This window comes from Lissotriton helveticus, chromosome 6, assembly GCF_964261635.1.
Source record: "Lissotriton helveticus chromosome 6, aLisHel1.1, whole genome shotgun sequence".
Lineage (NCBI taxonomy): Eukaryota > Metazoa > Chordata > Amphibia > Caudata > Salamandridae > Lissotriton > Lissotriton helveticus.
The window spans coordinates 337862036-337934124 of record NC_136067.1 but is presented as its reverse complement, the minus strand read 5'-3'; positions in this window follow the sequence as shown (position 1 = coordinate 337934124).

Here is a 72089-nt window from a genome sequence, read left to right as displayed (position 1 = left end):
ACTCCTGACCCCCTAGGATTGATGAGGGGGATATTAAAGTGCCCCGTGGGGCAAAAAATACGCCATTGAGGCGCGTCCCGATACGCGAACCGGGCAGCTCACCGGGCAGCTCACCGGGCAGCTAACCGGGCAGCTAACCGGCAGCGTAGCTGTCAACATTGTAAACAGTCCGGAGCGGCCGCCATCTTGTCTCTCGGTAGGTTCGAGAGACAAGATGTGGTGAAAAAAGAAGGGGGAAATGAAGGAAAGGGGGCAAGGTAAACCCCTCCTGACCCCCTAGGATTGATGAGGGGGATATTAAAGTCCCCCGCGATTTTTCGCGGTAGAGGCGCTTCCCGGTACGCGAACCGGGCAGCTAACCGGCAGCGTAGCGGGAGTCCGCCATCTTGTGTTTTTGGAGCGTCCGGTTCGCGTACGCGTTTGGCAAGCTGCATGAAGGAAGTGAGAGGGCCAGGTGGGCTGCAACTGCCGTTGGTGTTTGAGCAGTAACTCCTCCAGGAGTGACATCTCTACAGGGGCATCCCTTTTCGTTTAATGTTATGCGGCCGGCCCGGTCGCGGAGATGTCCCACCGCTTGTGAGAGTGGATCCAGGTGCTCGCAAACGCGTGCACCGTGCGGAGTGGAGGGGGCCTCACCTTCGGATAATATTGGTGGCAGGTCAGCTGATGCCTCGGATGCTTCCAAATCTGTGACGGAGGCAAATATACCCACTGGGGCAATTTGGAACTTGAGTTTGGCTGGGACATGGACTGCATCAACCAGAATGCTTTGCCAGTCAACGCCCACTGGGGCGGGACCTTTGAATTAATTAAAGGAGTTCTGAGATTAATTGCTGCCTCCGTATTTCATTTGCCGGCCAGTGATCAAGAGCTTACGCTCGAAACGCGTTTGGCAAGCTGCATGAAGGAAGTGAGAGGGCCAGGTGGGCTGCAACTGCCGTTGGTGTTTGAGCAGTAACTCCTCCAGGAGTGACATCTCTACAGGGGCATCCCTTTTTGTTTAATATATATATATATATATATATATATATATATATATATATATATGCACAGAAACTCTCCTTAAGCCACCTTCGAATTCCTCAGACCGGCGAAGCTAATAACAGGAGACGGACCACAGGATCTGGCCATAGAATAATTTATTGGCACAGGTAAACAGCCATTACGCGTTTCTGGCTTCGTGAGCCCTTGATCACATGCAGAGCAGTTAAAAAAAATTTAATCGTTTTTATGCAGTGAACACAAGTGGCTGCCTCCCTGACACGAACTCCTTCCAGGTCACATGACCATAGATATGGAAGAGGTACTGTATCACATGGATTCTGCGATAACTTTGATTTAGAGCTGGTTTTTTACACAACAACAAATGTCACATTGCAATTTATAAAAACATAGATGTTTTGTCTCTACTAACCGCTCTTCAAATACATAATCCACTGAAAATGCAGCCCCCTCTTTGAAGAGATACACAGTAAACAAAAAATATATTACAGCATAAATGCTTTTTTTGTATAAGTTATCTGCGAACTCAAAGATGTTAAAAAAAAAATCCGAAAACATCAACATGGGCTCAAAATGCTGTATGGCAGGATAAATCCTTGCACTTAAAAGAGTCTCTATACTCATAAATATACCACATCAGAGAACTCATTCCAAGACCAGGGAGGATCTTGTGTGAACAAAGTGCATAATTTTTTGTATGCGTATATTATTAAAAAAACACCTCTGCTTGATGCGCAAAAAAGCTATGCAAAAAAGTGCAAACAATATTTAGAAAAAGTGCAAAGTGTATGATAAATAAATCTGTGTCAATATGTATAACTATAATTAACAATACAAATTGGTCATGGCCTAAGTCCATTGTTAAAACCACATAAATAACACATCTTCATAAAAAATAGTAATTCATCATATCATAAAAATGGTAAGCACCCCATATGTGAAAAAAAAAGAGGATGAAGATTTCATAATATTTACAAGAGACTGTACCAACAACGATGCATATGTCAGGTAAGAGGGAACCTGACTACCTGACAAACACGTATCAACCCGTAGTGGAGATGAATAACCAATGGAAAACAAAACTTATATATATCATATATAGTACACTAGGTAACAGGGATCCTGACTACCTATTATTGTAAGACACAAATGCGGTTTATATCGGAAGCTTGTGAGGACAGAGAGAGGAATGTGGATACCATAAACCTTTTGTTACTGACACAACTGGGACAAAAAACTGCTCAGAATAATCACAAGCAGTTCTCATAAGAAATTATACATGTCCTCAGTGTTATTGAGACCATTCCGCCGTTTACTGTTGAATTCTAAAATCATAGTGGTCTCAAGTTACCTTAGTTTTTGCTCTCTGTTACCTCCCCTACGTGGTTTGGCAATGGACCCCACCACATAATAGGTTAAGCAAGCAGCGTCATTATTGTGTTTCTTTTTAAAATGACGTGCTACTGGATATGCCGGGTCATTGTGCAAGATAGCTCTAAGATGTTGCAAAATCCTGACGTGCACCTATAATTTTGTACTGCCCATATAATTCAGGCCACAGTTGCATGTCAGGACAAACACTGCAAATTCAGTTTTGCAATTATAGCTACCTGCAATCGAAATATCTCTAGAGCAAAAAGGAGTTTGGTAATGGGTTTTGTTGATTCCGAATTTACATGCCCTACAAGAGGAGCATTTCCGAAATCCTGGCGCTGGTTGTAGCCACATGCTTTTTTGTCTTGTCTCTGGGCTACTTCTGTCTAAGACTGCTCCCATATATATATATATTCACACAAAAAAGGTTAAAGTGACATTATGGTTAGATGAAAATTTCAGTGACAACATAACATTTTAAACTATACACTATTGTAACTATAACTCATGCCTTAAGGTAACTGTAACTTTTGCCCCCACCAGGCACTGTCTTGTCATCAATGATGTTTTTTCAAATGTTGTAGTGATGTTATCAATGCCCTTGTTGTATTTGGGATGCCTTATGGCAGGGGCATTGGCGGAGCAGGCGATTGGTGAGCTTGGGGTCAGTAGAAGGCAGTATTGGCACTTGCAGCCTGGGTGAGGCCGGATGGCTGACCACTCAGATATCGGTTTTTAAAGTAAGCCAGGAGGCCCCAGCACTAGACTCCAAAACTGGGAAGTCACTCCAGGGGCTGTGCTGGAAGTGCTGGAAGGAATTTATGAACCAAAGCATCAGAATGTGATCTTTTTATAGATGTGATGCAGTGTTGAATCATGGTGTGTACGAATGACCATAAAAGAAATGCAATGTTTATGTTTAATGCTTTGAAATAAATTGCGGCCGTTATGCACCAGCTATGAATCAGACTCTGAATAGCTGGATGGGTAATGTAATGGTGCATGAGTTAGGCTGTGAGCGGAAGGTGGTCACACGCACATCTGGGAGGGCTAATGAGATGGAGGAGTCAAGAATCAAAGAGCATGCATTCTCATTTCGAAGAGGAGCGGGTATGTTTTGTGTTTGTATGCATGTTGTCTGTGCGCTGGGAAGTGCATGTATAGGTGTATGTGACTGTACAAGTGAGCGTGTAATTAAATAGTTGTGTGTGTTCAGTTTGAAAGCATATGAAGTTGGTGATGAACACAAGGGTTGGTAATTCCAGTGATTTATTTTGTCCCCCACCACTTTAAAAGCTGCTGGTATGTCCTATACACTAATGAATGGCAAATGCATAGCATGACCAGAGGCTGCGATGCAAAAGCCGGAACAGGTGGTCAGAGATGTACATCGGTGGGGTGCGCAGCACGATCCGAATTGGCCACCTAGTTTGAAGCTCCTCGCTGCATCGGAGCATGTAAATCTCATTTTGGTAGTTTTTCACCATTTTTCATATCAAAAAAGAGATGTACCTCTTCCAGATTATTTACTGCACTAAGGACTGTCCATTCAATTCTCCTAAGAGCTTTTGGTTCTGTGAGAGGTTGTGGGACCTTTTGCTGTTGCATTTCAGCCACCATCTTGAATCCTTCCTGATTGGAATTTCTTTCTCTACAATTCCAGTTATCACCTGAGGTATTTTATTTCTTAACATCTTTGATGAACAAGCTCATTGGAAAAACTTATTTTATTGGGAGTGGTACCCTCATAGGAGAAACTTTTGGCAGTTTGTTTTTTCATACTTGATCCTTCTTGGGCGCTTTTCTCAGTAAATGGGCAGAAGCAAACAGTTATTGTATTCAAATAGGAGGCTTGCGACTAGTTTACCTGTGTCCGACTCTTCCTCTCTTGAGCCCCCTATGAACTGCCTGAATATTCCTGTCAGTATGGCTCAATCTAACCTTTCTAAATCAATGTCCTCGTCTACTGCCGCGTACAGAATATAGTTACCCGCCTTGGCAAAGAGAAGGCTCAAGCAGGATGCTCCTTCTTCACCAACAGACATCCTACCTGTAACTATAGATACTGTTTTGGAGGAAATAAGGGCGTTGAAACCATTTATAGAGAAAAACAACACTTGTCTACAAGCACTAGGCACTAAATGGTCGTCTCTTGATCCCAGGATTTCTGTGGTGGAGCAATGTTAGCGATCTGCATGATATACCTGCAAGGGTTTCTTTGTTGGTGAGAGATATTTTACTTTTAAGAAAATCAGCTGAAGACCTTGAAAATAGAAATAGGTGAACAAATCTTCATCTGTTTGGTCTTTTGGAGGGTATTGAGGGAAATGACACAGTGGCTTTCTTCATGTCTTTCCTTCCAAAGCTTCAAGATCTTTCTGCATCAGTTTCTTTGAATATCCAAAGAGCTCATAGGCTGGGTACTCACCTATCATCTTCATCTGCGCCATCAAAATACTGTGGTGTGATCCTCCTATTTCTGAAATTTGCCTAACTCCTACAATCAAATTTGGCACTACAACACATTGCAGAATGCTGCGAATCGCAAAAGAACACTTTGACTTGAGGGCCGACCTAGACGAGGTCAAGAAGTGGGAAAACTTCACGGATACCATGGCAGTCTATGTAACCAATATCAAACCCAAAACCCAACAGAGACTCGGCGGTGCGAAGTCTATACCACAATCTGCTCTGAAATAAATTAAGCATACCAAGAAAGCTATCTATCGCTTATTGAGACAGATATGGTGTAATCCTCAAGATATAACACAACTAAACTCATTGCGGAAGAAGAAGGCTCTGCTGAAAAAACAAAAAAGGGATGCTAACAGGGATATAGAGAACGTTCTATGGGCAAAACTACACGCTGATATCAAACAAAATAACAGTGCAAGTTTTTGGAGAACCATAAATCAATTTGTTCATCCTAACCACGATGGAATTGCCTCAAACATTTCGGAGGTAGTTTGGAGGAAATATCTTTGGTCTCATTTCCATGAAGACACGGAGTCTAGCACAAAGGGGGAAAACTCCTCCGGTGCATCTGACAGTCTTAACATCAGCACGGCGTATGTAAGAAGCAACCAGATCACACCACACAAAGCTGAAGAATACATCCGAATTGATGACTCGCGAACAAATCGAATCAAGATCATCAAAAGGCAAAAAGGCAAGGGAAGGAGGGAAGGGGCACCCGGCCCAAATGGAATACCACCGGTGCTCTATAAGCAAGAGTCACCGTTCTGGGCTGAAGCACTAGAACCACTGTTCAGGGAAATAAGGATGACAAACATCCTGCCAGAGTCCTGGAGATGGTCTATCATTGCACCAATTCATAAGTCAGGAGACAGGTGAAAGCCACAGAACTTTGGATTAATGGCACTAATGAACAATGAGGAAAAGTTTTTCGCTGGTATGCTACTGGAAGAGCTACAGGCATGGGCTGAAGAAAAATCCGCCATCCCAATAAACCAGACAGGCTTTTCGAAAAATGTAAAGACAACCACAATTATAATAATGATGGCAATGCTCTTTGATAAAGCCGAAATGACAAGGAGCTCCCTGCATTTGTGCTTTATTGATTATAAAGCAGCCTTTGATCACTTAAATCGAAACAGACTGTGGTCCAGACTGCATAGCTCCGGGCTCCCAAAATCCCTGCTAAACCTGCTGATAAACCTGCATATCAACACCTGGGTCCAGATTAAGTTGGGTGATGGATCATACCTGTCAAGACGCATACCAATGGACAAAGGGCCTAAACAAGGCTGCGTTTTAGCACCTACACTTTTAAACCTGTTTATAGCTGATCTTGTACCGATATTAAACGCCTGTAAGTCACATGCTCCAAAACTGGGAGACATCTTATTGCCATGTCTCCTATACGCGGACGACATAGTCCTGATTAGCTAAACGAGAGTAGGCCTTCAACACCTTATAAATGCTACACAGGACAATTCAAAAGAAAATGGTTTAATGATAAATCTTGACAAAACAAAAACCAATACAGTCAGTAAAAAAAGGGAAAAAACTACAGCATGGTTCTGGGGGAAGACTAGAATAGAGATCATCATGGAATATAAATACCTGGGTGTAAAGATAGATAAAGGCGGTCAATTCCTTGCACAGAGAAACAGCATCAGGCACAAAGGCATTGCCCTGGCAATCTCCCTAAAAACTCTGAATTCTAAACTAACCGGTCCATCGATTCTGCCCATAGCGCAGGTAATATGTGAAAAGCTACTGCCAACAATTACTTATGGTAGTGAAGCCCAGAAAGGAAGAGATAGCAAACTACTTGACTCCACAGTAACAACTACGTATAGGATTATATTTGGGCTGCCTAAATACACTTTCCCCCGCAAATTAGACTTGAGTTTGGCATTCAGAAGCAATCTATTGCGAGACATGGGGCTTACATTATAGCGCGGGACAAAATACGGAAAGCTGCTCCAGGGTCATTAAATGCACAGCTATGGAAAGAGTGAGACCGTTACATCACCTCACCCGCAGCAAGATATCTCAAAAATAGATTACACAAATTGGGATTGAACCAACTGTAGGAAACACCCACTAGTACCGGTGTGCTTAAGAAATTAGTCTGGAAAGCAGTCAAACACCTTTCGTGGCTGGAGGATAAAGCCTCACTCGCAAAAAGGTCTCACGGATGGATGACTTTGAATCCCTACTGTGAGCCAGCAGCTCAGAAGTACTTTAACTTGGGTTATTCTAAGTATACAAAAATTAGTTTTATGAAGTTTAGACTTGGCCTGCTACCCTGTACTCAGCATTTCCCACCCTGGTTAAAGGAGAAGGTGGACCCTAGGTGCCACTTATGCGGGTCAGCGCCGGAAGATCTGCTGCACCTACTATACTCCTGTAAACAACTCTCACAAGAACGGAAACAACTGCTGAAAGTTAAATTTAACCAGCGAGGAATTCAAACTAGGAGGCAGGCTGTCCTGGCTTGTTTCGCACCAAGTGACCCTCAACTAAACTGTTCCTTGGTAAAAATTTTGACGACATGCGAAAAGAAAATGCCGGAAATCAAATTATTGGCAGATAATCAACCCAGTGATATGAAAAACAAAAAAAAGAAAAGGGCAGGAACAGGAGGAGCTCGATGTCTAGCTCCAATGAACTTTATTTCTGAGCTACAAACTCCTCATTTTTGCATGTATAAACGATTAACACACTAAGGAACTATCCTGGACAAATAAACAAGATGTGCACTGCTGGTCATAATGTGCCTAAAAACCGGACTTGTAATATTTGAACAATCATAGTACAGTCTGTTAACAGAATTTTAACGTTTTTAGAAATATGGAGTTTTTATATGTAAGCATTGTCTTGAAATGAAATATTCTTTAATTGCAATGGTTTTAACGAACTATGCAAAGAAAATAAACTTGAAACTTGAAGCCTACCTCCTACAAGTTTTAAATGCAGCCAAGCTTAAGAAACAAATTACTTGGTCTAGAGCTAGATTGTTTTTGTCCCAGGATGTTTCCACAGTAACCACCACGTGAAGAAAATAATTCCTTGAGCTTCACATAGCTCTGTGCGCTTTGGGCGCACGTTATGGCCTCTTCCACCCATGCTTGTTCAAGGTTACTTTTCAAATTCACCTGACTACTTTTGAAGAACTGGTGCACATTCGAAAATATATCCATTCACATGCTTCATCTTCCATGGAGACTGCTGGTCCCTCCTTTACTACTTGAATTTATCCAGGACAGTCGTTGATCGTTTTCTTCTAAACCTCATTTTTGCTTCCTTTACAGTTGTCATCTGATGGATGTCTCCTATTAAATTATTTATTTTTCTTTACTTCTTTTTCTATTATTATTAGAGACCATCTGAAATATTTCACATTCCCATCTTCTGTATGTTTATGGCTCCTTGAGGTGGTACGTTTTCTCTCCATTGGTGGTGCCGTCTATAGTGACTGTCACCAGTCTGTGTTATTTATTCCTTGTCACTCGGGACACTGGAGCAGGACGATAGGTCGCAGGAGCACGCTGATCGGAAATACCGGTCTTCTTCCCCTCCCTGCCAAGTGACCCATGAGGCTTTAACAGCAAGTAGCAAGTTAAAGTAGAGGGAATCCCCCTCTTACACGTACAGCACCTTAGCGAGTGCGACACTTTTTACCACACATTGTCACTTAATATAGTTTATTGTCACCCACACATACTCATTGGTCCTGAGGAAAGCCAGTTTTAATCAAAAGGCCTGGCTGAAACATGTAGACCACAAGGACGTAGGAGCTCTTAATACACTCCACATCGTCCACAGCCTTTTTATCTTGCTAACAGGGGCCCAGATATTAAAATTTACCTTTCACCCTCGGGAACTGGGACCACCTGTATAGCTTTTAACCTTTCACGTTCATTCTCACTATCACTGCACACTCAGTAAGCATACCAGCTCCTCAGTAATCTGGAGTCGCAGCACACCCGGGACACATTCGGTGTCACTGTGGTGGGCCCGATGATGAAGCATGACACCAACTAGGTTGGTGTGTGAGGGCTTCATGACCAAACCTAATGGTTTGTCCGCAGATGTACCTCCTGAGTCTCACTAACACAACCTAGCTAGTCCTATATTGATATTTCTACATTTATTCCTTGTTCCCCTTGGAAGGTATGTACAGTCATCAGTTTCTTTCTGTCATGTACTGTCTTCTCCTATTGTCTCTTTCATTCCCATTCCCTTTCTCCTTATCCCATTCCCTTCTCTAACTTGTTCCTTAAAGTTTTCACTATTGTTTTTCCTTTCTACTTCTCTCTGTGTACTATTTTTCTCATATTCCTTAACTACTGTTGATCAGGTTGGTTCATTTCCAATATTATTCTCCTACATTCAGAGTTGTTTGTAAAAGGTTTTATTAATACTATAATGAGGTAAATATTTATTTCCCACCGAGCCTTCTGTAATCCTGATTTAGTTTTGTTGCAAGAAACCCATTTGACAGAGACAGAAGTTTCAAGCTCAAAAGGAACTGGGTTGGTTCAGTTCTAGTTACTCCTACGAGTATAAAGAAGAATTGCGTTATTATATTGTGTCATAAAAATTTCAAATGGTCTTTTATTTCTCAAGACATCGATTTAGAGGGTAGGTGGTTACTCGTTAAGTTACTTATGAATGATGTATCAAAAGACACCAGAGCACATCAGGATATGGTAACTTTCATCCTCCATGCATTTTGCACTCTTCTGCAATAAATATTCTTGTGCTATGCAGTTCCCAATAAATAGAGCTTGCGTAGTATAGATCAATAACGTTTTATTCAATCAATAAAATGTTCCACAGCTAACGAGCGTTTCGCCCTGTCCAGGGCTTCCTCAAGTCTTAGTGTGAGATTCACTTATTATTCTCTGCATCCAATCGTGCACTCCTGCGGAGCGTGCGGATGGTGTTGTAGCAGGAGGAGGAGATGGCGTTGACCTGCTTAGACATGGAGAGGGAAGAGTCGAGGATGAATCCTAGGTTGCGTGCATGGTCGGTGGGTGTCGGTACTGTTCCCAGTGTGGTCGGCCACCAGGAGTTGTCCCAGGCTGAGGGGGTGGGTCCAAGGATGAGGACCTCCGTCTTGTCTGAGTTCAGTTTCAGACGGCTGCTCCTCATCCAGTCGGTGACGACCTTCATTCCCTCATGGAGGTTTGTTTTGGCGGTGTGTGGGTCCTTGGTGAGGGAGAGGATGAGCTGGGTGTCGTCGGCGTAGGAGATGATGTTGAGGTCGTGATGGCGAGCCACTTGTGCGAGGGGGGCCATGTAGATGTTGAACAGCGTCAGACTGAGGGATGAGCCCTGGGGGATGCCGCAGAGGATGTCGGTGGCTTCGGATCAGAAGGGTGGGAGGCGGACGCTCTAGGTTCTGCCAGAGAGGAAGGAAATGGTCCAGTCAAGGGCCTTCTCTTGGATTCCGGCTTCTTAGAGGCGTGTGTTTAGAGTGCGATGGCAGACCGTGTCGAAGGCGGCTGACAGGTCCAGGAGGATGAGGGCTGATGTTTCGCTGTTGTCTAGTTGGCACCTGATGTCGTCTGTGGCGGCGATGAAGGCTGTCTCAGTGCTGCGGTTTCATCTGAACCCGGACTGGGACGAGTCCAAGATGTTGTTGTCTTCGAGTTTGCGGGCCAATTGCATATTGACGATTTTCTCGATGACCTTCGCCAGGAACGGGAGCAGGGAGATGGGCTGGAAGTTCTTGAGGTCCTTGGGGTCCGCCTTGGGCTTCTTGAGGAGGGCGTTGATTTCGGCGTGCTTCCAGCTTTCCGGGAATGTCGCTGTTTCGAAGGAGATGTTGATGACCTTCCGTAGTTGGAGTGCGATGGCAGCGTCTGCTTTGCTGTATACATGATGTGGGCATGGGTCTGACGGGGATCCTTGCGTGTCTCGTCCTCGTTGATGTTGGACCAGGAGGTCAGGCGGTTGGCGCTGGTGATGTTCGCAGGGGAGGAGGAGTCTCGCGTAGTCGGGGCGGTCGTGGTGTTGAAGCTGTCGTGGATGTCAGCGATCTTCCGGTGGAAGAAGATGGCCAGTGAGTCGCACAGTTCTTGTGAGGGCGGGATGTCGTTGGCATTGGCGCTGGGGTAGGAGAGTTCTTTTACGATGCTGAAGAGCTCTTTGCTGTCATGTGCGTTGTTATCCAGGCGGTCTTTGAAGGAGGATCTCTTGGCTGATCTGATGAGGTGGTGATGTCTGCGTGTGGCGTCCTTGTAGGCTGCGTGGTTGGCCGGTGTGCGTTCGTGGAGCCATTTCTTCTCCAGTTTCGGGCATGTGCATTTGGAGGTCTGGAGCTCGTCGGTGAACCAGGTGGCTCTCTTGCTGGCGTGGCTGTTGGAGGGTTTCTTGAATGGAGCGAGGGTGTTGGCGCAGTCGTCGATCCACTGTCTGAGGTTGCGGGCTTGAGGTGTCTAGGTTGGTGGGGTCGGTGGGTGGGTTCTGGGCGAGCGTGGTGATCAGCTGGTCTTCCGTGACTTTGCTCCAGCAGCGGCGAGGCAGCTGTTGGGTGCGGTGGTGCGTGGTTGGTTTCTTGAAGGTGAAATGGATGCAGCGGTGGTCAGTCCAGGGGAGTTTGGTGGTGTGATCGAAGGCGACATGGGTGCTCGTGGAGAAGATGGGGTCCAGCGTGTGGCCGGTGGCATGGGTGGGTGCGGTGATGAGTTGTCTGAGGCCGAGGTTGGCGAGGTTGCCGATCAGTGTGGCGGAGTTGGCGTCGTCGTTGTTCTCGAGGTGGAAGTTCAGGTTCCCGAGGAGGATGTTGTCCGTGGAGGTGAGTGCGTGGGTGCTGGTGAGGTCGGCGATGGAGTTGCTGAGGGTGGTGTTGGGGTCGGTGTGGATCCGGAAGTGCAGGTGTTCGGCGGTGTTGAGGGTGTCATCTGTGTGGGTGGCGACCTTGAGGGTGGACTTGTGGACGATGGCTCTTCCTCCTCTGATTCCGTTGGCACGATTCCTGCGAGTGATCTTGTAGCTGTCTGGGATGGCTATGGCGATGTCAGGCGCCGAGGGGTCGTTCCACCAGGTCTCGGTTAGGAAGGCCACGTCTGGGGCGGAGGTGCCAAGCAGATCCCAGAGCTTGATGGCGTGGTTGTGTGCGGAGTGGGTGTTGAGGAGAATGCAGCGGAGGTGGTTGGGTCCAGTCCTTGGAGGTTTGGTGGCTCTGTCGCAGGTGAAGCTGCAGGTACGGCAGGAGAAGGGCCCGTGGGTCAGTTTCAGGGCGACCTGGATGCAGGTGTGGTTTCGGCCGGCGTTGAGTGCGTGGAGGGTGCTTGGGTTGTAGCGGAGTCTGGTGTTGTGGCGTTCGCGGCATCCAGGGGTTCTCGCGCTGGGCGCGGTCCAGGCGCGGACGGGCACAGACGGGCTTGCCTTAGGCGCGCAGCGTCCGGCATATATGGGGAGGTGGGAGGGAGGAGCAGCTGGGAGGCGGGAGCAGCGAGTGGGCAGGGGGCAGGGAAACAATGGGACAGAAAGCAGAATGGGGTGCAAAGAGGGGTAAAACAGTGGCACATAAGGCAAAAACGGGGCACACAGAGGGGGAAAAACAGTGGCACAGAGGGCAAAACGGAACACAACAGAGGGGAAAAATGAGTGGCACAGAAACAAAATACGGGGCACAGAGAAGGGGAAAACAGTGGCACAGAGGGTACAAATGGGGCACAGAAACGGGGGTAGAGCATACTTACCAGCGGGTAGTCAGCAGCAGGAGCACACAGGCGGAGCTGCGTGGAGGGGGAGCGACCTACCAGGAGGGTCAGGGGTCGCTCACCTCACCGCGCAGCGTCCGGCTTATATGGGGAGGTGGGAGGGAGGAGCAGCTGGAAGGCAGGAGGTGGGAGCAGCGAGTGCGCAGGGGGGCGGGGAAACAGTGGGACAGAGAGCAGAATGGGGCGCAATGAGGGGGGAAAATAGTGGCACAGAGGGCAAAAACAGGGCACAACAGAGGGGGAAAAACAAGTGGCACAGAAGCAAAAACGTGGCACACAGAGGGGGAAAAACAATGGCACAGAGGGCAAAAATGGGGCACAACAGAGGGGAAAAATGAGTAGTACAGAGAGCAAAAGCAGAGCACAAAGGAGGGGGAAGAAAGTGGCACAAAGGGCAAATTGGGGCACAACAGAGGGGGAAAAACGAGGGGCACAGAGAGCAAAAGCGGAGCACAAAGGAGGGGGAAGACAATGGCAGAAAGGGCAAAACGGGGCACACAGAGGGGGAAAAACAGTGGCACAGAAGGCACAAGCGGGGTACAAAAACAGGGGTAGAGCACACTTACCAGCAGGTACTCGGCAGCGACAGCAGGAACACACGGGCAGAGCTGCGTGGAGGTGGAGCGACCTACCAGGAGGGTCAGGAGTTGGGACTGGAGTTGCCAGGAGTTGGGACTGTCTGCCTGTAATGCGGCAGTCCCGAGTATCAGATTATGATGCGAACGCCACTGTGGCAGTCACATCATGTATCTCTGACATTGTGAAGAGTGCTGCTAGCTGCAGCACCTGCCGCAATGTCAGAAATGCACTACCTGCCACTTGGTGCAGAGAAATGTGGGGGGTACCATAGGTGCGTCCCAGTGCACACCCACCTCCCCCCAACACAAGAGGGGCTCGGGTTTATGGCGGTTTCCCCGCCATAAACCTGCTGATGGGGAGGCACCATCATAATATAGCGGACAGTGCCTGCAAGGCACCGCCACCATATTGTTGATGCAGGGTGGGTCTGCCAGGCAATTGTAACGATTGCCTGTGGCGAACCCGTAGCAGACAAACTTTTCTTCCGCCAGCACACCACCCATCATTGTAATTTGGCTGGGGGAGAAGTACCTTACGATGGCGGTGAAACTGCCACCGGCAGGCTGCCAGTGGTCGTGTCACCGCCATCTTACTGACCCCCTAACTTGTATACTACTACGCAAGGTCTAGAATACCTAGACATGATTAATAATCAATTCTTTAAACTAAACAAAATCTTACAACTATAAAACATATAAACATCACAATAAAATGTAATTAATAATAATAACTGTCATAAAATTTTAAATATAGCACAAAATTATATGACATAATTATATTTTGAGTCCTGTCAGCCATGACCTTCTATTGCCAGGAGGTTACTGGCCCCCTCTCCATATTCAAAATGGGCGAGCTTACTTGCCTCCCATTTTTTGGTGATCTTTGACTGAATAATAGTATCCAACTGATCCTTCAAGCTATCTAATTTTGCCAGATGTTCTTGGGAGTTTGCAGGGATCGTTTCCTTGTTTAAACTCAACTCCACTGCCTTCATCTCAGACTCTATTAGTGCCACCTCTTCCCTATTCTTCCTATTCTTGTAACAAACCCTGCTAGTGACCATACCTCTTATAGAGGCCTTCCAAGCCTCCCATACCATTGAGATCTCAGCAGAGCCCACATTTGTATTAAAGAAGAACTCTGATTTCTTTGATAGATACTTGACTTCTGGTTCATCAAGTAAAAGTGAACGATCAGATGTCCATACTCTTGAGTGTTCTTTGCCTTTGACAATAAAATCCAACCATACAGCAGCATGGTCGGACAGGTGTGGGGTCGAGTAACTAGTCTTGGCTAACTAGGATGTAATCTATTCTAGACTTATGGCAATACTTATTATAATAAGAAACACCCAGTCGAGAGCCAGATCTCTCTCTCCAGACATCACACAGTCCCATTTGTACCATCATCATTTGTAGGTATGCTCGGGACTTCGGCGTTGTAATTGTCCTACTACTTGGAGACTAGTCTAGTGAGGGATTGAAGACTATGTTAATATCACCTGCCATTATAATGGGCTATGGAAACTCAAAGAGATTTGAAAAGATGGTTTTCAACACGGAAGGGTCATCTTGATTCGGACCATAATAGCCCACCACTGTCATCTGAGACCCTAAAATAGACATTTTAACAATGAGCCAACTGAGACCTGGGTCTATCATATAGTTTAATATCCGAGCCTATGCTTGCTTTTTAACTAGTGTAGCTACACCTTTAATGTTATCTCTTTGATTGGAGCTAATAAGGTGTTCAACCCACTTTATTTTTCCTAAGATTTCCGACAGTTCCTTCTTCAACAAATGAGTTTCTTGCAGGATAATGATCTGTGCTGGAGAATCTTTAAGATACTGCAGGATCTTAGCCCTCCTGTTTTTTACTCGCAGGCCATTAACATTCCAAGATAAAATTTGAATACAGCTCATGGCGGTTTAAACACCTAAACCTTTAGCGTACTACATCTCCTAAGGTACCAGGCTAAACAAGAAAAACCTAACCAACATAACCAACATGAGTTTGTCAGACTAAGAGGGAAATGAGGAATTATTTTTCTTTTTTCCCTATGCTTCCCATCCTGTGCTCCCCTTCCTGCCCCACCGGAGCTCCCACCCCCTCCCTCCCTGGAGAACCCAACCCCCATTTTCCTGGACTGAAGGTCCAGATTCTGCTACCGGGGCACCTGACTAGTCCCTTTGTGCACAAAATACATCATAGAGAAAAGAAAAGGCAAAAAAACTGAAACCCAGCAGTTACAATCCTGTCCCAATTTTCTACTAGCTTTATTGCTAAAGTGTGGCCTCAGTAAACCTAGAGTTAGCAGCAGTCAACTTATAGCCCTCCCTGAATAACTAATATCTAGTGTCTCAGCTGTCGTCGAGTCTCAACATGTACAAGGCTGCCCTCAAGAAGCCCAGAAAAAAGAACGCCATGCAGAATCTGTATAGATTAATTAACTATTTTGTAGCCTTGCCTAAGCTCTCCAGAATTTCATCTGCTTCTTGGACTGTTTTTAGATTGTACATCTTGTTGATGTACATAATTTTCAGGAGTGCAAGGAACTTTAACTGGGCCACCGCACCCAGTTTCTTAAATTTGTCCATTTTCTTGCCCAGCTCCCACTGTCTGTCTAGTGCATCCCGTGCTAAGTTAAAATGAATTTCGTAAGAAAAGTCCTTGGGTTTCAAGGATTTTTGCTTCAGAGCACAGTTTAGAATTTTTTCTTTCAAGGAGAACGTGAGGAGGTTTATGAGAATCTTTCTTGGTTAGGACCAATTAAAATGTATTCTAAAAGGGACCCTATGGATTCTCTGAATGTCCTTTTTTGAGTCCTCCTCTGTTTCTTCTATCTGCAGAGAGTCTTTTAAAAGAGTCACGATGAAACATTTAATGTCACCTCCTTCTCTCCCCTCTGGGACATTCAAGAGGCGTAGGTTGTTTCTCCGTGAATTATTTTCAAGCACCTCAAGCCTGTCCCGAAGTGATGCTTCATCTTTCTTCAGTTGTCTAATTTCCGATCTAGCAACTCCCAGATCATCCCTTATTTCGCCTACTAAACTTTCCAATACCACTGCCCCTCTTCTTCAATGATTCTCAGAACACCCGAATCTCCCCTTGATTTGCTTCTGAGACGGTGAACCCCTTCCTAATATCCACAGACAAAGAAGAAAAGAGAACCTTCATTGAGGCTGCTGATGACCCAGCAATTTCCTGCTCCTCAAAGACTAAGGCTAGCTCTGCACTGTACTAGTCCTCCTTAGCTCGACAGACTGGATTTATCTCTTGCAAGTTGTTGCTATTTATGTCCAAGTCCCTACTTTGAGCTGAGCCACAGACTACTGATGCCATTTTAAGACAAGACTGTAGTTCGGGAGGAGGACTGTTCTTTTCTTCCATCATACTTTGGGAGGGTGCCAACTCACCCTGCCTCTTTGTGCGCTTTCTTAAAGCCTCTCCTTCTTTGCCCACGTACAACACAAATGGCTTAAATCTGAAATAGGACTGTAGGGATGGAGTTATCTTGAGCCTGGCATCTGAGGAAAAATTGGCTCTGGCTGACTTAACCGTCTTGATACTCCTGTCTTTGACCTCACAGTGCTCGAAAGTAGAGTGGGCACCAACAGCAGCTGTATCTGCCGTTACACACGCCCTTATTTCCTCTCCCTGATTTGGGCTATTACCTATGCTCGATTTACCTTCTTGATGATGTATGTTGCTTCTACTTCTACTTGTAAACTTTGCCTTTATTGACCCACCACCTCTTCTCTTACCTCTCCTGCTGCCTGTATTTATTTAGTGCCGCTTTCTCACCCCCTCAGTGCCTCCTGTTCCACCTGGTTGGGCTCTCTTTGTGGCTGTTGCTGTTGATATTTGGGCGTGAGCACAAGCTTCCCCCCTCTGTATGCAGCGTAGCTTTTATCGATGCAGAACACCCCCTGCTTGCTCCCTCAGCACCCGATTTTGCTGCAGTGCCTGACATGGTCCTGGTGGTTGAGGCTGTGGATTTGGCAGTGCTGGCAGGGGTCCTTTTGTGGTAGCAAGCCTCAGTCAGGCCTACTAGTGCAAGAGATTCGCCCTTCTCTGCTTATAGTCCTTAGACCAATAATAAGAAGTTGGCACAGAAACTGGAATAGAAAAGACAGAGTTTATTAAACCTCATGAGGTGGAACTACATTCACACAACACCCTTCGGTATAGTATGAGGTAGCACACTGACTAGAAGGAGCTTGGTCCTTTTATACCCACACAGGGGCTGAAATGAAGGCGGTATAAGACAGAGAGTGTTGGTTTCAAATACATATAAGGTCTTACAGAGAGTGTGCTAGCAACAAGTGGGCAGGTCTGATAGTTAGCTAATTCTGGTGGACACATCTTGACAGTTACAAATTGGAGACAGCTGCATGCTAAACTGAGCATGTGCAGAGCAGAAGAGGATAAATATATCTTGTCTCTAGGCAGATTTCAAGAGCAGTTAACAGGAAGGTAGGACAGAGCACATGTCAAACAAAATGGCAGACAGAAATGCAAAATGGATTCCGTAAACGGACAAGATAGTCTCTAAACACAAGATGTCTTCGGCTAATGCTTAACATAATCATTGCTAAATTACCACACTTTCTCCTCCGGCAGTACAGACGTGCTCAACCACTTCGACAATTTGCTTCCCCACAATGCCGGTGAAAGCTGACTTGTGCTGCCGGAGGAGCCCGCAAGCCGCTGCTCTGCGGCCCCTCCTTAGCTCCAGGGCGGCGGCGAACCAGCACAGTGAGTCAGGGGAGACACCGAAACACATCCCATGAAAAGGGGAAAAAATAGAGAAGAGGAAAGAGCAGTTCACAATTTATAACTCGCTGCAAAAATTGGCAGCAGGAGAGGGCTCGAAAATCGAAACTACGGGTCTCAGTCTTGCAACATCAGCAAATGGGATGTGAGTACCTCCGGTAGCAAGCGACTGCTCAGCTTGCGGCTGCCATGTTCTCCCCCATAGACAGCGAGGATCACAGCATTTCGGTATCGACCGATGAAGAGATTGGTGATGCCTTTTTTACCTTTTTCCAAGATCTTTATGAAGAAGATAATGTAGTTGATGCAACTAGTGTGAGTGAGTGGTTAACCGGAAGCAGGCTTGCCTCCCTAAACTCGTCTCAGCAAGAATAATTGGAGCTAAACATATCCCAGCAAGAGGTCAGGAAGGCGTGCAAGGAAGGTATGGTTGCAGGGCCGGCTGGGCTCCCAGCCAAACTATACAGGTCCCTGGGGGAGGCAGAAATCCCAACTATGACCGCACAGTTCAACAAGATTCTATCTGAAGGTATCAAGCTGCTCGCTTCATGGGGAGAAGCTACCAACCTCCTGATCCTGAAACCAGGGGAACATCTGGCAGAGTGTGGGTCTTATAGACTCATTTCACTTTTAGAGACTATAAAGGCTTTGCTAGAAACCTAGCAGACAGGCTGGGAGCAGTAACCGGAGGATAACTTCATACTGATCAGAAGGGCTTTGTGAAGGGGAGGCACCTGTGAAATCTCACTTATGACTTTATTGGGGCTATTGATTTGGCCACATCCTTTTCATTACCTCTTGCAGCAATGACACTCGATACTACCAAAGCCTTTGATAGGATAAATTGGGTTTATCTAGCGGCAGTAATGGGCAGGTTTGGCTTTGGACCAAAGTTCCGTCTAGTCATTCAACTTGTTTAACGCGATCCCTTGGTGAGACTCCTAGTCAATGGCAAATTAACCAATTCTTTCAAAATGACTTGGGGAACTAGACAGGGCTGACCCCTTTCCCTGCTTCATTTCGATTTATATCATGAGCCCTTCGCTCAGCGACTGAGGGACGAACCGAGCATTTCATCTTTTAGGTTTGAGCATGGAACAGGAAGGTAGCTCTCTACGCAGACGATGTCTTGATCTTTTTTTCAGATTTGGGGACATCTTTTCCTCAGGTTATTAAGCTGGCACAAGATTTCGTACAGGTCTCAGGCTATGAGGTCAATGCAGGAAAGACAGAGATTATGGCATGGAACCTACCGGACACCCAGCATCAAACAAAGAGCAAGATAAGATATCTGGGGGTAAGGATCGCTCAGAATATTGACAAGATCTCAGGGATTAATCTGACTAATGTATCCGGAGAATGCCAGAAGCTCATGAAATCTTGGGCTCATCTCCCATTGACCATCCAAGGCAGGATCAATTTGATAAAAATGGCCACATTACCGAAAATCGCCTTGCTCTTTAATACTATTCCACTACCCTTTGATAAATGGGATAGACAAGCTTGAGCAAGCAACTAATATATTTGTATGGGCTTACAAGGCCACGAGAATTGCATGGAAGAAGCTTAGGCACAGGAGATAGAAAGGGGGCCTTATTCTCCCAGACATACAGCATTACGCTTAGACTTTCCAGCTATCTCATGCAATAATGCAGTTAAAAACTCCAAATCAGTCAGGGATAGGGGCCATGTTTGCAGCTATGCTAAAAGGAGGAAATCTTCCCAACGAGGGTTTCCTGTTCAAGTATGGTGACCAGACGTTTTTCAATAAGATCAGGCTGAAAGTCTTGCTGGTGTGGTTCTGAAAAATATGGATCCGTAACAGTACCGGACTCGAAAAACTTCGTCGAAATAGGACGAATTTGGTATCAAAAGACCGGAAATGACGAGTACATCAAGCACATGTATTTTCAGTATATTCGAGTGACAATTTCACCTCGAAATCGTCATTTACCTTCTGAACCCTTAATTGCATGTTGCCCTTTTCATAGGCCTTAATCCAGTCGAATTTGATTCCACAAGGACACGTACTCCTTAATCGACTTCTTCCTGACCCCAGTACAAGTTAGAACCATTGCCCCAGGCCGAGCTCGTTAGGTCAGTTCCCTCCCAGTGACCAAGCAAGATAGTATCTAGGCCCAACCGGCCATAAAGCCATTTCAGCACGCACACCTGCCATATCTCGCTCACATCTTTCTTCTTTCCTTTTCCTCACTTATTTTATGGTGGGGAGGTGACCATTTTTATTAGGGGTCCAGCGATATCTGATGAAATGTTGGGCCTTGCCGGATGATTTGTTATGGGCATCACAACGTGAAATATGTACCTGTCATCATGACTCTGCTTTCTTTTGTAATCAGTAACCATAAATGAAATACCGCTCACCCAAGGAATGTTTCGCCAAAGGGCAAATGTTATGTATAAGAAGAGAAGCCTAACTTTGTGAAAGTGTGCAGTCTCCTGAATATACTGGCATTGTACTTCTAGGACCCTGTCACCTTGGTTGCAGCCAATAAACTAATCTTTGACTTCACCTAGAAGACTCTGAAGTTTCTGTGGGTCTGACTCAGGAGAACCCGAGGTCTTTGGTGTGTTGATCCCCTGGCACCGCTGGGTTACCGGTTCGGTACCGGTTCCTAAAAACCCAGTACCTCATTTGGCGCCCAGCGTTGGAGCGATTCCAGTGGTACCAATCAGCCTGAAGATCGTGAGGAGCTTCGTGTGAAAATTCCGGAGGAGGGCCCACCACCTCATCGACCCCTGCATGTCGACGTGGTCCGAAGGTCTTTACTGCGAGGTTCCCCGCTTCCCGACGGCTACAAGGACTGCTGCCCTGGCTATCGCACTGATGTTGGACCCTTGACATTTTCGGTAGAGCGAAACGCTGAGACGAGTCTTCTGGTGAAGCCATCGATAATTTTCAGTTAAGTATAAGTGGAGCGTCTCCTAGTCCTTAGTTGGACTTACTTTGTGATATCTTAGAGATACATAAAGGTTTTTATTGGTTCTTGCAAGTACCATAACCGAAGGATTCGTGTTTTCACGAGCAATATCGTAATCGATAACTCCTTTGAAGTTTTGGAACTAGACTAGAGAGAAAGGATGCCTAGTCTTAGACTCGGGAATTTGTTTTGTCTTGGTAATAATAATAGGGACTCCCGATTGGAGGACTCATGTCCGGTTCCTCCAGTTGGAACTCCGACTTACGAGCTATACGTTAAACATGGGGTAGGCCCCATCGTTTACAACGAGGTATGGATTAAATACACTAGGAAAGACGGTGTTTTAAAATGGCCCCAATATGGTAGCTTTGACTCTGAAATCTTAGACAACCTTGAAGTTAAACTCTTCAAAAAGAAAGCCCGGCCGGCGATGTTTGACTCTTTCCGCATATGGCGCAAAGAAGCCAAACAAAAAGAGATTAAATTAGCTAAGAAAAATAAGAGAGAAGAGGGACTTTCAGTAATACAAGCTGCCGTGCAGTTTAAAGATAATGAGGAAGAGCAGATAAATGAACAATTGCACAGGCAACGTAAAATGGCAATAGATAAATGTTATCCAGTTTTGCCGTCTCTTCAGCAAGGGACAGTAAAAGAGCGTGAAAAAGACCAATTAATGTCGCAATTGTTAACCTCGCCACCGCCCTATGCGCAGAATGCTACCGCACCCCCGCAACCTTTAGTTGCACAAGCTGCGCCTCTGGCTTTTCCACAGCACCCACCAGCTGTTCTTCAACTGGCTCCTACTTCTTCGGTGCAGCCTCCTCTAGGCCCACCGACCAATTCTGTTGCTCCTGTGTTTTCTACGATCTTGCCTACTGTACTTTCTACAAATGCCCCTTCTATGATTTTGCCTAGTACCACATCTATTATTCCTCATACCTCTTCTGTCATCTCTGCATCCGCTTTACCTCACCCCGTTCTTTCATCTGTTTGTTCTTCCGTTTCACCTTCCCTTCGGCAGAAAATGGCCAGTACTGTTACTAATCTTCTTTTACCACTTTTCGGGTTGCCTGCTACGACCCCTAACATAGGAAAAAGACAGTTGCGAAGTCAACTGCCCGATTATCAAGAGAGAGATTCCCTGAATAATTTAGCTCGGAAATGGGTCATGGACACTGCAAAATATGATTTACAGTCTGTCATGGAAGTTTTCCATCAATGGGAAACAGCGACACAGAGATATGTGTTCGAACAGATGTGTGTTTTTCTTTGCGAAGATTTAGAAGACAATGATCAGGATTGCCTCCCACAAGAGATGTGTCGTATAAGGTTTCATTTTAGTCTGGGTATGATTGTAGGTCCCGATGTGGAAGAAGCAGTTGAAATGCTATTATCACATCGAAGTAAGGGGAGTAGTTCTGGGTCACCACCAGAATCTAGTGCATCTAGTAGGAAAAAGGCACGACAATACCCTATGAGAGAAGTACCCCCACAATGGAGAGAGGGTGACGCGACAGCTGTCCCACCTGTCCTGCCCCACTTTCACCGAGTATGGGTACATGTTCCATGGAAGCGAGCTGAAGTTTTAGCACTCAAACAAACACTACCAGATCCGCGTAAAAATCCTGCCGGGTACTATAAAGAATTGTCGCAAACTGCTGGATCATGCATTATGAATTTAGCCGATATCGATATGTTATTCGGGAACGTCGTTCCACAGCCTTTATGGGGAAAAATTCGTCATGAAGATCATGACCAGGAATTAGGTGACACGTGGGCTAATATTACTGTTGCAGATGCACGACAAGTTGGTGATGCCAAGCCTGAGCCCCTGATAGCGGAATTACCTGGTAGGATAGTAGATTACATGAAGACAATAATGCCTGCGATACGTGTAAATTGGGATAAGTTATCTGCATGCAAGCAAAAGAAAGAAGAAACTGTGTCAGATTTCTTCACCAGATTTGAAGAAACATTCATTGACCACAGCGGTCAAGATATGACCACAGAAGGTGGTCAGAGATTGTTCGTCGATAAATTTGTGCACAATCTGCTTCCAGACTTGTGTAGAAAATTGAAAGATTCAGAAAGCTCTTGGGCAGTCTCATCTTCAGCCCAGATATTAGCTACCGCACAATACTATGAGAATAGAGACAAGGATGAGAAAGATAAAGTAGAGAAGAAAACTAGAGACCTCAAAACGAAGGTTTTGCTACAGCAAGCATATCCTCCACGTGGTGGTGGTAATAAAAATAATAATGGTCCGAATCACTACCGGACCACTTTTCAGCAACCGCAGAGAAACTTGCAGAGATTCGATTACAATGAAAACCGCGTAGGTCCCAACCAGTGTTTATACTGCAAACAAGAGGGTCATTACAAATATGACTGTCCTGCTCTGCCGCAACGTACAAATGAATTTTCTGGCGTAAGAGGTCGTGGTAGTCAGCAAGCGCCTAGAGGTAGAGGGCGTGGAAACACCCCTCAGGACGCACGTCCCCTTCCACCACAAAACTCTATGAACAGGTTTGACCAGCAAAATAACGTATCTGACAGGACAGCTCAATACTACGTCGATGAGTATTACACAGAAAATGAGCAGTGGGAGAATAACGATTGCTAGGACAGCCTTAGACGAAGAGAGGGAGTTGTTTCAGTTCCAGTAGATCAGAGTGGACCTTACGTTGAGGTGATTACATCGGGTGTGTCAGAACCTTTTCTGTTGGATACTGGTGCTACAAAGAGTTCTATTATGCACTCCAAACTCCCTGGCGCACCTTTGTCTGGCGACATGAACGTTTCCGTAGGTTTTTCTGGTGCCCCGGTTAGAAATCCGATTTCTGACCCTTTATCTCTTTCTGTTGGTCCTTGTGAATTCGAAGCACCCCTTATTTTGACAACAGGTTGTGGTGAAAATTTGCTAGGATTAGATTTGCTAAAAAGATTGTATGCGACTTTGTACTGTTCTCCCTCAGGAGTACAACTGACTTTAGGTAAGAAAGTGGTTTCTCCCATGTATTTGTCGAGAAATACGCTTCCAACAGAATTGACACTTCTTCCAGATATTCTTTGGGCTACTGGTCCGAATGATGTGGGTCTTTTAGAAATTCCACCATACGTTGTAACATTGAAGTCGAATGTCAAAATGCCACGAATTCCCCAATACAGAATATCCAATGAGGGCGAAAAAGCTTTGCTAGCGATTGTTTACGAGTTGATTGAGAAAGACGTAATTGAAGAAACACGAGGCAATGTTTGCAATAGTCCTGTTCTGCCTGTTTTAAAACGAACTGACCCTTCTCAGCCACCTGTGTATAGATTCGTGATTGATCTTAGGGAAGTAAATAAGATAGTGGTGCTACAATTCCCAGTTGTCCCCGACATGTAGTGCACACAAGAAAGTGATCGATGATGTTGGTCGTGGAAATGCATTTGCTGATGAAACTGCTAAAGAAACGGCAAAGAATGTGATGAGCCGAATGTATGTTGCGAGCCCAGAAAGATGGACTGGCGATGTTGGAATATGTGAAGACACAATAGAGAGTGTGAAGTCCATCCAAGCTGAGGCCACGGAGAAAGAGTTAAGCATGTGGAAAGAAAGTACAGGGAGAATGGATGTAAATGGTTGTTGGATCGAATCGACAGAGCAACAAAGATGGTTGTTACCCGATGCGTATGTGCCTGCAGTGGTTACAATGGCTCATGGGATGGCCCATATCAGCGCGAAAGGGATTTGCGAGTTATTGGCGCCCAGCGTTGGAGCGATTCCAGTGGTACCAATCAGCCTGAAGATCGTGAGGAGCTTTGTGTGAAAATTCCGGAGGAGGGCCCACCACCTCATCGACCCCTGCATGTCGACGTGGTCCGAAGGTCTTTACTGCGAGGTTCCCCGCTTCCCGACGGCTACAAGGACTGCTGCCCTGGCTATCGCACTGATGTTGGACCCTTGACATTTTCGGTAGAGCGAAACGCTGAGACGAGTCTTCTGGTGAAGCCATCGATAATTTTCAGTTAAGTATAAGTGGAGCGTCTCCTAGTCCTTAGTTGGACTTACTTTGTGATATCTTAGAGATACATAAAGGTTTTTATTGGTTCTTGCAAGTACCATAACCGAAGGATTCGTGTTTTCACGAGCAATATCGTAATCGATAACTCCTTTGAAGTTTTGGAACTAGACTAGAGAGAAAGGATGCCTAGTCTTAGACTCAGGAATTTGTTTTGTCTTGGTAATAATAATAGGGACTCCCGATTGGAGGACTCATGTCCGGTTCCTCCAGTTGGAACTCCGACTTACGAGCTATACGTTAAACATGGGGTAGGCCCCATCGTTTACAACGAGGTATGGATTAAATACACTAGGAAAGACGGTGTTTTAAAATGGCCCCAATATGGTAGCTTTGACTCTGAAATCTTAGACAACCTTGAAGTTAAACTCTTCAAAAAGAAAGCCCGGCCGGCGATGTTTGACTCTTTCCGCATATGGCGCAAAGAAGCCAAACAAAAAGAGATTAAATTAGCTAAGAAAAATAAGAGAGAAGAGGGACTTTCAGTAATACAAGCTGCCGTGCAGTTTAAAGATAATGAGGAAGAGCAGATAAATGAACAATTGCACAGGCAACGTAAAATGGCAATAGATAAATGTTATCCAGTTTTGCCGTCTCTTCAGCAAGGGACAGTAAAAGAGCGTGAAAAAGACCAATTAATGTCGCAATTGTTAACCTCGCCACCGCCCTATGCGCAGAATGCTACCGCACCCCCGCAACCTTTAGTTGCACAAGCTGCGCCTCTGGCTTTTCCACAGCACCCACCAGCTGTTCTTCAACTGGCTCCTACTTCTTCGGTGCAGCCTCCTCTAGGCCCACCGACCAATTCTGTTGCTCCTGTGTTTTCTACGATCTTGCCTCCTGTACTTTCTACAAATGCCCCTTCTATGATTTTGCCTAGTACCACATCTATTATTCCTCATACCTCTTCTGTCATCTCTGCATCCGCTTTACCTCACCCCGTTCTTTCATCTGTTTGTTCTTCCGTTTCACCTTCCCTTCGGCAGAAAATGGCCAGTACTGTTACTAATCTTCTTTTACCACTTTTCGGGTCGCCTGCTACGACCCCTAACATAGGAAAAAGACAGTTGCGAAGTCAACTGCCCGATTATCAAGAGAGAGATTCCCTGAATAATTTAGCTCGGAAATGGGTCATGGACACTGCAAAATATGATTTACAGTCTGTCATGGAAGTTTTCCATCAATGGGAAACAGCGACACAGAGATATGTGTTCGAACAGATGTGTGTTTTTCTTTGCGAAGATTTAGAAGACAATGATCAGGATTGCCTCCCACAAGAGATGTGTCGTATAAGGTTTCATTTTAGTCTGGGTATGATTGTAGGTCCCGATGTGGAAGAAGCAGTTGAAATGCTATTATCACATCGAAGTAAGGGGAGTAGTTCTGGGTCACCACCAGAATCTAGTGCATCTAGTAGGAAAAAGGCACGACAATACCCTATGAGAGAAGTACCCCCACAATGGAGAGAGGGTGACGCGACAGCTGTCCCACCTGTCCTGCCCCACTTTCACCGAGTATGGGTACATGTTCCATGGAAGCGAGCTGAAGTTTTAGCACTCAAACAAACACTACCAGATCCGCGTAAAAATCCTGCAGGGTACTATAAAGAATTGTCGCAAACTGCTGGATCATGCATTATGAATTTAGCCGATATCGATATGTTATTCGGGAACGTCGTTCCACAGCCTTTATGGGGAAAAATTTGTCATGAAGATCATGACCAGGAATTAGGTGACCCGTGGGCTAATATTACTGTTGCAGATGCACGACAAGTTGGTGGTGCCAAGCCTGAGCCCCTGATAGCGGAATTACCTGGTAGGATAGTAGATTACATGAAGACAATAATGCCTGCGATACGTGTAAATTGGGATAAGTTATCTGCATGCAAGCAAAAGAAAGAAGAAACTGTGTCAGATTTCTTCACCAGATTTGAAGAAACATTCATTGACCACAGCGGTCAAGATATGACTACAGAAGGTGGTCAGAGATTGTTCGTCGACAAATTTGTGCACAATCTGCTTCCAGACTTGTGTAGAAAATTGAAAGATTCAGAAAGCTCTTGGGCAGTCTCATCTTCAGCCCAGATATTAGCTACCGCACAATACTATGAGAATAGAGACAAGGATGAGAAAGATAAAGTAGAGAAGAAAACTAGAGAACTCAAAACGAAGGTTTTGCTACAGCAAGCATATCCTCCACGTGGTGGTGGTAATAAAAATAATAATGGTCCGAATCACTACCGGAACACTTTTCAGCAACCGCAGAGAAACTTGCAGAGATTCAATTACAATGAAAACCGCGTAGGTCCCAACCAGTGTTTATACTGCAAACAAGAGGGTCATTACAAATATGACTGTCCTGCTCTGCCGCAACGTACAAATGAATTTTCTGGCGTAAGAGGTCGTGGTAGTCAGCAAGCGCCTAGAGGTAGAGGGCGTGGAAACACCCCTCAGGACGCACGTCCCCCTCCACCACAAAACTCTATGAACAGGTTTGACCAGCAAAATAACGTATCTGACAGGACAGCTCAATACTACGTCGATGAGTATTACACAGAAAATGAGCAGTGGGAGAATAACGATTGCTAGGACAGCCTTAGACGAAGAGAGGGAGTTGTTTCAGTTCCAGTAGATCAGAGTGGACCTTACGTTGAGGTGATTACATCGGGTGTGTCAGAACCTTTTCTGTTGGATACTGGTGCTACAAAGAGTTCTATTATGCACTCCAAACTCCCTGGCGCACCTTTGTCTGGCGAAATGAACGTTTCCGTAGGTTTTTCTGGCGCCCCGGTTAGAAATCCGATTTCTGACCCTTTATCTCTTTCTGTTGGTCCTTGTGAATTCGAAGCACCCCTTATTTTGACAACAGGTTGTGGTGAAAATTTGCTAGGATTAGATTTGCTAAAAAGATTGTATGCGACTTTGTACTGTTCTCCCTCAGGAGTACAACTGACTTTAGGTAAGAAAGTGGTTTCTCCCATGTATTTGTCGAGAAATACGCTTCCAACAGAATTGACACTTCTTCCAGATATTCTTTGGGCTACTGGTCCGAATGATGTGGGTCTTTTAGAAATTCCACCATACGTTGTAACATTGAAGTCGAATGTCAAAATGCCACGAATTCCCCAATACAGAATATCCAATGAGGGCGAAAAAGCTTTGCTAGCGATTGTTTACGAGTTGATTGAGAAAGACGTAATTGAAGAAACACGAGGCAATGTTTGCAATAGTCCTGTTCTGCCTGTTTTAAAACGAACTGACCCTTCTCAGCCACCTGTGTATAGATTTGTGATTGATCTTAGGGAAGTAAATAAGATAGTGGTGCCACAATTCCCAGTCGTCCCCGACATTACAACATTATTGACTATGATTCCAGCCTCCGCATCATGGTTTTCGGTGATTGACCTGAAGAATGCTTTCTTCAGTATCCCGATTGCTGAGGAGAGCAGGGATATTTTTTCCTTTAGTTTAGGTGGTCGCAGTTTCCGCTTTAAACGCGCTCCTCAAGGCTACTGTGAGAGCCCCTCAATATACAGTCAAGCTCTGAAAAGTCAGCTTGACGCAATGGTTTTGCCCAAAGGTTCCACTCTCGTACAGTATGTGGACGATTTGCTCATAGCCGCGGATACTGAGAAAATATGTAAACTGGCCACATTGGCACTACTGCGTCATCTATGTGATCTACATCACAAGGTGTCACTTTCCAAGCTCCAATATTGCCGACAAGAAGTGACCTACTTAGGTCATCTCTTATCAAAGGAGGGAAGGAAACTGACCCCAGAAAGAATTCAGGCAATAGCTAAATTGAATGTGCCAAGAACACAGAGAGAAGTACGCGCTGTTTTGGGCATTACATCGTACTGTAGACAGTGGATTCCAAATTTTTCGTTATTAGCCAAACCCTTATTGGCACTAACGTGTACAAATACACCCAATCCCATTCCTTGGTCCGACGAGTGTCAGAAAAGTTTTCTCGAATTACGCACAGCATTATGTTCGGCCCCTGTGTTAGGTAACCCCAACTACAGTAAGCCCTTCACATTATATGTCCACGAGAAGGAGGGCTGTGCATTGTCTGTGCTGACTCAGTTACACGGAGATAGACAACGGCCATGCGCCTATTTTTCGTCAACTTTGGATCCGGTAGCACGAGCTTTGCCAAGTTGTCTAAGGGCCACAGCAGCAGCAGCTGTTTCTATTCGACAGTCTGCAGGCCTAGTAATGAATAATACACTAATCGTGATGGTCCCGCATGCAGTAGACACATTGTTAAATAGGACCAAGACACAGCACTTAACTAGTGCTCGACTGTCCAGTTACGAATTGACGCTACTAGCAAGCCATGTGCACATCAAAAGATGCAGTACCCTGAACATAGCCACATTGTTACCAATTGCTGAGGAATCAGATGCTTCAGAAAAGCACGATTGTTTCCTCAGGACGGAGGAGGAGACCAAAGGGAGAGTTGATCTATCCGATACTCCTCTCGCCGAATGTGATGGTACATTATGGGTGGATGGTTCATGCTTTAAACTCCCAAACGGTAACGTGACTACAGCGTATGCTGTCACAACTTTGCACACAATCGCTGAAACTGCGCGAATACCACATGGTTCGGCTCAAGCCGCCGAACTCGTGGCACTTACGAGAGCATGTGTGTTATCAAAAGGAATGAAAGTGACTGTCTATACCGACAGTCAGTATGCTTTTGGAGTGGCTCACAGTTTTGGACGATTGTGGAGAGAACGTGGGTTCCTGACTTCGCATGGAGCTAAGATTCAGCACGGTCAGTTGGTGAATGAGCTTCTTGAATCACTGACGTTGCTGAAACACAATCCTGGTAGGGGAACCCCAACTCCAGCTGGTCATTTCGCACCTCCTACGTATCCGTTCGAGGTTTTGCAGCTAGATTTCATACACATGGAGAGGTGCAACAACTTAAAATATGTGCTCGTGGTTGTTTGCGCCTTCTCAAGATGGGTAGAAGCCTATCCCCTAAGGGACAATACTGCCTTGTCCACAGCGAAAGCCCTTGTGAAAGAGTTCTTCCCCAGGTTCGGAATGCCTAGAATGGTCTGGTCGGACAACGGAAGTGAATTTGTGGGTTGTGTGATGAAACGAGTGTGTGAAGGGCTAGGCATTAGTCAGAAGTTCCACGCTGCAAATCACCCCCAATCAGCTGGATTAGTGGAATGTTACAATGGCACGCTTAAACTTAAATTGGCCAAAATCCAAGCGAGCACGGGTCTTAAATGGCCCGACGCTCTACCCTTAGCACTCCTATCCACCAGAATGACTGTGCATTCGCGAATGAAACTCAGCCCCTATGAAATAGTCTTTGGTCGGCCAGCCAACATATGGGGAGTGCCTAGGCCCACGAAGTTTAGCGAGCTGCAACACCCAATTTTGCTTGACTATTTGTATGAATTGACGGCTAAATTGCGTGTTTTATATCAACAGGTCCACAACACCTTGCCTCCGGTTTCCGAGACACCGGGTCACTCCATTGACCCTGGCACCTGGGTTCTGGTCAAGAATTTCCAGAGAACAAGAAACGACCAGCCCAGATGGACCGGACCTCACCTCGTCCTCCTGTCTACAAGGACAACTGTTAAGGTGGAGGGGAAGGCCAATTGGGTCCACGGGATCCATTGTAAGAAAATACCTTTCCCTCTGCCACATGACCAATGGGTCCGGACAGGAGGCACTGACTCAAAGCGCATAATTGATGAACGCGTAAAAGAAGACAGTAAGAACATTTTTCAAGAAACTACGCCGCCATCAGAACAATTGAACTCTGTGGAACCTGAGCTACTATTTCCGGACCAGACAGCACCCGGGAAAAGACGCTATAATTTCCGACCGAGAAAAACAGACTAAAGTAAAAGTGATTTATTTTTGATCCGAGAGAAAAACCTGTGGACTAATAAAATAATGAATTTTTTCCTTCCAAAATGTTATTTTGAAAATGCAGATTCTCCCATCTAGGTAAACTTGCTTATTTTTGTTTTTTTTGAACCGCCATCCGGGTTCCGCTGCTAGGGTCGCGGTTGACTAAAGACTTTTGGGTGCAGCTGACAACAATAGGTTGCTGGTTCCAGTTGGTCGAAGGGAGCCACCCTAGACTGACGGAAGCATCCTTTAGCAGAAACAACCTACCGCCGCGGGCAGCACCTTAGAGAGGATGGAGTTTCCTGATGTGGAGAGAACTGCCAGACAAATGAGCTTTAAGCAGAGACTTTTGAAAACAATGAGAAAGAAATTTTTTATAATGATGTGTATTTTTATGATATTTAGCGTAATGGTGTTTTTGATAAGCTATGTTTTATTCTCTTCTCATATGACATTCACGCCTACTACATCACCCATACCTCCCCCTACTGTTTCCTCTCATTCTTTCCACTCTTTGCCTGACCACGAATCAAATAGGAGATTAGAGTTCATTAATAACTCCTTCGTTCAGCTATTACACCAACACCAACTTGTAATGAACACAACCAACTGTTGGGTGTGTGGTCTCATGCCCCACACCACGGATAGAGGTATCCCCTATTTGGTCCTGCCATTTAGTCACAATGGGTCAGTATGGGCATATAGGACAATGTTCATATATGCACGAGAAATCCAACCCCTACGTTCTGTAAAAGACAACCTCAAGACTAGCGCCCTAGTGAAGGGTATAGTTGACATGATCAAGGAAGTGACTTCTTACGAAGATACCCCCGACGATGAGATACTTGCATATGTAGGTTGGAATGTGACCGGATATGGCACTACACTAAGTGAGAAACAGCAAGCTAAGAGATCGTCCCCTATCTGGATCGTGCCCCATCAAGGTCACCTGTGTCTGCAAGGTATTGGTAGGAATTCCAGAGCTCAGCTAGGGAAGAGTGTCTGCACAGAAACGTATGTTTTTGGATCTCAGACTTCCCCCGCCTTTTTAGCCGCAAAGGGTACTTATTTCATCTGTCACGATAGAGCCTATACATGGTTGCCCCCTGACTTCTCGGGCTCATGTTTTGTTTCATTCCTGTTACCTCCCACCTACACAGCAGCGGCGGATTACCATCGGACAAGGACAGTCCGAGGTGTTTTGAGTAAAGAAGACACTGCGGGTCAAGAATTTGGTGACTTTGCAATGGGTATTCTGCCGTTCTGGGGAGCCATGGTTAACAGCAGAAACATAAGGCAATTGACAAGGGTAGTTGAATCCACTGTGATCGAGACTGCCGGTGCCCTTAGTAACCTGACTGCTGAGCTCCAGTCGGATCGACTGATGACCCTTCAGAACCGGGTCGCTTTAGACGTAATACTTGCGGACCGGGGTGGAGTATGCAAATTGATCCAGTCCAGTTGTTGCATTTTCATTCCAGATAATGCTCCAACAGTGTACGGGGCCAACTGAAATAAACATTGTTCTGGCCTGAATTATTTTTCGAGCATGGCTCCTCTTTGGGACTCTCCATGGGCTCCAGATTGTTTGAAAGATAAATTAGCTACACCACTTATGACAGCGGAATTGAATGTATGGAGGGACCTGGCTTTTGATGGCTCTTTAAAATCATAGGTATCACTCCAAAATACAGCAGTAGGAGGCATGCCCAAGTTTAAATACCATTATCATCCCCGCATGCCGACAATGTATACCCTCCCCAAGATACACAAAAGAATGGAGGATCCTCCAGGGAGACCGATTATATTGGGATGTGGTTCTCTTCTAGAACCACTGTGTAAATACATAGATGTCTTTTTAAAACCTACTGCTACACCGACGTTTTTAAGGGATACAATTAATACAATCCAACTTATTGATGGTCGTCCACATGATCCTAAGACAGCTCTTTTAGCCACAATGGACATCACTGCTTTGTATACAAACATTCCCCAGCAAGCAGCTTTAATATGTATTGAAACAGTATTGAATAGAAGACCGGCCCCCCATAGAGTTCCTACTGAATTCATTATTCAATTACTCACCATAGCTATGAATTACTTTTTTTTTTGTCTTTCAAGAAAAATATTATAGGCAAACGAAAGGCGTGGCTCTGGGGGCAAGCTTTGCCCCCAACCTAGCAATAATATATATGAGTGAGTATGAACAGCAATTTGTCTTGAATCAGTCTAACCCATATCAGAATCACATCACACTTTGGACTCGTTATATTGACGATGTCCTCTTAATCTGGGAGGGAGAAAAAGAACTTCTCATGCAATTTCATGAGTGGCTCAACACATGTTCAGAAGATATTAAATTCACACTGGAGGCAGACAATGCTTCAATCAATTTCCTGGATATACAAATTAAGACAGAATCCGGGAGTCTATATACCAGCCTCTACAGAAAAAGTAGTGAGCGGAACACCCTTCTTAGATACACAAGCCATCATCCCCATAACCTCAGGGATAATTTGCCATTTGGCCAGTTCCTGAGGTTACTGAGGAATTGTACTAAGAAGGAGGACTACTTTGATGAGTCCTCACTTTTGATTGCCAGACTGAGTCAGCGGGGCTAGTCTTAAAAAAGGCCCGCAAACGCGCCTGTCATAACCACAGAGAACATTTACTTACCCCCAAATCTAAAGAAACTGGGGAGGACCGCTTGGTTTGTGTTACTACATTCAACACAAAAAGCAGTGCCATAAAAAAGACCATCAACCGCCATTGGCACTTAGTCAGTGGAGAACTAGAGAATATACCGCCACCCCTACATGCGTTTCGGAAAAGCAAAAACATTAGGGACCTCTTGGTAAAATCCCTCCTACAAACTACACTTTGGGGTCTTCCACTACTTCTGGGACACAAAAAATGTGGTTCCTGTAAGGCATGTGTCCTTACGATCGAACGTACTTCTTTCACACACAACGACCAGATACACATCCTCAAACAACACAGCAACTGTAATACTTCTGGGGTGATTTATGCCATTGTGTGTCCCTGTGGCTTCATGTACGCTGGCCCATATGTGTCATGTTGCCTATCACTGATGCCACCCACCCATAGGGGTCAGTGTGTCTGACAATATTGACACCCCAACACATAGGGTTGATGACGCGCCACACAACCATCAAACATCAGCCAAAGGTATGTCAGCCAAATACATTTCCCCACAACATCATGCCAACACTGTGTAGTGCCTGACAAATACCCCCAACAGTGAATTTGATTTACGAGACACAATGTAACTACCATCACATGTGTGACCAACACCAGAGTGTGGGCTACACAAGTCAAGCTTTGCAATAGCACTGGGTCAATGTGTTCAAAACCCCAATCAGTGTGTACATCCAATGTAAAATGTGTGAACACAAACTGCAGCTAAAGTTGAGCATTGTGGCAAAGGGTCTAAATCCCCCATCATCACAGTGACCTCAAGGTAAGTGTCATCATGGAAATAGCAGCACATGCCAAACAGTGTGTATGATTTCTGGGCATGTCAGCACAACACCTGTTCAGTCAACCATAATTTACAACCCAATGTAGGCACTAGTGACATACGCCTAGGTACGATATTGCCCCTTCAGTCACCTGCACATAGACAATACATATGTCTATCAAGTTGCACAGAGGACACAGTTGACTTTACACCAGTGATGCCCACACCTGCATGTACAGTGGAGATGGGACAACAGGCAGGGAAAGTGACACATTGTACAATGTGAAGCACATCATATGTGCATGGGTGCAAGCCACAGATGTGGCCATGCCAATGAAATGTTAACATCCCTGTCCAAAATTAGTTAATCATGACACACCCAGTCAGCTGCAAAGGATGCCATGGATACCAACCTGAACAGGAAACATCTCATGGTCCACATGGAGTACACCACATCAACACCTCAGTATCAGACATTTGTAAATACTGCATCAGCACAGCAAGGTCAGGGTAAACACCATCAACATAATGTGCAGCTAAATCAAATGCACAAGGATAACAAAAAATGCTTTATTCAGCAAATTGAAAGTTGAAAGGGAAAATCCAAAACAAAATTTAGTCCAATGTCCTCTCAAAAAACAAAGTACAATGAGGGTGTGAGTGACACCTGTCACCCGATGCTTGCCTGCACTGCAAGGACTGGGGAAATCCACTCTGAGGGGCATACATGGGGCAGTCCAGGCACCGCAGGGACAGGATCAGGGACCAAGCACATACAAACATTACAATGTGCATAAATCAAGTGTGTATGTTTATTTTGTGTATAATATGAATATTTATTTTTTATAAACATGACAAATGAATTAAATTAATGAATCAAGACATAGTAAAAATGAATAAAAAATGTTGAAATGATTATGTTGTAATATGTCATCGCTTTTTCGGTTTAATAGCCCAGTACGAAATATATTGTGAAATAGAAAGTAATACCATCTAGGTAGTGAGGGAGCTCTTTCTGTGGTTTATTGTAGTGGACATGGTCCCCACTGCAGTGTCCATGTCAGACTGGGTGGTTGTGGACTCCACCACAGTGCCTAACCCCTTGGGAGTGGAAAGGGGTGCAGGTGAGGTTGGCAGGACAGCTGGGGGGGCCATGGTCCCCACAGTAGTTCCAGTAACAGACAGACTGGTGGTGGTGTCAGTGGAAGAGCAAGTGGGAGTTGGGGAGTGCCTGAGAATTTTGGGGATGATGTATCTGTGGGTGGGGGAACCAGGGACAGGGAGTGGCGGGGGAACCTGTGGTGTGCTGACTTGAGGGATGGAGGAAGGAGACTGTGCAGTGGATGCGGGGGTGAGGGTGGGGTCTTGTTCTTCCGGGTATGGGGTGACTTGCGGGTAGGGGCCTCAGTCTGTATTTGAGCCTGGGGGAGGGTGTCCGGGTGTGAGGGGCACTCTTCTCTGTGTGTTGGGACTTCCTCTTCCCCCTGTAGTCTGGATCTGCTGGATCTGAGGGGATGAGGCCTAGGTCACACAGGAAGAGCTTCTTAGGAGATGGGGTGCAGGTGAGGCAAGGGAAGGGCTCTTTGGAGGGAGAGGGATCGGAGGACTGCGGAGTGGTTGTGGATGCCTGTGTGTGTGTTTGCGACCCATCCCCTGTGTGTGTGGTATCAGTCCCCTGACTTTGCTTGCGTGCACGTTTTGACTTTTGTTTGTGTGATTGTGTGCTGTCTGTGTGTTTGGGTGACTGTGCTGGTGTGTGTGTGCTGGGGACAGGTAGGGTGCTAGGAGTTGTTGATTGGGCAGAGGCAGAAGGGGTGAGGGATTGTTAGAGGAGGGATACTGCTGCCGTCAGGGAGGAGGCCATGGACTAATTGGTCCTCTCTAGGGCAGACATGCCGGATGAGATGCCCTCCATGAACGACACCAGTTGTGTCAACAGACTGGTGTGTGCATGGAGGACACTCAGCATTGATGTCTGCCCTACATGGATCTGTTTAAGCAGGTCCACAGACTCCACACTCAGGGCAGCAAGGGACACAGGGGCACGGGTTGCGGTAGCTGGCAGGAAGGAGACATGCTCCCGAACACGGGAGCTGACACAGACCTCTGGGATGGGAGCCAAGGGGAGCGTCGTGGTGGTGGCGGGAACAGCCTCACTATCTGTGGTTTGCTGGCTGCTGACATCCGCACACAACACTGTAAATAACACTGTAAATACAGCACATTACAGGGCATGCACTGGCATCCGTATCCTGATATTTGCTCACAAGTTCCCACACAGGTGTACATAGGGCAATAGTCAGTCTGAACATTAACCATGGCACCCATAGCCATCCTGGACCAGTACCCATATGTGTTGCATGCTGGCTGATAATACCACAAAGTGCACACATGCTCCACATACACAGTTGTTGTATATGCAAATGACCATTTAGAAGTACATTACTATTATCATACATCACATCACATGCCAATCACTCAGTACAGGTGTCAGGATGAATATATGCCCAGAGTCACATTTCACAATCTTGTGATGCCTAGCAGCACAACACACAATGTCCTTACGTCCTGAACGTTAATGACACAATGGGGTGCATGGACCACCTCTCACTCCAATGCAGGATCCCCTTCTCAAGTCAATTCCCTGGCATAGACATGCATGGTAAGTCAGTCTTCACTGTCACATGTCATGGGGCAATGCATCTGGATAACAGTCTGCACTGCGTCACATTCATAGGTCATGCCCATACCAAACTCTGCAGCTGACAAGTGCACCAGTCTGTCCACTGCTCTTGGAATATGATGAAACAACATCACTAAAATCTGACATATGAGTGACTGCAAACACAACTACCTGAACATGAGCACCTCACAGTCTGCTGCTAATGACACACAGCTGTGTGAAAGTCACTTTTGCATACAGCATTGTGCACAACCAACTGACCACACCCCAATATGTTGCACAGGTATCATCCCCATTGTCACAACTCAGATGTCTTGCTGACACTAAAATCCCCGACACACCAGTTGTCACATAAAGGAAGCCACAACACAATTACATTGTGTCAGACACCTGCTGGCACATTTCAGGAAGCACAATCAGTAGGGACATACACATGAGTGTGAGTACAGAGTCTCCCAATGATGTGGAGTGGGCATGACTGACCAGGTAACCCTGTAAATGTGTATTGGCCTGGACAGTAGGCAGGTGTGTAGGCTAGTGTGACATACTTACTACACATACTCCTGAGGACACTATATGGACTCACCTGCTGCATGGGTATGTTTTAAAACCCCCACAAACATGTTGTGAGCCAGACCAGCAATTGGAACACATATGAAAGGCACACACAGAACACATGTCAGAGACCAGGCATAGTGCAAGAAATAGACCCACCCACGAAGCACACATCAGAGTCTCAGTAACTTAGGCTGTGCAGGACCCTCAGCATAGCTGATTGAAGGGACACGGTGCCCAAGTAAAAACAAGTCACAGACTGTAGGGGCCACAACTGTGGATCAGATGAGGAGTGTGACTTACACAATTGAGGGACATGAGTCCAGGACTCCAAGACCAACGTTATGTGGAAGTATGACCAGGCCAAAATACTGCAAATAGCATGTCACACATGGTCACAGATCAGGCATGGATTTACCCCCTCCTTGCTGCTGTCTGGCCTTCAGTTGCCCATCCAGGTCCGGGAAGACCAGAATCCGGAGCATGTGGGGGTTCAGGGTCCGGAGTCCGCCCCTACGGCAAGAAGGCGACAGCTTCAGCTGGACCCTTGCGATCCTCTGGGTCTATCCACGTAGGTCCTGACACCTCTTCTAGCAGTTGCGGATCCGGCACTTGTAGACCACCACAGATCTTACCGCCCGGGCGATGATCAGCCAGATCTCTTGCTTCTGGTGGTCATCAACCTGTGAGGATGACAAAGTGAAGAGGACATTAGCACACATGCCACATAACGGTGCTGCATACAGTTGAAAATACATGTAATCATCACAAAGCTTCATGAGGTACACAGGTAGTGCACACATAGAAATGTGCATTTGTGCTGTCAGTCTGACATGGTAACATTGCCTAGGAATTAAAGGATAGCACTGCTGCGCTACTGCAGCAGGACATCTGTTCATCACATGTACCCACATAAATTGGTTGCTGCAAGTACTCACTACATATGCCTCCCACTGCTGTGCACACTTCTATTACTGCTATTCAGACAACTTACAGGAAATGTTAGGCAGTGGACTGAACACTCACCTGCTCCCCTGGTTTCCCATACAGCTTGCTGTACTCTGGGAGGAGACCGTCCAGCAGGGCCTGGTTCTCCTCCTCTGTGAATGCTGGGGCCCTCTCCAGAGTACGTGCCATTGCAGGATCCAGAGGAAGCATAGACAGCAGCAGTGGAATTAGAGATGTGGTCCTGTAGCATGTAGTGCAAGCAAGTGAGCTCCCTGGGGATCTGCCAGCCTTAAATCAGTGCTGCAGAGGCAGATTCTGTGACATTGCCACTTCCTGATAGGCCCGACATGGTTGCATTCTATGAATCTGTCCAATCCATGGAAATGTAAGTCTCCTACATGTCTTCCGCATCATTCAAAACTTTCACCTTCAGGACACCCTAGGATTGCAACATTGTTGTAGGCATCCAACTGAATTTCCAGTGCACGACTCGTACGATTTTTTAATTTGCGTCTGTCTCCATGACAGCCCATTCAATTTTTTTTAAATCATACGCATCCGTCACTATACGATTCTACGGGCTAAGCATGTGCACGGGTCGGTCCATGCCTGTACAACGCGTCTCCTTAGAAGTCACCCGGGTGGGTTCAGATTACAATCCATGGCTAAGCCATGCGCATGGCTCGGTCCAGATCTGTACGACACATTTCTGTAGAAGTCACCGCATCAGGTCACATTGCATACGCGTCGTGCATGCATGAACCAAGCCGTGCGCACGCATAGCCCATTGTCGTCAATGTGACCCGACGCGTTTGACTGTAATGCATACGCATCGTGCAGACAATGGACAAGGTGCGCGCACTACTCTGTCCATGCATTTAGGGCGCGTCTGCATTGTAGTCAGCTGCGTCGGTTCCCATTGGTGTGACTTGCATACGGATTCCACACACATTTCATTGCCATGGCCCCACCTTCAACACCACAGCATGTCCTCATAGCTACCAAGGTTGCATTTTGCTATGTGTGACATTTTCAGAAAATCAGTGTAATTATGATTGACATGGGCATGAGTCATGGACACAGTACCAGTTTGGAGATGTGTATGACCTGTCAGATACACCATGAGTACAGGTTTGCATATTATGTACATCACTGCAAGACCCATGGACACATTCATCATGTACACCCACAGTCTGTGTGCATGTTGTGTCTGTGGTGTTTGTGGTTCCATGTGCCCAATGGGAGCCAGTGTCCACCATGTGCTATGTGCATCAACATTTTATGCTGTGTGTGTGTGGCTCAGGGATGTCCATGTATGGCCTGTAGGGACCACAGGGGCGACTACCTGTGGGAGTCATTATTGGTTGTGGGATGTCCACGATACGCTATGTAATTCAGGTGCACAAGTAGCAATATAGGGACCATGGCTATCTCCCTGACATGGAGTTGTGATGCTTGTGAAACATCAGTCCTCACAAGTCACTGTGTTGTGTGTTTTGAACGTGAGAGCAGTACATAGGTACTGTGCAACAGCCCAATGAATTGGCATTGCACTCCATGGAAATCATGTAGACATGTCTCATTGTGTATTGCTATGATGTATCATGTGATTTTTTTCAAGGTGAGTGCCACATGGGTAGATGAATGTATAATGTCACTTTACCCATCTCTATACTGCAGGTCACCAGCTGTCCATAGACCTTTCCCGGACCTTGAGACCATGGTGGAACGCTACAGCATTCAACGGTACCGCTTCACCAGGAGACTGATCGATGAGTTGGTGGAGCAGTTGGCGCCACATCTGCTACCTGGCCCGACATACCCGACAGCACGGACACCAAAGGTAAAGGTGATGGCAGCCTTGCACTTCTTTGCCACTGGTACCTTTCAACACACTGTTGTTAGTGCTGGTGGTATGTCACAAACTATGTTCAGCCGAGTGCTACGAGATATCTTGGAGGGGATGTTGAATTTCTTTGACACATAGTGTCCTGGTGAACTCACTGTTGTAAAGGATGTTTTTTAAAGACTGGGGAAGATGCCAAACGTCATTGGTTCTATTGATGGTACACATGTGGCTCTGATACCACCACAGGCACATGAGCAGGCCTACCGCAACAGGAAACATTTCCACTCCATCAATGCTCTGGTGGTATGTCTGGCAGACATGGTGATCACACATGTGTGTGTACGTTTTCCCGGTTCTGCGCACGATGCCTTCGTCATGAGGAGGAGTCGCATTGCATTGATGATGTCACAGATGCCAAACCAGCGTGCCTGGCTTGTTGGTGTGTATTGTTTCCATTGTGTGTGTTTGGCAATGTTGTATCCCACCCTCTTACAAGACTCAACTAATGTGCTATATTTTTCAATGTAGGTGACATGCCGTGGTTGCCGAAAACCCTTCAGGAACCCTGTGACAGCAGCCCAGATGCGCTACAATGAGGCACATGGTTGAACCTGGAGAGTAATTGAGCGGACAATTGGTCTCCTGAAAAGCCGCTTCCGATGCCTGGACAAGACCGGAGGTGCCCTCCCATATGAGCCAGCTAAGGTGTGCAGATCATCATAGTATGCTGCATGCTACACAACATGACAGTGCTGAAGTAGGTGCTTCTCATACAGGATGACGATGACCAACTTCCCCCACCTGTGGAGGATCCTGGCCTGGGCCAGGAGGCCAGTGATGATGAGGGTGATGTCCGCACACAGCTCATCAACAACTTCTACAACTGATTGTGAGTTCCCAGAGTTGTTATGTCAATGTCTTGACTTTGCCTGAGATGTGTGGGTGCTGCTCAGTTGCTGTTTGGGTTTGTACGTGTGGTACTTGACTGGATGCGTGCAGTGATGTGTCCTGTCTGATGGTCTGTGGTCCACAATGTTGTCGACATGCCAATTTGTTACTGTGTCGGTTTCTTGTGACATGTTTTATGCATGTTCATTGCATTTCCATCCTGTTCTGGTGTGCTTCTGACTGTGTCTTATGTGAATCCTTTCAAAGGTACTTTGGCTGGTGCTTGGTGAACTCTGACACCCAACAACCAGAATCCAATGCCAGGGTAGAACTTCTTGTATCCCATCATGTGATGTAACACACACCCCTGAAGCTCCAATCATTAAGACTTGGTGACCGTGTGCCCACTGTCAGATGGACTTACCTTGCTACTGTTGTATAATAAACTTGTTGCTGCTGTGTGATGGACCTGTGCTTCACTTATATGTGTGTTGTCAATCTTCACACATCTGACTGACCTTTGGTTACCTCATCTGTGGGCTTGTTAGCACTGACCTTGAATAGCTGTGGTGTCTGTGCATTCCACTGAATTGCTGGTATACATCTTTGTAGACAACGTGTCACATGTCAATGGTGAGTATGTGTAGTGGGGCCTATTGGCGAGGCTCCCTCATATGTGTCACATCAACATGAGTCACATACCTGTAATGGCATTGCTGTAGTAGTGGGCATGCACTGTGTACTTTAGCATGTCATCTGCTTCATGACACATACCAAGTTTTAAACACATCATAGGTAGGTATGGTGTAAGAGTGAGTTTATTTACATACATGTGTGGAGATAGTGCTGTACATGAGGTTTAGAATCCAAAGTTCACAGATGAGTTAGAAGTCCTGGTAGATGAAATGACCAGAGTGAAGTCCACATTAATCTCCTACATTGGAACAACATGGACCCTCCATGTCATGTTGGGGAGGTGTGTCATGTGCAACAAGGTAAACACTTTGCACACAAAGGTCAATATCCCGAACAGGTTCAGGATTCCTGGGGGATGGGCTCGGACAACAGTGGCTCACTTATCCCTGTTCGGACGACCCCTCTACTTCTTTGGGGGGATCCTCAAGTGCAGGCCTCGGCGGTGCATCAGACTCTCTACCAGATTCATCCTCCCTCCCTGTGGCATTTGCAGATGTTGCAGCAACAGATGGTGTGGGCACACAGGGGGGTGTGGACATATTTGTGTTGATCTGTTGGAGGCAAATCAAGATGTCGCTATGCACCACAGTAAGTTTGTCCCATTTGGCCTCCATGCGAGCATGGTGGCCAGCCTGCTCCTGTTGTATGTCCTTGAAGATCCCCACTACCTGGCCGAATCCTCCGGTGCTATCTTGGTACGCATCTATGATGCATAGCAGTTGTGGGTCATCATGCAGGCCATGCCCCTCTGCAGGCCGTGACCTCTGCCTGACACCCCTCCCGCCACCCCTAGCTAGACGGGCAGGACTGCGGTGACACTCACAGTTGACCCTGGGAAACCTTGGATGTTGCTACTCGTGTTATTGTCCGTTGCTTCCTGGGTGCCTGGTGGCTCTGTCCGATTTTGATTTGGTGTCCCAGGTCTGTCCGTGTTGGCAGGGGGACTCAGTCTGTTGCCAGTTGTTGTTGGTGTGGGTTCAGGGGGGTGCAGATGTCAGTGCTGCTGGGGCTGCATGATGATTCACACCGGAGGTGCAAGGTTGTTGGTTGTCATCCAAAGAGGACAGAGCCAGATCCACAGCAGAGAGCTCGTCCTCCACCAAAGTCTGGGCCAGGGACTCTTCTTCACTTGCTGCTGTGTCCCCATGAGCAACTGTGTTTGGAAGGGTAAGACATTGTCAGTTATGTTACTACAGGCATTGATGGTTCACATTTGTATTTAGCAACGGGGAGGGAGGAAGAGGTACAGATCGATTCAGCTTGCAATGGGTAGTAATGACAATGAAGGGGGGAAAGGATCACTTGTCCTGTGCAACCAGGTTATTTACGTATTTTCATTACTTAATAAATGCCATGATATACGTACACAGGAATGGGGGGGTACATCTTGGTTCACCACCTTAGTGTACTGTAGCTGCATTTCCATTGGGTCACCATTTGTGCAAATATGCTGTGCCTCTACCTGGAGGTGGACTGGCTGCTTCCACAAGTGTGTCTAGAGAAGAAAAAGGCTGTAGGATCACATGGGGCTGCAACATGTTGTCCAACAGTGAACAATCCTGATGCGGTGGATCAGTAGCTGGAACCACACACGCAAAAGCTTTGTTTGTAACTTTGTACATCACAATGTTCACCATTTTACCTTTGGCTTTGGGTGATGTGAGTGTTTTTGACTCACAGCACGTGGCACTGACACGCACTCTTAATTATCATCTCTGTACACTCTTGGAAAAGCTGCCAGTTTACATCCAGTATGGGGGCACAGCATCTTTGCTAACACGGTGACCCAATGAAACAACTACTACAGTACTCTGATGTGGGAAACAAAGATATTCCGCATTACGCTTGTGTACGTATGTGAGGTTTTGAATGGAGGCAACACAATACGTTATGACCCAGGTTGCACAGGATAAGTGAACCATTCCCACCACCTCGATTTTTTGATCAGTGGTTTATGTACATGACATTTGCAACAGGATATCAGGATGCGTGCCTGTACACTGCATTATCTCCAGTCGTCACAGACAGAGAGTGATATTGTTGTTGCGCATTGTCCAGCCATCATGATGCTTTTCAATGTGCATGTTGGAGTGTGTATATGGGCAGCTCATGTATGTATTTAGATGTATATGGTCATTGGTGCTCAAGGGCCATCAGGTGGCTGACACAGGAGTGTCATCCCTGTTCACATTTGACTCAGCTTCCCTCTGAGGGGGTGTGGCAGCAATGGCAAGATGGCTGACAGTGTTATCCTGTTGTCTGTTGGTGCACAGTTCCCAGCAGGGCCTTGTGCTCCCCACAACAGAGCCCAGTCCCAGAGTTCATGCCAGACCACCTCTACTCCCTGTGAGGTGAGCATGGTTCAGTGTGAGCTTTCTGGGCCTTGTAGTGTAGGTGGCTGAAGATTGTGAGTGACTGCAACTCCCAGCATGCTCTGGGCTACACCCCCTTCCAAGCATGCCCTCACTTCCTTCCTTTGGACTCTGCTTCCCTGTGAGGGGGTGTGCCTGTGCTGACAAAATGGCTGACAGTGTTGTCCTGTTGTCTGTTGGTGCAGAGTTCCCAGCAGGTCCTTGTGCTCCCCACTACAGGGCCCAGTCCCAGAGTTCTTGCCAATCCATTTCCATTCCCTGTGAGGTGAACATGGTGCAGTGTGAGCTTGCTGGGCCATGTAGGTGGCTGAGGATTGTGAGTGACTGCAACTCCCAGCATGCTCTGTGCCACCCCCCTTCCCAGCATGCCCCCTCACTTCCTTCCTTTGGACTCCGCTTCCCTGTGAGGGGGTGTGCCTGTGCTGACTAGATGGATGACAGTGTTGTCCTGTTGTCTGTTGGTGCACAGTTCCCAGCAGGGCCTTGTACTCCCCACTACAGGGCCCAGTCCCAGAGTTCTTGCCAATCCATTTCCACTTTCTGTGAGGTGAGCATGGTGCAGTGTGAGCTTGCTGGGCCATGTAGGTGGCTGAGGATTGTGAATGACAGCAACTCCCAGCATGCTCTGGGCTACAACCCCCTTCCCAGCATGCCCTCACTTCCTTCCTTTGGACTCTGCTTCCCTGTGAGGGAGTGTGGCAGCAATGGCAAGATGGCTGACAGTGTTGGCCTGTTGTCTGTTGGTGCACAGTTCCCAGCAGGGCCTTATTATCCCCACAACAGAGCCCAGTCCCAGAGTTCCCGCAAGTACATTTCACACCCTTGTGAGGTGAGCAAGGTTCAGGGAGGTGTTGATGGTCCAATTGGGAGGGAGAGCATTATTTGTGGGAACAACCCCATCATGCTTTTGGATACACTCACTGTACCAGCATACCCACTAGTCATTCCTGTCAGTCACCTTCACTGTGAGGTAGTGGTTGTGGTGGCAGAAATGTCTGACACTGTTTATTTAGATTGGTTCCACTGGCTTGCTGTATTTGTTGTTAGGTTTGTACATGTAATGACACAGTTAGGTATCACCATGAGGTGGGCGGTATTGTGTTTGTCTGACTAGCATGCACTCCTTGGGCTGATTCACTTTTGTTTGGTATGCCTTTGCTATCAGTGCATGTTTTCACTGCCCCCTTAACAGTGATGTGTGTGTATTGCGACACAATTTTGAGTATATTGGTTATGTACTCACCAGGCTCTGGTATGTCTTGTAGGCCATGGACACTCTCTGGTGGTAGCATGCACTGCACCTTCTCCTCCCAGGACCTGAAGTAGACTGATTTGGCAGGAGGGCCACTGACGGTGCGATGGGCCAACTCGTAGTCCTTGCGGATGAGGTTCTTGACCCTCCTGCGTACATCATACCACCTGTTCTGGATGTGAGGTTTTGGTGCCTGTGCGTTCACAATCCTCTCCCACATCTTGGTTTTATATGACAGGGGGACCTTTGTGCCAATGCACCACACAAATGTGGCTCCACTCTGAGAATTTCATATATCACTATTTCTAACTCACTGTCTGTGAACTGTGGATTCTTCTTAGGGGGCATGGTGATGGGTGTTGGTGGTGAGTGATGTGTGTGTGTGTGCGCAAGTGAGGGTGGGGTCTATTTTGCTAGGTGTGTGTGAGGGTGCTTTTGGAGGGGTGTTGATGATGATAAGGTTGTTTGATGGGTGAGTTGTGTGCGTGTCTGTGTTTGCTGCCTGAAGTAGTTCTGTGCTGGCTGATCTGGTATATGTGAAAGGATCATGATAGTATATTTTTAAATTTTTGTAGGTGGAGTTGTGAGTGTATCTTTGTTGCTACTCTTTTTTTTACTATTTATTGACTTTGTCAATGCTTGATTGGTCCTTTTTTGGTGTTTTTTCCTTGTGGCTTTGTGGGCATGTAAGAGATGTTCTTCGGACCGAGTCTGACGCTCATGTTGGCTCGTGCAGGCTGCACCCTGTTTTTCATGCTGGTTTTGTTCAGTGTAAAGTCCACATTTGTAAAGCGCACAATCACCCGTAAGGGTCTCTAGGCGCTGGGGGCCGTCGGGAAGATTAAGCGAGCTATTGCCCAGAGTCACATGGTGCTGGGCTAACCTGCCCCCGGAGCCGGGGATCGAACCGTGGTCCCCAGATTCCAGCGTCAGTCGCCCTGGCCGCGGCGCCACACCTCTCCCACTTGTTGCATGCGAGTCGGTCGAAGGGCTCTCTCTTGCTTCATGTACCTGATTTCTGTGCGTGTCGGTCATGCGGCTTGTGCTCCGTGTGGGTCGGTCTGATTTCAGACGCATTGCATCGTACTGGCCGTGTCCGACGTCGCGGGTACATCTCGGTCGGGTTCATTCCAGGTTCGTGTCGGTCGGTGCGGCTCGTGTCCATTTTCCGTCCATTCTAATTATTACCAACACTACATCAAACATGTTAAACACTAAACTACCAAAACAACACCTAACTAAACCAAAGAACGATGAAGTAACACCCTAACCAGTCTATTTAAACCGCTATTACTTTACTCCTACCCTAAAGCTAAGTTAAACATATATTTAATTAAATTTCCCTGAACTGACAAAAAGTAGCTCCAAACTGCAAGGTTCTGTCTTCCAAAATGATCTAAAAATGAAACCGATAGAAATAAAAGTGAGAATAAAAGAAAGAAAATGGCTGCATAATTGAAGTGAAAAAAAGACTAACTCCCCATAGAAAACAATGAAAATGATAGAAAAAAATCTTTTCATTAATATGTATAACTTTATGTATTGGAATGTTTTCCCCAATGTTTAAAATACATATAAAAAAAATATATATACATTAACCTAAATTATCCAAAAAAGCTAAAATATACGATATAGGGACCGATTCTGATCTCGGTCGGAAGGGCACCGAATTGGGTTCGGCATTAGCGGATCCGATTCGGAGGCTGAAATTCCATCCGAATCGTACACGGGTCCAGACGTCGAAGTGCGATGCGAACAAGCGCAAAATCTCCGTCCAAATCGTTTCCGGGTCCGAACCGCTACGTACGACTCGGTCACAAGCAAACCGTGGCGCGCAATGGAGATGTTTCATGACCAAGCTAGTACGATGCTCGATTCTGACAGCTGGATCGAGTTGGAGCATCTGGCTCGCAATAGCTCCCGGAGTTGGACTTTAGGGGTCCACTTCGGACCCCCTGTTACCCGCAGACCTACGACTCGGACACAGGAAGAGACCCATGGGTCTACCTAACACAGGCATGTACAGTGCGGATGGCACCGACGCGTACGCACTGTAGGGGGTGCACTTGTCCACGACATACCCATTCAGTCAATGGGAGCCCATGTACGCGTCGTACGACCGGCTCCCATTGACTTCTATGGGAGTCCAACCGAACCGAGTCCGACAGCATAAGGCCGCATCTTAATCGCTCGGTCGGACTGCAGGAGTCCAGATCGATCGGAAAACATCCTGGATCCAGCTAGGTTGGAGTGCTTTCCGACCCAGATCGGAATCGGTCCCTAAATGTATATTGAAATATATGTTTATTTCATGCAATGCAAATGTACCAAACATATAAAAATGTGATAACAAATATATATGTTGTACAAAATATTTCTGTTAAAAATATTTTACATTGTTTAACATATTAAATATTATTTTATTAAAAATAATATTCAATCTGATAAACAATACAATGTAACCTTGTCAAATACATATTATAAAATGTTTCAAAAATAAGAAAATGATATCAAATGTTTCATAAAATTGTTTACAAATGTTTTCTTTTAGGTACAGGAAAATAATAAACTGTAAAAATGAAATGTTTATGAATACAAAATTAGAAATATTTTGCTTTACCATTACATGACTGTTACCAAAAAATTTACAATTTTTCAAAACTGTAAAAAATAAATGTATATATGAAAATATATATTTGTTTAACATGTATACATGAAAAATGAATGTCACACATATGTTATACTTTATAATATAATAAGAAAACCATCAAAATTTGTGATTTATGTTTTAATTATTACAATACATTTTCTAACCCAAAACAATGAAAATAATTTAGTTGTGCATAGAAATATAAATTTTTTCACATAAAAAAAGGTTGAAAATTAAAACTAACATATACCTATTTACTTATTACAATATACAGATAAAATGTACACAAAAATTATACATAATAAAGAATAATAACCAATCCTATTTCTAATTTTCAAATAAAATAAACTCTGATAAAAAGCAGAATATTACCCCCAAACAATTACTATCCCAAGAACAAAAATAACTATACTCAACAAAACTGCTGTATCATAAACCATACTATTTATTTAGTGTTTTCTATAGCACGAACATGACCCCAAGTAGGGTATCAGAGCGCTTTACAGGAGCGTTTCACCAAACCAAGACCTTAGAGATAACAGGTCATTACTGTTTTACGACATTACACTTCAGGAGAGCATATAAACATATATAACAGTCAATAGTTAAATTACCATAACGCAGCCTAAAAACATAGATAAACTTATATACAATCCACAAGGCTAGCGGAACCTTGAACACAAATGAAAAGTTTATAGACAGCAGTGCTGCTATAAGGCCTTATGGGAGAAATGTACTCATATAATTACGATTTTGCTTCCTTTTTTAATGCTGCGATGGATGTAATTCTTCTAATGTTTGGGTGGAGTGCGTTACAAATTCTTGGTGCTGCCCCTGAGAACGCTCGGTCATAAGTTCTTTTCTTGCAGAAGCAAGCCGGTTTCAGTAGTAAGTCTGCTTTGCTCCTTGAGATTCGGTTACCTCCCGAAAGCGTGAGTTTCTGTGCAAGGTAAACTGGAGTTTTGTGGTGCATTGCTTTATGGGTGATGCATGCCAACTTGAATTGAATTCTTGCTTTTAAGGGCAGCCAGTTGAGTATCTTCAGGTGAGGAGAGTTATGGTCGAATTTTTTGAATCCCGCTATAAGTCTTGTGGCTGCATTAAGACATGCTTTCAATGGGGCTTTTGAGATCTTAGGGAGCCCAGCCAATGCAATGCGCCCATATTCGATCCTTGAGATGACCAGTGCCTGAACAGCAGTTTTAAGATCTGTTTTATTTAGGAATGGTTTTAGTTTTCACAAGTAGCTTACTTGGAACCGTGCATTTATTGCCATTGTATTGATATGTGCTAAAAATGTTCAGGTTTTTGTCCAGAGTAATTCCCAGTGATTTAGTGGGGTAGACAATCTTTGGAGTACAATTTAGAGCAGTGATAAGGTTTGACCATTCTGCTATCTTTAGTTTGCTTTTCTGGGGTGTAATCAGTAGGAATTCAGTTTTTCTGAGTGATTAGCTTCAGGTGATTCTTGTTTAGCCATTGGAGGGTTCTCGATAGTGCTTGGTTCATGGTCTTAATCTGTTGATGAGAATTTGATGTACAGCTGAGTGTCATCCGCGTACATGTGGAAGCAATGTTTGCTTTTTGTAATATTTCAGTGAGTGGTTTAACGTATAAATTGAATAGCGCTGGAGATAGCGTTGACCCTTGTGGAACTCCGATTGTATTACTGGTTGGGCCTGAAAGGGTTTGGTTGACAATAAATGTTTGCGCTCTGTTTTCAAGAAAGAAGCTGAACCAATTAAAGACTGTACCCTCTAGTCCCATTCTGTTTTTCAACCGATCTTGTATTTTGGCATGGTTCACCGTGTCGAAAGCTGACGACAGGTCCAGCAGGATTAAGAGGTAAGTTTCATTGTGGTCAAGAGCCAGTAATGTGTCATCTACTATGTGCCGAATTGCAGTTTCTGTTCTATGGTTTGGTCGGAAGCCAGATTGGAAATCATTTAACAGGTTGAAATCAGAAATGTGTAGACTCAGTTGTTGTTGGACACATTTTTCCAGAACTTTGGCTAACATGTGAATGTTAGTTACAGGTCTGAAATTGTTTGGATCAGATGGGTTCTCTGTTGGTTTATTCAAAAGAGGAATGACTTGCCCTGTTTTAAGGCAGGCCGGGATTTGGCCTTGTGATAATGAGGCATTTATAACCATAGTCCAAAACGGGATTAACAGGTGGTTTATGGAAGACCAGCACTTTGCCGGTAGGGGATCGTTATAGTGGCTGTTAGGTTTATTAGACAACATGATCTTTGAAATGTCTAATTCACTGACCAGTTTAAATCCTGACCATCTGGCATTGTTACATTGTTACAAGTTATTATTCCAACTAGAAACCCAAACTACACTCATGGAAAGTGCTGGATAGTAAACCATAATAATCTACTATTCCAAATCCAACTCCAATTAAACTCAGGGTAAGTGCTGGATAGTAAACCCTAATAATTTACTATTCCTACTCCAACTCCAATTAATCTCAGGGTAAGTGCTGGTTTGCTAAACCATAACAATTTACTATTCAAACTCCAACTCCAATTAAACTAAGGAAAAGTGCTGGGTAGTAAACTATAATAATTTACTATTCCAAATCCAAATCCAAAAAAATCTCAGGGAAAGTGCAGGATAGCAAAATAATGTATAATTCCAACTCCAAATAGAAATAAAATGACTGAATAAACCCCCACATAGTGATCTTTCAAACGAATAAGAATATATTCTTTAAAACAAATGTGTTATAACAAATGTATTCATTTTTAAATATACAATAACATTTTAAAAACGAAAAAATGTTTCATAATTTCAAATTCTCAACAAATATTTGATATTTGTAAATATTTTAAAATATGTTTTCAATTAATCACTACATTGTATTAAAAATGTATTTACAAATACAAATTTATGATAATGTTTTTAATTTATTAACATTTTTAAAACATTAACACAATTCATACTTTTTCACAAATTTAACATAAACTTTTTGCAACACAAATAATTTCACATTTTACAAAAAGTTAAAAATGAAAATGTTATAATATTGTATTATTACGCACATACTTTTAATTTTAATTTTAAATAAATCCAAACATTCTTAAATTACTCACCACCCATACCCCCTATAGACCCAATATCTCACTCCTAGAGTCAAATGGAAATTAAAAAATACAATTAAAAACTAATTACTCCCCACCCTTATCCCTTATAAACTCAACATCCAACTCCTAAAATATATACACATTAAAAAAATGTATATATTCATTATTCATCAATATTTTTAAATTTCTACCCACCCTTATCCCCTTTAAACCTAACATCACACTCCTAAAAATTATATTAAAACAAAGAAAAATATTATTCACACATAAATAATTATTTAAACATTATAAAAATACTAATCCAAAAATACTATTAAAAACTACTTCGAGTCTGCAGCTCACACTGATGTGAGTCTGCTGTTGGCACTCCTCCGAGTCTGCTGTTCACAATGCTGTGAGCCTTCTGTTGGCACTACTCCTGAGCCTGCTGTTCACACTCTTGTGAGCCAGCTGTTGGCACACTGCCATGCGTTACAGCACACATTCTCCCCCAGCCAAAAGATCTGGGTTAAATCGATTGTTCTTTTGCCCACCACGCCACCTCAGCTTGGACCCAGCCATATGCGTATCAGTATTGACACTGTGCCCCATGGGAACAGTACAGACCGAACTGCCAGGTCAGGTCCTCCCTGGAACAGAAACAAGCATCCTGGGACAGGTTTCAGGGTATGTCACCCTTCTTCAGCCAGGCTAGCTTGAATCCAGTTGCACAGTGAGCAAGGGACCCATGTCTGGGCATACCCATCCCACTTAGGGTGAAAAATGTTACATCAAACAAATGATGGACGTAATGCTGATAATGGAAACATTCTCATCGCAGTCAAAAGTTCTGGCCTAAATCCATCGTTCTTTTGCCCACCACGCCACCCCAGTTTGGACCCTGCCATATGCAAATCAGTCTTGGCCCTGAGCCCCATGCAAACAGTCCAGACTGAACTTCCAGGCCAGGTCCTCGCTGGACAGAAAACAAGCATCCTGGGACCGGTTTCAGGCTATGTCACCATTCTTCAGCCAGGCTAGCTTGAATCCAGTGGCACAGTGAGCAAGGGACCCACGTCTGGGCATACCTATCCACTTAGGGCAAAAGTATTACAGCAAACAAATGATGGACGGAATGCTGACAATGCAAACATCTCCCCCAGTCAAAAGATCTGGGTTAAATCAACTGTTTTTTTGCCCACCACGCCACCCCAGTTTCGACCCAGCCATATGCAAATAAGTCTTGACCTCGTGCCCCATGGAACAGTCCAGATCAAACAGCCAGGCCAGGCCCTCCCTGGACCAGAAAACAAGCATCCTGGGACCGGTTTAAGGGTATGTTACCCTTCTACAGCCAGGCTAGCTTGAATCCATACTACCATGAGCCTGCTGTTGGCACTACTCCGAGTCTGCTGTTTACACTGCTGTGAGACCGCTGTTGGCACTATTCTGAGTCTGCTGCTCACACTGCTGTGAGCCTGCAATTGGCACTACTCCGAGTCTGCTGTTCACACTACTGGGAGCCAGCTGTTGGCACTACTCCAAGTCTGCTGTTGACACTACAATGAGCCTTCTATTGGCACTACTTCAAGTCTGCTGTTCACACTGCCGTGAGCCTGCTGTTGGTACAACTCGAGTCTTCTGTTCACACTGCCATGAGCCTGCTGTAGGCACTCCGCTGAGTCTGCTCTTTACACTGTTGTGAGCCTCCTGTTGGCACTACTCCAAGTCTGCTGTTTACACAGCCGTGGCCAGCTGTTGGCACTATTCTGAGTCTGCTGCTCACACTGCTGTGAGCCTGCTGTTGGCAATACTCCAAGTTTGCTGTTTACACTGCTGTGAGCCTGCAGTGGGCACTCCTCTGAGTCTGCTGTTTACACTGCTGTGAGCCACATAAGTTGACACTACTCTGAGTCTGCTGCTTACAATGCTGTGAGCCCGCTGTTGGCACTACTCCAAGTGTGCTGTTCACACTGCCATGAGCCTGCTGTTGACACTACTGCAAGTCTGCTGTTTACACTGCTGTGAGCCTGCTGTTGGCACTACTCCGAGTCTGTTGTTCACACTACTGGGAGTCAGCTGTTGGCATTACTCCAAGTCTGCTGTTGACACTGCAATGAGCCTTCTGTTGGCACTACTCCAAGTCTGCTGTTCACATTGCCATGAGCCTGCTGTAGGCACTCCTCCGAGTCTGCTGTTCACACTGCTGTGAGCCTGCTGTTGGCACTACTCCCAGTCTGCTGTTCACACTGCTGTGAGCCTTCTGTTGTCTTTTTACAAACAAGGGACCCGATGGGTACACTAGGACCATGGGTAGTCAAGCACTATAAAGAACAAAGGTCCTAGTAGTGAAGTAATTGTACTCAGAAAATGATTTATAGACTAGAGTCAGTACTATAAATTAAATCCCTGTGCCCAGCCGGGCAAGGAATATTTATTAGATCAGTGGTGTAGTATTTTATTACTACATCACTGATCTAATAAATGTTCCTTGCCCGGTTGGGCACAGGGATTTAATTTATAGTACTGACTCTAGTATATAAATCATTTTCTGAGTGCAATTACTTCACTACTAGGACCTTTGTTCTTTATAGTGTGAGCCTTCTGTTGGCACTCCTCTGAGTCTGCTGTTCAAAATGCGACGAGCCTTCTGTTAGCACTACTCCCAGTCTGCTAGTTACACTGCCATGAGCCCACTGTTGACACTACTCTGAGTCTGCTGCTTACACTGCTGTGAGCCTGCTGTTGGCACTACTCTGAGTCTGCTGTTCACACTGCTGTGAGCCTGCTGTTCGCACTACTCCCAGTCTGCTGTTCACACTGCCATGAGCCTTCTGTTGGCACTACTCCAAGTCTGCTGTTCACACTGCCATGAGCCTTCTGTTGGAACTCCTCCCAGTCTGCTGCTTACACTGCTGTGAGCCCGCTGTTGGCACTATTCCAAGTCTGCTGTTCACACTGCCATGAGCCTGCTGTAGCCACTCCTCCGAGTCTGCTGTTCACACTACTGAGAGCCTGCTGTTGGCACTACTCCCGGTCTGCTGTTCACACTGCCGTGAGCCTTCTGTTGGCACTCCTCTGAGTCTGCTGTGCTGTTCACACTGCAGTGAGCCCGCTGTTGGCACTACTCCGAGTCTGCTGTTCACACTGCTGTGAGCCCGCTGTTGGCTCTACTCCCAGTCTGCTGTTCACACTGCCGTGAGCCTTCTGTTGACACTACTCCGAGTCTGCTGTTTACACTGCTATGAGCCCGCTGTTGGCACTACTCCAAGTCTGCAGTTCACACTGCTGTGAGCCTACTGTTGACACTACTCCAAGTCTGCTGTATACACTGCTGTGAGCCTGCTGTTGGCACTACTCCGAGTCTGCTGTTCACAATACTGGGAGCCACCAGTTGGCACCACTCCAGGTCTGCTGTTGACACTGCAATGAGACTTCTGTTGGCACTACTCCAAGTCTGCTGTTTACACTGCCATGAGCCTGCTGTTGACACTAGGCAAGTCTACTGTTCACACTGCCATGAACCTTCTGTTGGCACTCCTCTGAGTCTGCTGTTCACACTACCCTGAGCCTGCTGTTGACACTACTCGAGTCTGCTGTTCACACTGCCATGAGCCTGCGGTTGGCACTCCTCCGAGTCTGCTGCTCACACTGCTGTGAGCCTGCTGTTGGCACTCCTCTGAGCCTGCTGTTCACACTGCCATGAGCCTTCTGTTGGCACTACTCTGAGTCTGCTGTTCACACTGCCGTGTGCCCGCTGTTGGCACTATTCTGAGTCTGCTGCTCACACTGCTGTGAGCCTGCTGTTGACACTACTCCAAGTCTGCTGTTTACACTGCTGTGAGCCTGCTGTTGACACTACTCCGAGTCTGCTGTTCACAATACTGAGAGCCCCCAGTTGGCACCACTCCAGGTCTGCTGTTGACACTGCAATGAGATTTCTGTGGGCACTACTCCAAGTCTGCTGTTTACACTGCCATGACCTTTTGTTGGCACTACTCCTAGTCTGCTGTTCACACTGCCATGAGCCTGCTGTTCACACTACGCAAGTCTACTGTTCACACTGCCATGAACCTTCTGTTGGCACTCCTCTGAGTCTGCTGTTCACACTGCCCTGAGCCTGCTGTTGACACTACTCGAGTCTGCTGTTCACACTGCCATGAGCCTGCGGTTGGCACTCCTCCGAGTCTGCTGCTCACACTGCTGTGAGCCTGCTGTTGGCACTCCTCTGAGCCTGCTGTTCACACTGCCATGAGCCTTCTGTTGGCACTACTCGAGTCTGCTGTTCACACTGCCATGTGCCTTCTGTTGGCACTACTCCAAGTCTGCTGTTTACACCGCCTGCAGTTGGCACTCCTCTGAGTCTGCTGCTTACAATGCTGTGAGCCCGCTGTTGGCACTACTCCAAGTGTGCAGGTTTATTAGTCAACATGATCTTTGAAATGTCTAATTCACTGACCAGTTTAAATCCTGACCATCTGGCATTGTTACATTGTTACAAGTTACTATTCCAACTAGAAACCCAAACTAAACTCATGGAAAGGGCTGGATAGTAAACCATAATAATCTACTATTCCAAATCCAACTCCAATTAAACTCAGGGTAAGTGCTGGATAGTAAACCATAATAATTTACTATTCCTACTCCAACTCCAATTAATCTCAGGGTAAGTGCTGGTTTGCTAAACCATAACAATTTACTATTCAAACTCCAACTCCAATTAAACTAAGGAAAAGTGCTGGGTAGTAAACTATAATAATTTACTATTCCAAATCCAAATCCCAAAAAAATCTCAGGGAAAGTGCAGGATAGCAAAATAATGTATAATTCCAACTCCAAATAGAAATAAAATGACTGAATAAACCCCCACATAGTGATCTTTCAAACAAATAAGAATATATTCTTTAAAACAAATGTGTTATAACAAATGTATTCATTTTTAAATATACAATAACATTTTAAAAACGAAAAAATGTTTCATAATTTCAAATTCTCAACAAATATTTGATATTTGTAAATATTTTAAAATATGTTTTCAATTAATCACTTCATTGTATTAAAAATGTATTTACAAATACAAATTTATGATAATGTTTTTAATTTATTAACATTTTTAAAACATTAACACAATTCATACTTTTTCACAAATTTAACATAAACTTTTTGCAACACAAATAATTTCACATTTTACAAAAAGTTAAAAATGAAAATGTTATAATATTGTATTATTACGCACATATTTTTAATTTTAATTTTAAATAAATCCAAACATTCTTAAATTACTCACCACCCATACCCCCTATAGACCCAATATCTCACTCCTAGAGTCAGATGGAAATTAAAAAATACAATTAAAAACTAATTACTCCCCACCCTTATCCCTTATAAACTCAACATCCAACTCCTAAAATATATACAAATTAAAAAAATGTATATATTCATTATTCATCAATATTTTTAAATTTCTACCCACCCTTATCCCCTTTAAACCTAACATCACACTCCTAAAAATTATATTAAAACAAAGAAAAATTATATTCACACATAAATAATTATTTAAACATTATAAAAATACTAATCCAAAAATACTATTAAAAACTACTTCGAGTCTGCAGCTCACACTGATGTGAGTCTGCTGTTGGCACTCCTCCGAGTCTGCTGTTCACAATGCTGTGAGCCTTCTGTTGGCACTACTCCTGAGCCTGCTGTTCACACTCTTGTGAGCCAGCTGTTGGCACACTGCCATGCATTACAGCACACATTCTCCCCCAGCCAAAAGATCTGGGTTAAATCGATTGTTCTTTTGCCCACCACGCCACCCCAGCTTGGACCCAGCCATATGCGTATCAGTATTGACACTGTGCCCCATGGGAACAGTACAGACCGAACTGCCAGGTCAGGTCCTCCCTGGAACAGAAACAAGCATCCTGGGACAGGTTTCAGGGTATGTCACCCTTCTTCAGCCAGGCTAGCTTGAATCCAGTTGCACAGTGAGCAAGGGACCCATGTCTGGGCATACCCATCCCACTTAGGGTGAAAAATGTTACATCAAACAAATGATGGACGTAATGCTGATAATGGAAACATTCTCATCGCAGTCAAAAGTTCTGGCCTAAATCCATCGTTCTTTTGCCCACCACGCCACCCCAGTTTGGACCCTGCCATATGCAAATCAGTCTTGGCCGTGAGCCCCATGCAAACAGTCCAGACTGAACTTCCAGGCCAGGTCCTCGCTGGACAGAAAACAAGCATCCTGGGACCGGTTTCAGGCTATGTCACCATTCTTCAGCCAGGCTAGCTTGAATCCAGTGGCACAGTGAGCAAGGGACCCACGTCTGGGCATACCTATCCACTTAGGGCAAAAGTATTACAGCAAACAAATGATGGACGGAATGCTGACAATGCAAACATCTCCCCCAGTCAAAAGATCTGGGTTAAATCAACTGTTTTTTTGCCCACCACGCCACCCCAGTTTCGACCCAGCCATATGCAAATAAGTCTTGACCTCGTGCCCCATGGAACAGTCCAGATCAAACAGCCAGGCCAGGCCCTCCCTGGACCAGAAAACAAGCATCCTGGGACCGGTTTAAGGGTATGTTACCCTTCTACAGCCAGGCTAGCTTGAATCCATACTACCATGAGCCTGCTGTTGGCACTACTCCGAGTCTGCTGTTTACACTGCTGTGAGCCCGCTGTTGGCACTATTCTGAGTCTGCTGCTCACACTGCTGTGAGCCTGCAATTGGCACTACTCCGAGTCTGCTGTTCACACTACTGGGAGCCAGCTGTTGGCACTACTCCAAGTCTGCTGTTGACACTACAATGAGCCTTCTATTGGCACTACTTCAAGTCTGCTGTTCACACTGCCGTGAGCCTGCTGTTGGTACAACTCGAGTCTTCTGTTCACACTGCCATGAGCCTGCTGTAGGCACTCCGCTGAGTCTGCTCTTTACACTGTTGTGAGCCTCCTGTTGGCACTACTCCAAGTCTGCTGTTTACACAGCCGTGGCCAGCTGTTGGCACTATTCTGAGTCTGCTGCTCACACTGCTGTGAGCCTGCTGTTGGCAATACTCCAAGTCTGCTGTTTACACTTTTACACTGCTGTGAGCCTGCAGTTGGCACTCCTCTGAGTCTGCTGTTTACACTGCTGTGAGCCACATAAGTTGACACTCCTCTGAGTCTGCTGCTTACAATGCTGTGAGCCCGCTGTTGGCACTAGTCCAAGTGTGCTGTTCACACTGCCATGAGCCTGCTGTTGACACTACTGCAAGTCTGCTGTTTACACTGCTGTGAGCCTGCTGTTGGCACTACTCCGAGTCTGCTGTTCACACTACTGGGAGGCAGCTGTTAGCACTACCCCAAGTCTGCTGTTGACACTGCAATGATCCTTCTGTTGACATTTCTCCTAGTCTGCTGTTCACACTGCCATGAGCCTGCAGTAGGCACTCCTCCGATTCTGCTGTTCACACTGCTGTGAGCCTGCTGTTGGCACTACTCCCAGTCTGCTGTTCACACTGCTGTGAGCCTTCTGTTTTCTTTTTACAAACAAGGGGACCCGATGGGTACACTAGGACCATGGGTAGTCAAGCACTATAAAGAACAAAGGTCCTAGTAGTGAAGTAATTGTACTCAGAAAATGATTTATAGACTAGAGTCAGTACTATAAATTAAATCCCTGTGCCCAGCCGGGCAAGGAATATTTATTAGATCAGTGGTGTAGTATTTTATTACTACATCACTGATCTAATAAATGTTCCTTGCCCGGCTGGGCACAGGGATTTAATTTATAGTACTGACTCTAGTCTATAAATCATTTTCTGAGTACAATTACTTCACTACTAGGACCTTTGTTCTTTATAGTGTGAGCCTTCTGTTGGCACTCCTCTGAGTCTGCTGTTCAAAATGCCATGAGCCTTTTGTTAGCACTACTCCCATTCTGCTAGTTACACTGCCATGAGCCCACTGTTGACACTACTCTGAGTCTGCTGCTTACACTGCTGTGAGCCTGCTGTTGACACTACTCTGAGTCTGTTGTTCACAATACTAGGAGCCACCAGTTGGCACCACTCCAGGTCTGCTGTTGACACTGCAATGAGACTTCTGTTGGCACTACTCCAAGTCTGCTGTTTACACTGCCATGACCTTTTGTTGGCACTACTCCCAGTCTATTGTTCACACTGCCATGAGCCTGCTGTTGACACTACGCAAGTCTACTGTTCACACTGCCATGAACCTTCTGTTGGCACTCCTCTGAGTCTGCTGTTCACACTGCCCTGAGCCTGCTGTTGACACTACTCGAGTCTGCTGTTCACACTGCCATGAGCTTTGCGGTTGGCACTCCTCCGAGTCTGCTGCTCACACTGCTGTGAGCCTGCTGTTGGCACTCCTCTGAGCCTGCTGTTCACACTGCCATGAGCCTTCTGTTGGCACTACTCGGAGGCTGCTGTTCACACTGCCGTGTGCCCGCTGTTGGCAGTACTCCGAGTCTGCTGTTCACACTGCCATGAGCCTTCTGTTGGAACTCCTCCGAGTCTGCTGCTCACACTGCTGTGAGCCTGCTGTTGGCACTCCTCTGAGCCTGCTGTTCACACTGCCATGAGCCTTCTGTTGGCACTCCTCTGAGTCTGCTGTTCACACTGCCCTGAGCCTGCTGTTGACACTACTCGAGTCTGCTGTTCACACTGCCATGAGCCTGCGGTTGGCACTCCTCTGAGTCTGCTGCTCATACTGCTGTGAGCCTGCTGTTGGCACTCCTCTGAGCCTGCTGGTCACACTGCCATGAGCCTTCTGTTGGCATTACTCTGAGTCTGCTGTTCACACTGCAGTGTGCCCGCTGTTGGCACTACTCCGAGTCTGCTGTTCACACTGCCATGAGCCTTCAATTGACACTACTCCAAGTCTGCTGTTTACACCGCCGTGGCCAGCTGTTGGCACTATTCTGAGTCTGCTGCTCACACTGCTGTGAGCCTGCTGTTGGCAATACTCCAAGTCTGCTGTTTACACTTTTACACTGCTGTGAGCCTGCAGTTGGCACTCCTCTGAGTCTGCTGTTTACACTGCTGTGAGCCACATCAGTTGACACTCCTCCGAGTCTGCTGCTTACAATGCTGTGAGCCCGCTGTTGGCACTACTCCAAGTGTGCTGTTCACACTGCTGTGAGCCTGCTGTTGACACTACTGCAAGTCTGCTGTTTACACTGCTGTGAGCCTGCTGTTGGCGCTACTCCGAGTCTGCTGTTCACACTACTGGGAGCCAGCTGTTGGCACTACTCCAAGTCTGCTGTTGACACTGCAGTGATCCTTCTGTTGACACTTCTCCTAGTCTGCTGTTCACACTGCTGTGAGCCTTCTGTTTTCTTTTTACAAACAAGGGGACCCGATGGGTACACTAGGACCATGGGTAGTCAAGCACTATAAAGAACAAAGGTCCTAGTAGTGAAGTAATTGTACTCAGAAAATGATTTATAGACTAGAGTCAGTACTATAAATTAAATCCCTGTGCCCAGCCGGGCAAGGAATATTTATTAGATCAGTGGTGTAGTATTTTATTACTACATCACTGATCTAATAAATGTTCCTTGCCCGGCTGGGCACAGGGATTTAATTTATAGTACTGACTCTAGTATATAAATCATTTTCTGAGTACAATTACTTCACTACTAGGACCTTTGTTCTTTATAGTGTGAGCCTTCTGTTGGCACTCCTCTGAGTCTGCTGTTCAAAATGCGATCAGCCTTCTGTTAGCACTACTCCCAGTCTGCTAGTTACACTGCCATGAGCCCACTGTTGACACTACTCTGAGTCTGCTGCTTACACTGCTGTGAGCCTGCTGTTGGCACTACTCTGAGTCTGCTGTTCACACTGCTGTGAGCCTGCTGTTCGCACTACTCCCAGTCTGCTGTTCACACTGCCATGAGCCTTCTGTTGGCACTACTCCAAGTCTGCTGTTCACACTGCCATGAGCCTTCTGTTGGAACTCCTCCCAGTCTGCTGTTTACACTGCCTTGAGCCTGCTGTTGGCACTACTCTGAGTCTGCTGCTTACACTGCTGTGAGCCCGCTGTTGGCACTATTCCAAGTCTGCTGTTCACACTGCCATGAGCCTGCTGTATCCACTCCTCCGAGTCTGCTGTTCACACTACTGAGAGCCTGCTGTTGGCACTACTCCCGGTCTGCTGTTCACACTGCCGTGAGCCTTCTGTTGGCACTCCTCTGAGTCTGCTGTGCTGTTCACACTGCAGTGAGCCCGCTGTTGGCACTACTCCGAGTCTGCTGTTCACACTGCTGTGAGCCCGCTGTTGGCTCTACTCCCAGTCTGCTGTTCACACTGCCGTGAGCCTTCTGTTGACACTACTCCGAGTCTGCTGTTTACACTGCTGTGAGCCCGCTGTTGGCACTACTCCAAGTCTGCAGTTCACACTGCTGTGAGCCTGCTGTTGACACTACTCCAAGTCTGCTGTTTACACTGCTGTGAGCCTGCTGTTGGCACTACTCCGAGTCTGCTGTTCACAATACTGGGAGCCACCAGTTGGCACCACTCCAGGTCTGCTGTTGACACTGCAATGAGACTTCTCTTGGCACTACTCCAAGTCTGCTGTTTACACTGCCATGACCTTTTGTTGGCACTACTCCCAGTCTGCTGTTCACACTTCCATGAGCCTGCTGTTGACACTACGCAAGTCTACTGTTCACACTGCCATGAACCTTCTGTTGGCACTCCTCTGAGTCTGGTGTTCACACTGCCCTGAGCCTGCTGTTCACACTACTCGAGTCTGCTGTTCACACTGCCATGAGCCTGCGGTTGGCACTCCTCCGAGTCTGCTGCTCACACTGCTGTGAGCCTGCTGTTGGCACTCCTATGAGCCTGCTGTTCACACTGCCGTGTGCCCGCTGTTGGCACTATTCTGAGTCTGCTGCTCACACTGCTGTGAGCCTGCTGTTGACACTACTCCAAGTCTGCTGTTTACACTGCTGTGAGCCTGCTGTTGGCACTACTCCGAGTCTGCTGTTCACAATACTGAGAGCCACCAGTTGGCACCACTCCAGGTCTGCTGTTGACACTGCAATGAGACTTCTGTTGGCACTACTCCAAGTCTGCTGTTTACACTGCCATGACCTTTTGTTGGCACTACTCCCAGTCTGCTGTTCACACTGCCATGAGCCTGCTGTTCACACTACGCAAGTCTACTGTTCACACTGCCATGAACCTTCTGTTGGTACTCCTCTGAGTCTGCTGTTCACACTGCCCTGAGCCTGCTGTTGACACTACTCGAGTCTGCTGTTCACACTGCCATGAGCCTTCTGTTGGCACTACTCCAAGTCTGCTGTTTACACCGCCGTGGCCAGCTGTTGGCACTATTCTGAGTCTTCTGCTCACACTGCTGTGAGCCTGCTGTTGGCAATACTCCAAGTCTGCTGTTTACACTTTTACACTGCTGTGAGCCTGCAGTTGGCACTCCTCTGAGTCTGCTGTTGACACTGCTGTGAGCCAAATCAGTTGACACTCCTCTGAGTCTGCTGCTTACAATGCTGTGAGCCCGCTGTTGAACACAAATGGTTTTTTTTTACCTATGCCTCTATGAAAAATTTCCAAATGAATGATAGTTTTGGGTAAACCAAAATTTATTAGTTTATCCTGACAATAACGTCTTATGTTTTCATTCAATTTGAGTTTTCGATTATTTTAGTACAGGCAGACTAAAGAGCATTATCAACTTCATGTGCTGCCATATAGTCCCGCATTGCACAATTAATACAAAACCAATCATATATACAATAAACACATTACTATACAAACAACCAATACATTAATAAACAATTGAAAAGTGTCAAAGTGCTCATAATTTTGTTGAAACATGGAACTATTACTCAATAATACAGTATCAGTCCAAGATGGCAAATCATCTCTTGAACAAAAAGCGGTATGGTGAATTATTTCAAACCAATACAAAGTTAAACCACTTGTGGGCAGATCAAAAGAGTTTAAGCATAAATCGCTGGCATTAAATGTAAACCAATAACAATGTCAAAAATGCCTTGAATGTAAACCAATGACAATGTCAAAAATGCCAAATGCCGACGCGTTTCGAGTCCCGTGGATAAATCAAAGGACTCTCATCAGGGCTGTATGAGTCTGGTCCATGGAAACTATTTAAAAAAACAAAAAAACACAAATTATACCTATCTAGTCCTCAACCCATTAAATTTTTACAAGGAACTTTTTGCAAATGGTCAAGGTGCAGCATACCTGATATTTTCAGATTCCAAGGCTGCACTTGTATTGAACTGTGGTCTAAGCCGTGGCTGCTCACTGCAACAGAGTGGTATTGTTTAGGACAATGTGTATGTGTAGCTGGGGCAAAAATAGAGCAGAAGCAGGGATTATTTTTACCTGTCACGTATTCAACGGACGGAGCTTCTGACTTCCTGCCACCAATAAATATCTTCATGCGGATCACGTTTTCTAGAACAGTTTAAACAATTATTGTAGAACTTGCACATAACGTGTTTAAGTTGTGCCTTGTCGGAAAAATGAGTCACTGACTTACTTTACACGCAACCCAGGGCGGACTTCACTGCCGCTGCATTATGTCGGGTGTATTTAAATTCTGTGAAAACATGAAGACGGTAAAGGGCGTGTGAGCCTGACACAGTGATTCGTGCCGGCGGAGATGTCATTTCATTATTGACACATTTAAACGAAGCCTACCTTCGTTTTGGTTTTGGAAGCGTGTCCTCTATTCACACCGACTCGGGGTTAAACGCCACCAAGAGCGGGCTTCACTACCGCTGCATTTTATCCGGTGCAATTGAATTCTGTGAAAACATGAAGGCGGTAAAGGGCGTGTGAGCCTGACACCGTGATTCGTGCCGGCAGCGATGTTGTCACATTATTTGCGCATTTAACGGAGCCTACCTTCGTTTTAGTTTTCGAAGCGTGTCCTCTATTGGCACTACTCCAAGTGTGCTGTTCACACTGCTGTGAGCCTGCTGTTGACACTACTGCAAGTCTGCTGTTTACACTGCTGTGAGCCTGCTGTTGGCACTACTCCGAGTCTGCTGTTCACACTGCTGTGAGCCTGCTGTTGGCACTACTCCCAGTCTGCTGTTGACACTGCAATGATCCTTCTGTTGACACTTCTCCTAGTCTGCTGTTCACACTGCTGTGAGCCTTCTGTTTTCTTTTTACAAACAAGGGGACCCGATGGGTACACTAGGACCATGGGTAGTCAAGCACTATAAAGAACAAAGGTCCTACTAGTGAAGTAATTGTACTCAGAAAATGATTTATAGACTAGAGTCAGTACTATAAATTAAATCCCTGTGCCCAGCCGGGCAAGGAATATTTATTAGATCAGTGGTGTAGTATTTTATTACTATATCACTGATCTAATAAATGTTCCTTGCCCGGCTGGGCACAGGGATTTAATTTATAGTACTGACTCTAGTCTATAAATCATTTTCTGAGTACAATTACTTCACTACTAGGACTTTTGTTCTTTATAGTGTGAGCCTTCTGTTGGCACTCCTCTGAGTCTGCTGTTCAACATGCCATGAGCCTTCTGTTAGCACTACTCCCAGTCTGCTAGTTACACTGCCATGAGCCCACTGTTGGCACTACTCTGAGTCTGCTGCTTACACTGCTGTGAGCCTGCTGTTGGCACTACTCTGAGTCTGTTGTTCACAATACTCGGAGCCACCAGTTGGCACCACTCCAGGTCTGCTGTTGACACTGCAATGAGACTTCTGTTGGCACTACTCCAAGTCTGCTGTTTACACTGCCATGAACTTTTGTTGGCACTACTCCCAGTCTACTGTTCACACTGCCATGAGCCTGCTGTTGACACTACGCAAGTCTACTGTTCACACTGCCATGAACCTTCTGTTGGCACTCCTCTGAGTCTGCTGTTCACACTGCCCTGAGCCTGCTGTTGACACTACTCGAGTCTGCTGTTCACACTGCCATGAGCTTGCTGTTGGCACTCCTCCGAGTCTGCTGCTCACACTGCTGTGAGCCTGCTGTTGGCACTCCTCTGAGCCTGCTGTTCACACTGCCATGAGCCTTCTGTTGGCACTACTCGGAGTCTGCTGTTCACACTGCCGTGTGCCCGCTGTTGGCAGTACTCCGAGTCTGCTGTTCACACTGCCATGAGCCTTCTGTTGGAACTCCTCCAAGTCTGCTGCTCACACTGCTGTGAGCCTGCTGTTGGCACTCCTCTGAGCCTGCTGTTCACACTGCCATGAGCCTTCTGTTGGCACTCCTCTGAGTCTGCTGTTCACACTGCCCTGAGCCTGCTGTTGACACTACTCGAGTCTGCTGTTCACACTGCCATGAGCCTGCGGTTGGCACTCCTCCGAGTCTGCTGCTCACACTGCTGTGAGCCTGCTGTTGGCACTCCTCTGAGCCTGCTGTTCACACTGCCATGAGCCTTCTGTTGGCACTACTCTGAGTCTGCTGTTCACACTGCCGTGTGCCCGCTGTTGGCACTACTCCGAGTCTGCTGTTCACACTGCCATGAGCCTTCTGTTGGCACTACTCCAAGTCTGCTGTTTACACCGCCGTGGCCAGCTGTTGCCACTATTCTGAGTCTGCTGCTCACACTGCTGTGAGCCTGCTGTTGGCAATACTCCAAGTCTGCTGTTTACACTTTACACTGCTGTGAGCCTGCAGTTGGCACTCCTCTGAGTCTGCTGTTTACACTGCTGTGAGCCACATCAGTTGACACTCCTCTGAGTCTGCTGCTTACAATGCTGTGAGCCCGCTGTTGGCACTACTCCAAGTGTGCTGTTCACACTGCTGTGAGCCTGCTGTTGACACTACTGCAAGTCTGCTGTTTACACTGCTGTGAGCCTGCTGTTGGCACTACTCCAAGTCTGCTGTTGACACTGCAATGATCCTTCTGTTGACACTTCTCCTAGTCTGCTGTTCACACTGCCATGAGCCTGCTGTAGGCACTCCTCCGAGTCTGCTGTTCACACTGCTGTGAGCCTGCTGTTGGCACTACTCCCAGTCTGCTGTTCACACTGCTGTGAGCCTTCTGTTTTCTTTTTACAAACAAGGGGCCCCGATGGGTACACTAGGACCATGGGTAGTCCAGCACTATAAAGAACAAAGGTCCTAGTAGTGAAGTAATTGTACTCAGAAAATGATTTATAGACTAGAGTCAGTACTATAAATTAAATCCCTGTGCCCTGCCGGGCAAGGAATATTTATTAGATCAGTGGTGTAGTATTTTATTACTACATCACTGATCTAATAAATGTTCCTTGCCCGGCCAGGCACAGGGATTTAATTTATAGTACTGACTCTAGTCTATAAATCATTTTCTGAGTACAATTACTTCACTACTAGGACTTTTGTTCTTTATAGTGTGAGCCTTCTGTTGGCACTCCTCTGAGTCTGCTGTTCAACATGCCATGAGCCTTCTGTTAGCACTACTCCCAGTCTGCTAGTTACACTGCCATGAGCCCACTGTTGACACTACTCTGAGTCTGCTGCTTACACTGCTGTGAGCCTGCTGTTGGCACTACTCTGAGTCTGCTGTTCACACTGCTGTGAGCCTGCTGTTCGCACTACTCCCAGTCTGCTGTTCACACCGCCATGAGCCTTCTGTTGGCACTAATCCAAGTCTGCTGTTCACACTGCCATGCGCCTTCTGTTGGAACTCCTCCCAGTCTGCTGTTTACACTGCCTTAAGCCTGCTGTTGGCACTACTCTGAGTCTGCTGCTTACACTGCTGTGAGCCGGCTGTTGGCACTACTCCAAGTCTGCTGTTCACACTGCCATGAGCCTGCTGTAGCCACTCCTCCGAGTCTGCTGTTCACCCTACTGAGAGCCTGCTGTTGGCACTACTCCAGGTCTGCTGTTCACACTGCCGTGAGCCTTTTGTTGGTACTCCTCTGAGGCTGCTGTGCTGTTCACACTGCCGTGAGCCAGCTGTTGGCACTACTCCGAGTCTGCTGTTCACACTGCTGTGAGCCCGCTGTTGGCACTACTCCCAGTCTGCTGTTCAAACTGCCATGAGCCTTCTGTTGACACTACTCCGAGTCTGCTGTTTACACTGCTGTGAGCCCGCTGTTGGCACTACTCCAAGTCTGCAGTTCACACTGCTGTGAGCCTGCGGTTGGCACTACTCCCAGTCCGCTGTTTACACTGCTTTGAGCCCGCTGTTGACACTATTCCAAGTCTGCTGTTTACACTGCTGTGAGCCTGCTGTTGGCACTACTCCGAGTCTGCTGTTCACAATACTGGGAGCCACCTGTTGGCACTACTCCAGGTCTGCTGTTGACACTGCAATGAGGCTTCTGTTGGCACTACTCCAAATCTGCTGTTTACACTGCCATGACCTTTTGTTGGCACTACTCCCAGTCTGCTGTTTACACTGCCATGAGCCCACTGTTGACACTACTCTGAGTCTGCTGTTCACACTGCCATGAGCCTGCGGTTTGCACTGCTCCGAGTCTGCTGCTCACACTGCTGTGAGCCTGCTGTTGGCACTACGCGAGTCTGCTGTTCACACTGCTGTGAGCCTTCTGTTGGCACTCCTCTGAGTCTGCTGTTCACACTGCCATGAGCCTGCTGTTGACACTACTCTGAGTCTGCTGCATACACTGCAGTGAGCCCGCTATTGGCACTACTCCAAGTCTGCTGTTCACACTGCTGTGAGCCTGCTGTTGACACTACTCCAAGTCTGCTGCTTACACTGCCTTGAGCCTGCTTTTGGCACTACTCCGAGATTGCTGTTCACAATACTGGGAGCTTGCTGTTGGCACTACTCCAAGTCTGCTGTTGACACTGCAATGAGCCTGCAGTTGGCACTCCGAGTCTGCTGCTTACACTGCTGTGAGCCTGCTGTTGGCACTACTCCGAGTCTGCTGTTCACACTGCCGTGAGCCCACTTTTGGCACTACTCCGAGTATGCTGTTCACATTTCTGTGAGCCCACTGTTGACACTACTCTGAGTCTACTGCTTACACTGCTGTGAGCCCGCTGTTGGCACTACTCTGAGTCTGCTGTTCACAATGCTGGGAGCCACCTGTTGGCACTACTCCAGGTCTGCTGTTGACACTGCAATGAGCCTTCTGTTGGCAATACTACAAGTCTGCTATTTACACTGCTGTGAGCCTTCTGTTGGCACTACTCTGAGTCTGCTGTTCACACTGCCATGAGCCTGCTTTTGGCACTCCTCCGAGTCTGCTGTTCACACTGTCATGAGCCTGCTGTTGACACTACGCAAGTCTACTGTTCACACTGCCATGAGACTTCTGTTGGCACTCCTCTGAGTCTGCTGTTCACACTGCCCTGAGCCTGCGGTTGTCACTCCTCCGAGTCTGCTGCTCACACTGCTGTGAGCCTGCTGTTGGCACTCCTCTGAGCCTGCTGTTCACACTGCCATGAGCCTTCTGTTGGCACTACTCCGAGTCTGCTGTTCACACTGCTGTGTGCCCGCTGTTGGCACTACTCCGAGTCTGCTGTTCACACTGCCATGAGCCTTCTGTTGGCACTACTCCAAGTCTGCTGTTTACACTGCCGTGAGCCTGCTATTGGCACTACTCAAGTCTGCTGTTCACACTGCCATGAGCCTGCTGTTGTCACTCCTCTGAGTCTACTAATCACACTACTGGGAGCCTGCTGTTGGCAGTATTCGAATCTGCTGTTTTCAATGCCCTGAGCCTGCTGTTAGCACTACTCCGAGTTGCTGCGCACACTGCAGTAAAAAAAGCTTTAGTTCATTCAAAAGCACATTTTCTATATATACCAACCAAGCGTACTGCCCCTTCGTTTAAATTTGTCGCTTTGTGTCACTTAAAAGCTGAATTTAATTGATAGCTATGGCATTACAATAGATACACTTTTTGAAGTTCTCTTCATATGTCAGTGTGCTGATACTGAATTTCTATTTTTCATAGTTCACATATGATCAAGGGTTATTTTGGAGCATTAATACAGAATATGATCACAAACCTGTGGAGAAGAAAGTGCACTCATGCTGAATAATGCTGTATCCTTAGAGTGTCATAAATTCAATGCCTTTAATATGATCCCTCATTATTCATGGTAATTTGAATGATAGCATAAGAGTGCACAGCTTGCTAAAGCAATGAGTGCATTGCTTAATGTCTTTTATTGCAATGCAAGTATGACTGAATAATTTAAACATGCAAAAATAATTGTTTTAAATGTAGACTTTTTTATCTGTCACTGCAAAGCGGCAGTGCGTGTTTGAGCCAATGAGAGTGCATTGCCTCTGCTTTGCAGTGACAGACAGAAAAGATGGTAAGATTTAAATGTGTACTTTAAATATGAACACAACTATTGTATAATATACAAACATAAATAATATTTATCTACAGAAATGTACGCATTCGTTTTGTTTCGAAAATAGAAAGGGTTAGGGGACTGTGGAAGTTTGGTCATTCAAGAGTAATTCAGTCACAGATTCACAAGCATAATTGATGCGCTGCTGTGCATGAAAGGGGATAGCAGAACAGAGCTGTCTCTAGAAAGATGTGCCACTGATCTGCTCTCTCCCTGTGCCTGCACTTTTGGATGCCATGCATCGATGCAGACACTCTTGTGGAAAGAATAGGATTTGTCCTGGAAGAGGTCCCCTTTAAAGTGTTTCCCACAGTATGTGGATGTTGTGCATGCAGAACACACCCAAAGTTGGAATAGCTAGAAGAAATTTAGGGCCATATGTATCAACAACCTGATTTGCGATTCTCAAATAGCGATTTTTTAGAAATCACTATTTGAGAATCACAAATAGGGATGTATGTACAAAATTCCAATTTTTAAGCGATTTCTTAGTATTCCTTAATTGCAATTAGCAAATTGTGAATCGCAATTAAGGAATACTTTCCCATTCATTTATATGGGCCAGGAGGCCCATAGAAATGAATGGGAAGTTATTCTCAATTTGCGATTTGCAAATTGAGAATCACAAATTGAGAATAATTTCAAGGGTGCAGGGGTGTCCAAAGGACACCCTGTTGCAACCCTGAAATAATCATGGGTGCACATGTGGCGCACATACATGCCCTAAGGGCATGTATGTGCTTCACATTGCACATTGAAAAATGCAAAAAAGTGCATTTTTCAAGGAATTCGCAAATTACCACCAACTTGAAGTTGGTGGTAATTTGCGATTCCTTAGGGCCAATTTGCATTTTTTTATGCTTCTTACATTGCATTTAAGAAATTGCAAAATTTACGATTCTTTAAATGCAATCACAAAATAAGGAATCACAAATTTTGCGATTCCTTATTTTGCATGCAGATTTCTTTGATACATATCATTTAGCACTAATGCGTTCGCAAATGCCAAAATTCTGCAAATTTCTGCGTTTGCGAACAGATTAATGCTTGATACATATGGCCCTTAAACATTTCTCCTAGTTATGCCAGCCTTCTTTGTTAGCCATAAGTTGGCAGGGTATGCTCAGACGTGAGTACCTTGCTCTCTTTGCCACTGGATTCAAGCAAGCCTGGCTGAACATGGCTGAAATGCCAGAAACCGGTCCTAGGAAGCTTTTTTCCGGTCCAGGGAAGGCATGGCTTGGCAGTTCGGGCTGTTCCCATGAGGCACAGGGTCAGACTGATTTGCATATGGCCATGTCTGAACTGGGGTGGCAGAGTGGGCTAAAGAACGGTGATGGATTAAACCCAGATCTGTTGACTGGGTGTGAGTGTTTGATTGGTTCAGATGCTCCGTCCATCACCACCCTCTTTCGTACAGCCTTCTTAGAAGAGCAGGAGTTTGGCACAAACCCCTGTCCACAATTCTTTGTATTTAGGGATTTGCATCAAAACCAATGAATGGTTGCATGGGAACACCCATGCAACACCCAAGGAACGTCCCCATGACTCAAAGCAATGCATTGCAGCACATTGCACAGTTTTGCGTTACTTTGGCTTACAATCAAATACAAACTACAATTTGCTTTGGATTGTAAATCTCACTGCAAGAGTGCTTTGGGTTTGTGTTACAAAATGACTGCAAATCCAAAGCAAAAACATAGTAAATCTGTGCATAATGTAAAAACCGAACCCAAGAGTCAGGGCATTCCACAGTGCAGGTAAATCATCTGATCTTCATGTAACTCAAGTGACGTGGTAAATGTGAGGAAGCTGCTTTGTTTTCATCACATCAGCTGCTCCAAGGAGCCATCTAACAGGTATTGTGGTGACGATAAACCGCCAAGTGCACCAATGGGGGCTGGTGACATTTGAAAGTGGTAGGGCGTAAAAGTTCATGACGAGTGCCTGGTGGAAAGCGAGCGCAGTAAGCATGAGAGACCAACATCCTCCCACGACAACATTTTAAAAAAGAGTGGGAAAATGGTGCATTTCCAAGCATATTTGACAAACCAAGAATGTAAATAAAGCAATTGTGAGAGTGCAGCTATGACATCAATAAAGAAATTGCATATGATAATGACGTAGGTAGCTGCTTATGCAATATAACCACAGAACGTCATAACAGACTTTGAGATAACATTGCTAATTACCTCACAGATTTCTTTATTCCGTGATATACCTATGCAAATGAAATCTGAGGAAATAGAAATTATTGTGATTTGTGGGACTGGTCACAATGAGACAGCAAGGAATGAACATTAAAACATTAAAAGGCAGTAGAGAACCCTACAAGGCACTGTTCTCTTTCAGGGGATGGAGAAATAAAAACACATCACCCCCATCCTGATGATGGAACACCATTAGCTTTCCTTGTTGGTCCACAAAAACAGCTGCATTATTTACAAACATTGCAAATTATGCAGCTGTTGTTCATGAAGAAGTAGCCCAG